The following is a 64520-nucleotide window of genomic DNA, read 5'->3' as shown; positions in this document are numbered from 1 at the left end:
GGGGAGTGGGCGGGGTCTATTGAAATGGGCGTGGTCTCCAGGGGGCGGGGTCTCCAAAGAGGGGGCGTGGCCTTTTAGGGGCGTGGTCTCCAGAGAGTGGGCGTGGCTTAGGGGTAGGGGCGTGGTCTCCAAACGGGGCGGGGTCTCTTGAAAAGGGGCGTGGTCTCTTGAGAGGGCGTGGCTTAAGTCTAGTGGGCGTGGTCACTTGCTAGGGGCGTGGACTCGGTGGAGGGGCGGTGTCCCTGGAAAGGGGCGGGGCTTTGTGTTAGGGGCGTGGTCTCCGGAGAGTGGGCGTGGCTTAAGGCTAGTGGGCGTGGTCTAGGAGGAATGGGCGTGGTCGCCTGAGAGTGGGCGTGGCTTAGGCGTGGGGGCGTGGTCTCTTGAGGGTGGGCGGGGCTTAGGGATAAGGGCGTGGTCTCCAATCAGGGGGCGGGGTCGCTTCGGGGGGCGTGGTCTCTTGAGAGGGGCGTGGTCTCGGGGGAGTGGGCGGGGTCTCTTTAGGGGAGTGGTCTCAAGAGTGGGCGTGGTTTAGGGGCAGGGGCGTGGTCTAGGAGGAGTGGTCGGGGTCTCTGGAAAGGGGTGGGGCTTTGTTAGGGGCGTGGTCTCCTGAGAGTGGGCGGGGCTTAAGGCTAGTGGGCGGGGTCTAGGAGGAATGGGCGTGGTCGCCTGAGAGTGGGCGTGGCTTAGGTGTGGGGGCGTGGTCTCTTGAGGGTGGGCGGGGCTTAGGGATAAGGACGTGGTCTCCAATCAGGGGGCGGGGTCGTTTCGGGGGGCGGGGTCTCTTGAGAAGGGGCGGGGTCTCATGAGAGTGGGCGTGGCCTAGGAGGAATGGGCGTGGTCTCCTGAGAGTGGGCGTGGTCTTGGGGGAGTGGGTGTGGTCTCCAAAGAGGGGCGGGGTCTCTTTAGGGGCGTGGTCTCTTGCGAGTGGGCGGGGCTTATGGGTAGAGGTGTGGTCTCCAGAGAAGGGGCGGGGTCTCTTTAGGGGCGTGGTCTCGTGAGTGGGCGGGGTTTAGGGGCAGGAGCGTGGTCTCGGAGGAGTGGGCGGGTCCTCTTTAGGGGCGTGGTTTCGAGAGAGTGGGCGGGGCTTAGGATGAATGGGCGTGGTCTCCAAAGAGGGGGCGGGGTTCAGTGGCAGGGGCGTGGTCTCTTGAGAGGGGAGTGGTCTCGGAGTGGGCGGGGTCTCTTTAGGGGAGTGGTCTCTTGAGTGGGCGGGGTTTAGGGTTAGGGGCGTGGTCTCCAAACGGGGGGCGGGGTCTCTTGAGAAGGGGCGTGGTCTCGGAGGTGTGGGCGGAGTCTCGGAGTAGTGGGCGGGGTCTCTTGAGAAGGGGCGTGGTCTCTGGAGTGGGAAGGGTTTAGGGGCAGGGGCGTGGTCTCGGAGGAGTGGGCGTGTCCTCTTTAGGGGCGTGGTCTCCCGGGAGTGGGCGGGGCTTAGGACTAATGGGCGTGGCCTCTTGAGTGGGAGGAGTTTAGGGGCAGGGGCGTGGTCTAGGGGAAGGGGCGGGGTCTCTGGAAAGGGGTGGGGCTTTGTGGTAGGGGCGGGGTCTCCTGAGAGTGGGCGTGGCTTAAGGCTAGTGGGCGTGGTCTAGGAGGAATGGGCGTGGTCGCCTGAGAGTGGGCGTGGCTTAGGGGCAGGGGCGTGGTCTCTTGAGGGTGGGCGGGGCTTAGGGATAAGGGCGTGGTCTCCAATCAGGGGGCGGGGTCGCTTCGGGGGCGGGGTCTCTTGAGAAGGGGCGTGGTCTCGTGAGAGTGGGCGTGGCCTAGGAGGAATGGGCGTGGTCTCCTGAGAGTGGGCGTGGCTTACGGGCAGGGGCGTGGTCTCCGAGGGGGCGGAGTCTCTTTAGGGGCGTGGTCTCCAGGGAGTGGGCGGGGCTTAGGACTAATGGGCGTGGTCTCGGAGGAGTGGGCGGGTCTCCAGAGTGGGCGTGGTCTCGGGGGAGTGGGCGGGGTCTATTGAAATGGGCGTGGTCTCCAGGGGGCGGGGTCTCCAAAGAGGGGGCGTGGTCTCTTTAGGGGAGTGGTCTCAAGAGTGGGCGTGGCTTAGGGGTAGGGGCGTGGTCTCGGACTTGGGGCGGGGTCTCTTGAGTGGGCGTGGCTTGGGGATAGGGCGTGGTCTCTGAGCAGGGGGCGGGGTCTCTTTAGGGGCGTGGTCTCCTGAGTGGGCGTGGCTTATGGGTAGGGGCGTGGTCTCGAAGGGGTGGGGTCTCTTTAGGGGCGTGGTCTCCTGAGTGGGCGGGGTTTAGCGGTAGGGGCGTGGTCGCGGAGGAATGGGCGGGGTCGCTTGAGAGGGGCGAGCTCTCTTGAGTGGGCGGGGTTTAAGGGCAAGGGCGTGGTCTAAGAGGAGTGGGCGGGGCCTCTTTAGGGGCGTGGTCTCCTGAGAGGGGCGTGACTTAAGGCTAGTGGGCGTGGTCTACGAGGAATGGGCGTGGTCGCCTGAGAGTGGGCGTGGCTTAGGTATAAGGGCGTGGTCTCCAATCAGGGGGCGGGGTCGCTTCGGGGGGCGGGGTCTCTTGAGAAGGGGCGGGGTCTCGTGAGAGTGGGCGTGGCCTAGGAGGAATGGGCGTGGTCTCCTGAGAGTGGGCGTGGTCTTGGGGGAGTGGGTGTGGTCTCCAAAGAGGGGCGGGGGTCTCTTTAGGGGCGTGGTCTCTTGCAAGTGGGCGGGGCTTATGGGTAGAGGCGTGGTCTCTAGAGAAGGGGCGGGGTCTCTTTAGGGGCGTGGTCTCGTGAGTGGGCGGGGTTTAGGGGCAGGAGCGTGGTCTCGGAGGAGTGGGCGGGTCCTCTTTAGGGGCGTGGTTTCGAGAGAGTGGGCGGGGCTTAGGATGAATGGGCGTGGTCTCCAAAGAGGGGGGCGGGGCTCAGTGGCAGGGGCATGGTCTCTTGAGAGGGGAGTGGTCTCGGAGTGGGCGGGGTCTCTTTAGGGGAGTGGTCTCTTGAGTGGGCGGGGTTTAGGGTTAGGGGCGTGGTCTCCAAACGGGGGGCGGGGTCTCTTGAGAAGGGGCGTGGTCTCGGAGGTGTGGGCGGAGTCTCGGAGTAGTGGGCGGGGTCTCTTGAGAAGGGGCGTGGTCTCTGGAGTGGGAAGGGTTTAGGGGCAGGGGCGTGGTCTCGGAGGAGTGGGCGTGTCCTCTTTAGGGGCGTGGTCTCCCGGGAGTGGGCGGGGCTTAGGACTAATGGGCGTGGCCTCTTGAGTGGGAGGAGTTTAGGGGCAGGGGCGTGGTCTAGGGGAAGGGGCGGGGTCTCTGGAAAGGGGTGGGGCTTTGTGGTAGGGGCGGGGTCTCCTGAGAGTGGGCGTGGCTTAAGGCTAGTGGGCGTGGTCTAGGAGGAATGGGCGTGGTCTCCTGAGAGTGGGCGTGGCTTAGGGGCAGGGGCGTGGTCTCGGAGGAGGGGGCGGGGTTTCTTTAGGGGCGTGGTCTCCAGGGAGTGGGCGGGGCTTAGGACTAATGGGCGGGGTCTCCAGAGTGGGCGGGGTCTCTTGCTAGGGGCGTGGCTTGGGGGTAAGGGCGTGGTCTCGGAGGAGTGGGCGGGGTCTCTTTGGGGGCGTGGTCTCGTGAGTGGGCGGGGTTTAGGGGCATGGTCTAGGAGAGTGGGCGGGGCCTGGTCTCAAAGGGGCGTGGTCTCCAGAGAGTGGGCGGGGCTTAGGGCGTGGTTTCGGAGGCGGGGGCGTGGTCTCTTTAGGGGCGTGGTCTCTTGATAGGGGCGTGGTCTCGGAGGAGTGGGCGTGGCCACTACTTGAAAGGGGCGTGGTCTCGGAGGAGTGGGCGTGGTCTCCTGAGAGTGGGCGTGTCTTAAGTCTAGTGGGCGGGGTCTCTTGAGGGGCGTGGTCTCCAGGGAGTGGGCGGGGCTTTGGACTAATGGGCGGGGTCTCCAGAGTGGGCGTGGTCTCTTGCTAGGGGCGTGGACTCATTAGGGGGCGTGGTCTCTGAGGAGGGGGCGTGGTCTCTGGAGTGGGCGGGGTCTCTAGAAAGGGGGCGGGTCCCAGAAGAGGGGCGGGGTCTATTTGGGGGCGTGGTCTCCAGAGATGGCGTGGCAGAGAGAGGCGTGGTCTCTTGAAGTGGGCGTGGTCTATTGAAATGGGCGTGGTCTCTCCAGGGGGCGGGGTCTCCAAAGAGTGGGCGGGGTCTAGTGGCAGGGGCGTGGTCTCGTGAGGGTGGGCGGGGCTTATGGGTAGAGGCGTGGTCTCCAGAGAAGGGGCGGGGTCTCTTGAGTGGGCGTGGCTTGGGGATAGGGCGTGGTCTCTGAGGGGGTGGAGTCTCTTTAGGAGCGTGGTCTCCAGAGTGGGCGTGGCTTAGGGGTAGGGGCGTGGTCTCTCGTGTGTGGGCGGGGCTTAAGCGCAAGGGCGTGGTCTCTTGGGAGGGGCGGGGCTTCGGGACAGATAGAGGCGTGGTCTTTTGAAGTGGGCGTGGTCTCCTGAAATGGGCGTGGTCTCGGAGGAGTGGGCGGGGTCTCTTTGGGGGCGGGGTCTCCAGGGAGTGGGCGGGGCGTAGGACTAATGGGCGTGGTCTCGGAGGAGTGGGCGGGGTCTCCAGAGTGGGTGGGGTCTCTTGCTAGGGGCGGGGTCTAAGAATGGGGGCGTGGTCTCTGAGAAGGGGTGTGGTCTCTGGAGTGGGCGGGGCTTAGGACTAATGGGCGTGGTCTCTTGAGTGGGAGGAGTTTAGGGGCAGGGGCGGGGTCTCCTGAGAGTGGGCGTGGCTTAAGGCTAGTGGGCGTGGTCTAGGAGGAATGGGCGTGGTCGCCTGAGAGTGGGCGTGGCTTAGGTGTGGGGGCGAGGGCTCTTGAGGGGCGGGGTCTCGGAGGAGGGGGCGGGGTCTCTTTAGGGGCGTGGTCTCGTGAGTGGGCGGGGTTTAGCGGTAGGGGCGTGGTCTCTTTAGGGGCGTGGTCTCCAGAGTGGGCGTGGCTTGGTCGTAGGAGCGTGGTCTCGTTGAAGGGGCGTGGTCTCTAGAGAGTGGGCGGGGTCTCTTTAGGGGCGTGGTCTCTAGAGAGTGGGCGGGGTCTCTTTAGGGGCGTGGTCTCCAGAGTGGGCGTGGCTTAGGGACAGGGGCGTGGTCTCCAGGGAGTGGGCGGGTCTTAGGACTAATGGGCGGGGTCTCCAGAGTGGGCGGGGTCTCTTGCTAGGGGCGTGGCTCGGGGGTAGGGGCGTGGTCTCGGAGGAGTGGGCGGGGTCTCTTTGGGGGCGTGGTCTCGTTAGGGACGTGGTCTCGTGAGTGGGCGGGGCTAGGAGTGTGGGCGGGGCCTGGTTTCAAAGGGGCGTGGTCTCCAGAGAGTGGGCGTGGTCTTGGGGGTGTGGATGTCGTCTCCAAAGAGGGGGCGGGGTCTCTTTAGGGGCGTAGTCTCCTGAGAGTGGGCGTGGCTTAGGTGTGGGGCGTGGTCTCTTGAGGGTGGGCGGGGCTTAGGGATAAGGGCGTGGTCTCCAATCAGGGGGCGGGGTCGCTTCGGGGGGCGGGGTCTCTTGAGAAGGGGCGTGGGCTCGTGAGAGTGGGCGTGGTCTCGCTAAGGGGCGAGGTCTTGGTAGGGGCGTGGTCTCCAAAGAGGGGGCGGGGTCTCTTTAGGGGCGTGGTCTCCAGAGTGGGCGTGGATTAAGGCTAGTGGGCGGGGTCTCGGAGGAGGGGGCGTGGTCTCTAGTGAGTGGGCGGGGCTTCGCGACAGATAGAGGCGTGGTCTCTTGAAGTGGGCGTGGTCTATTGAAATGGGCGTGGTCTCGGAGTGGACGGGATCTCTTTGGGGGCGTGGTCTCCAGAGTGGGCGTGGCTTAGGGACGGGGCGTGGTCTCTTGAGAGGGGGCGTGGTCTCGCTAAGGGGCGGGGTCTTGGTAGGGGCGTGGTCTCCAAAGAGGGGGCGGGGTCTCCAGGGAGTGGGCGGGGCTTAGGACTAATGGGCGGGGTCTCCTGAGGGGCGTGGTCTCTGGGGATGGGCGTGGTCTCCAAGGAGTGGGCGTGGTCTCTTGAGTGGGCGGGGTTTAGGGGCAGGGGAGTGGTCTCGGAGAAGGGGCGGGGTCTCTGGAAAGGGGTGGGGCTTTGTGTTAGGGGCGTGGTCTCCTGAGAGTGGGCGTGGCTTAAGGCTAGTGGGCGTGGTCTAGGAGGAATGGGCGTGGTCGCCTGAGAGTGGGCGTGGCTTAGGTGTGGGGGCGTGGTCTCTGGAGGGTGGGCGGGGCTTAGGGATAAGGGCGTGGTCTCCAAACAGGGGGCGTGGTCCCTTGAGAAGGGCCGTGGTCTCGGATTTGGGGGCGGGGTCTCTTGCTAGGGGCGTGGCTTGGGGATAGGGCGTGGTCTCTGAGGGGGCGGAGTCTATTTGGGGGCGTGGTCTCGTGAGTGGGCGGGGTTTAGGGGCAGGGGCGTGGTCTAGGAGAGTGGGCGGGGCTTCGCGACAGATAGAGGCGTGGTCTCTTGAAGTGGGCGTGGTCTATTGAAATGGGCGTGGTCTCTCCAGAGGGCGTGGTCTCCAGAGAAGGGGCGGGGTCTCTTGAGTGGGCGTGGCTTGGGGATAGGGCGTGGTCTCTGAGGGGGTGGATTCTCTTTAGGGGCGTGGTCTCCAGAGTGGGCGTGGCTTAGGGGTAGGGGCGTGGTCTCTCGTGTGTGGGCGGGGCTTAAGCGCAAGGGCGTGGTCTCTTGGGAGGGGCGGGGCTTCGGGACAGATAGAGGCGTGGTCTTTTGAAGTGGGCGTGGTCTCCTGAAATGGGCGTGGTCTCGGAGGAGTGGGCGGGGTCTCTTTGGGGGCGGGGTTTCCAGGGAGTGGGCGGGGCGTAGGACTAATGGGCGTGGTCTCGGAGTGGGCGGGGTCTCCAGAGTGGGCGTGGTCTCTTGCTAGGGGCGTGGTCTCGGAGAAGGGGCGTGGTCTCCGGAGTGGGCGGGGCTTAGGACTAATGGGCGTGGTCTCTTGAGTGGGAGGAGTTTAGGGGCAGGGGCGTGGTCTCGGAGAAGGGGCGGGGTCTCTGGAAAGGGGTGGGGCTTTGTGTTAGGGGCGTGGTCTCCTGAGAGTGGGCGTGGCTTAAGGCTAGTGGGCGTGGTCTAGGAGGAATAGGCGTGGTCGCCTGAGAGTGGGCGTGGCTTAGGTGTGGGGGCGTGGTCTCTTGAGAGTGGGCGGGGCTTGGGAATAAGGGCGGGGTCTCCAAAGAGTGGGCGGGGTCTCTTTAGGGGCGTGGTCTCTAGAGAGTGGGCGGGGTCTCTTTAGGGGCGTGGTCTCCAGAATGGGCGTGTCTTAGGGACAGGGGCGTGGGCGGGTCTTAGGACTAATGGGCGGGGTCTCCAGAGTGGGCGGGGTCTCTTGCTAGGGGCGTGGACTCGTTAGGGGGCGGGGTCTAAGAATGGGGGCGTGGTCTCTGAGAAGGGGCGTGGTCTCTTTAGGGGCGTGGTCTCGTGAGTGGGCGGGGTTTAGGGTTAGGGGCGTGGTCTCCAAATGGGGGGCGGGGTCTCTTGAGAAGGGGTGTGGTCTCGGAGGAGTGGGCGGAGTCTCGGAGTAGTGGACGGGGTCTCTTGAGAAGGGGCGTGGTCTAGGAGGAGTGGGCGTGGTCTCTTGAGGGTGGGCGGGGTTTAGGGGTAGGGGCGTGGTCTCGGAGAAGGGGCGTGGTCTCTGGAAAGGGGTGGGGCTTAGTGGTAGGGGCGTGGTCTCCTGAGAGCGGGCGTGGCTTAAGGCTAGTGGGCGTGGTCTAGGCGGAATGGGCGTGGTCGCCTGAGTGGGCGTGGCTTAAGTCTAGAGGGCGTGGTCTCTGAGAAGGGGTGTGGTCTCCGGAGTGGGCGGGGCTTAGGACTAATGGGCGTGGTCTCTTGAGTGGGAGGAGTTTAGGGGCAGGGGCGTGGTCTAGGAGGAGTGGGCGTGGTCTCTTGAGGGTGGGCGGGGTTTAGGGGTAGGGGCGTGGTCTCGGAGAAGGGGCGTGGTCTCTGGAAAGGGGTGGGGCTTAGTGGTAGGGGCGTGGTCTCCTGAGAGTGGGCGTGGCTTAAGGCTAGTGGGCGTGGTCGCCTGAGTGGGCGTGGCTTAGGCGTGGGGGCGTGGTCTCTTGAGGGTGGGCGGGGCTTAAGGCTAGTGGGCGGGGTCTAGGAGGAATGGGCGTGGTTGCCTGAGAGTGGGCGTGGTCTCGTGAGGGTGGGCGGGGCTTAAGTGTAGTGGGCGTGGTCTCTCAGAAGGGATGCGGTCTCCGGAGTGGGCGGGGCTTAGGACTAATGGGCGTGGTCTCAGTAGAGTGGGCGTGGTCTCTTTAGGGGCGTGGTCTCCAGGGAGTGGGCGGGGCTTCGGACTAATGGGCGGATTCTCCAGAGTGGGCGGGGTCTCTTGCTAGGGGCGTGGTCTCTGATGAGGGGCGGGGTCTCTTGGGAGGGGCGGGGTCTCAGAGAGGGGGCGGGGTCTCTTTAGGGGCGTGGTCTCCAGGGAGTGGGCGGGGCTTAGGACTAGTGGGCGGGGTCTCCAGAGTGGGCGGTGTCTCCGGAGTGGGCGTGGCTTAAGTCAAGTGGGCGGGGTCTCTTGAGGGACGGGGTCTCTTGCTAGGGGCGTGGACTCGTTTGGGGGCGTGGTCTCTGAGGAGTGGGTGGGGTCTCTTTAGGGGCGTGGTCTCTTGAGTGGGTGGGGCTTAGGACTAATGGGCGTGGTCTCAGAGGAGTGGGCGGGGTCTCCAGAGTGGGCGTGGTCTCTTGCTAGGGGCGTGGTCTCTGAGAAGGGGGTGTGGTCTCCGGAGTGGGCGGGGCTTAGGACTAATGGGCGTGGTCTAAAAGGAGTGGGCGTGGCTTAGGGGTAGGGGCGTGGCCTCTTGAGGGAGGGTGGGGCTTTGGGATAAGGGCGGGGTCTCTTGAGAAGGGGCGTGGTGTCTTGAGAGGGGTGGGGCTTAGTGTTAGGGGCGTGGTCTCCTGAGTGGGCGTGGCTTAAGGCTAGTGGGCGTGGTCTAGGAGGAATGGGAGTGGTCGCCTGAGTGGGCGTGGCTTAAGTCTAAGGGGCGTGGTCTCAGAAGGGGTGTGGTCTCTTGAGAGGGGCGTGGTCTCTGAGGAGGGGGCGTGGTCTCCAACGAGGGGGCGGGGTCTATAGAGAGTGGGCGTGGCTTAGGGGTAGGGGCGTGGTCTCAGTGGAGTGGGCGGGGTCTCTCCAGGGGGCAGGGTCTCAGCAGAGGGGCGGGGTCTCTGGGCCCAATTACAACAACAACTGGGGTGACTACAACAACAACTGGATCCAACTACAACAACAACTGGATCAACAACATAGGGAGGAGTGGGATTTCAACACCCGCGCTCCCCTGCACTCCCTCCCTCCCTGTCTCTTTTACCTCCTTCAGTTCCCTACAATTCTCATCCTCCTCTTCAAATCCCTCCCTATCTCTGTAACCTCCTACAACCCTCCCAGATCTCTGCTCACCTCCGATTCCAGCCTCTTGAGCATCCCCCCCAATTGCTTGGCACGGTTCTCTAACCTCTGGAATCCCCCCTTCTAAATGTCATCACCTCTATTTCTTTCTGTCTGTCTCCCCCCATGTGTCTCTCTTCCCCACCCTGGATCTCTCTCTCTCTCTCTCTCCGTGTCTCGCTCTCTCTCTCCCCCCCACCCGTGTGTCCCTCTCTCCCTCCCCCCACCCGTGTGTCTGTCTCTCTCCCCCCCCCCCCCATGTGTGTCTGTCTCTCTCCCCCATGTGTGTCTGTCTCTCTCCCCGTCTCTCTCACTCTTTCCCCCCTCCACAACAATCGATCCGTTTGAATGGGACCCATTTTCTGCCCAGGTTTGGCCCCGAGTCTCCGTCCCCGAGTCTCCGTCCCTTTCCCATGGGTGGGTCCCAACTCCCCTTTTCCAAATCCCCAGCGGGCCCTGCCCGTCGTTGAAGTCAAAATGTACAGGGAGTGCGTCCCATCTTATCGGGCCTAAAATTCAGGCTTCTGTCTGAATTCACCATTCGCCTGCCTTTGGCAAACAAGCAGGCAGGAGGCATATGAAACAAAAGTGTGTGTGGGGGGCAGGCGCTGCTTCCAATGCTGCCAGCAGGTATCTTCAAGCTCATTCCAGCCACGCTTTCACTCTCCAATCGTCTTCTGTCGTTATTGATGGTCCCTCCATCCCTCCATCTCCCCGTGTCTCTCCCTCCCTCGTGACTGACACATAGACGGCTCCAGATACATGCGTGCACACACATTGGCACGCACAAACTCACTCACACACATATATATTAGCCATTTAAGACAATTTGATAGAATGCTACACATCCCGGTTTGACAATGACACCAAACTTGAGACAGCGCAGCTGGAAACATCAAATTGCAGGGAGGGGGATTCATGTTTTGGCAGGAGACTCAACTGTGGACGTCTCTCAGTGTCGGCCAATGTAAGGTGGTGTACTTTAGACTTTAAAAGAAGAGAAACCTGATCTTTACAGATGATGAGAAGGCATAAACGGTGCAAGTTTAAACGGCACACATATTTCACAGCTGGGGATTCACACAACACAGACAGCGACGCACCGTACATTTGCCAAGTGCCACCAATGTTGTCGAGTGCAGTACCAGGCCGACCTCAGTCTTACTGACAAACTGTTTGTCAGCCCACAGGACAACATTTCCGTCTAATCGGGCTCAAGCACAAGTTCAAATAGTTTGGCACCTGTTGTACCAGGGGGTGTTTGGTGGGGGTCAGTGCAGAGGGGAGCTTGACTCTGTGTCTAACCCCGTGCTCGACCTGTCCTGGCAGCCTTTGATGGGGACAGTTTAGAGGGATGTGGAATCTCTACCTAACCCCCATGATGTACTTTTGCTAACAGTGTTTGATGGAGATTCTCAATCTTGAATTCAGAAATTCTGTTTGTCTCCCCATCTTCTCTCTGGGAATCTGGTTCAACAAATCCACCGTCAGCAGTCAGCCATTTGAACTGACTTCATGGTGGGACATTTCACGTGAGCACAACACTGAGGCGATTCGCACACTTGTCCGACTTAAGTGTCAAACAAAGACTGAAGGAAAGAGTCGGATTTAAACCGTCATATGTTGGGGGCAATGTGGATGGACCAATGGAGCTTGTACACCAGTCGCTCAAAGCGGGCGCAGCAAGCAGTGAAGAAGGTCAATGATAAGTTGGCCTTCATTATTGCCAGAGGGATTTAAATTCACAAGTGCAGATGCCTCACTGCAGTTCGACAAGGTGTCGGTGAGGCCACACCTGGAGTGCTGGGTGCAGTTGGAACCTCTCCCTGACATAGAAAGGATACAGTTGCCAGAGAGGGAGTGCAGCCAAGGGTCAGCCGGCTGACAGGCAGATTGCCCGACTGTCCTAGGGGCGAGAGAGATTGGTTCAGTAGGGACTGAATCAGCCCTGTTTCTCCAACCGAACCCTGAGTCTGCAAAGGGAAACACTTGGCCTGCCTCTGCTCGCGTTTCATTCAGCAAGCAGGCAGGCAGCAGATTCTGTCCTGTCCTTATTTCTGGCTTTGCTTTCACATTGCTGCTTTCCCTCTCCATTTCTGACATGTTGGGAATGACCATTCGTCTGTCGCCTGAGGGAGGCTTTCCACAAGAATGAGTCAAAAAGCAGCAAGAAATCACCAGTTAAACACCACTTCATTTCTGCCTCCATTTGGAGAGAAGATTCCTGGCTGGGCCACAAAAACAAAGCTCACTGCAAAGTTTCACTTCAGATTGGACATCTTGTATTGTTCACACACACACACACAGGCTTTTCACTCCAATCCTCGGATTGGAATTTCTCATCAAACAGTTTGCATGCGATGAAAACGGTCAGTTTAATAGCCCAGCGTCCTGACTGACTCACGTCCTGGCACCCTCACCTGGCAAGTTTGAAACTTCCATTTCTGCTGACTTCCAGTCGTCGCAAAGTGCTGCTGCCAATTCAAGTCAAAGTGTACAACTCGGAATGGAAATGGCCTCCAATTCAGGCTCCTGTCCACTTGGCAGCATTCGCCATTTGGCCAGGCAGGAGGCATATGAAGCAAAAGTGTGTGTGTGTGTGTGGGGGGGGGGGGGGGCAGGCGCTGCTTCCAGTGCTGCCAGCAGGTATCTTCAAGCTCATTCCAGCCACGCTTTCACTCTCCACTCGTCTCCTGTCGTTACTGACGGTCCCTCCGTCTCCCGGGGTGGGGGTCGGGCAGCGCTTCAGGCCGCCCGCCGGCTGTTTGCGTGCACCCGACCCCGACCCCCGCGCAGCTTGCGGTAGGCGGCCACCCCCAGCCAGCCGCAGGCGGCCACGGCCGCCCCCAGCGAGCCGCAGACGGCCGCCGCCACCACGGACCCCGCAGTCGACGCGGCGGGCGGTGGGCTCGATCCGCTCGATGACCTGAGGGGGGGGGGGGGGGAGAGAGGTGACAGAGAAGAGGCACGTTAGCAGGTCAAAACAGGCAACGTCATCAGTGGCTCAATACACGTTCCAGGTGTCCAAAGAGGGTCAAACCTCAGCTCGCCTTCACACTCGCTCTGTGTCTGACCCCGTGCTGTACCTGTCCTGGGAGTGTTTGATGGCGACAGTGCGGACGGAGCTTTACTCTGTATCTAACCCCGGGCTGTACCTGTCCCGGCAGTGTTTGATGGCGACAGTGCGGACGGAGCTTTACTCTGTATCTAACCCCGTGCTGTCCCTGTCCCGGCAGTGTTTGATGGCGACAGTGCGGACGGAGCTTTACTCTGTATCTAACCCCGGGCTGTACCTGTCCCGGCAGTGTTTGATGGGGACAGTGTAGAGGGAGCTTTACTCTGTATCTAACCCCGTGCTGTACCTGTCCTGGGAGTGTTTGATGGGGACAGTGTGGACGGAGCTTTACTCTGTATCTAACCCCGTGCTGTACCTGCCCCGGCAGTGTTTGATGGGGACAGTGCGGACGGAGCTTTACTCTGTACCTGATGCTGACGGTCGTACAGGTTTTGCCAGCAATCTTCAGTTGTACATTCCCCGCTCTGATCATCTTTTCCAGACGCTGTAGAAGTGACGGGACGGAATGTTGGGAACACCCGGCATATTCCCAGAGTTCGAGGCACAGTTCCAAGCTGCTGCACGTGTGTGGGTTCCGTATGTGGCACCTGAGGAGAGGGACAGGCAGAATCTTTCACCGCTCAGCTCCTCCTGATGTGCCACCCAGTGCTCTCTGCCCTTGTCGCTGTCCCGACCCTCCGCCCTGTCGCCTGGTTTACCTGTGAATCGCGGTCACGTTGGCCAGGCCGTCGGCCGCCCCTTCTGCCTCCCGTTCCTCCATCTCCGCGCACTCGGCGCTCTCCCGCACACGGATGCCCACCTGGATCCAGCCTCCAGGCTGGCCGCCCTGGCCGCCCCCTCCCGCAGGAGGAGGAGGAGGGGCGGCGGCGGAGGAGGAGGAGGCCGGGCCCGTCCCGGGGGCTCTCGGCGTCCGGGCCTCGGGGAGCGGCGGCCGGCCGTCGTCACGGCGGCAGAGGCGCCCGCCCGGGCAAGCGAGGACGCCTCGGAATCCCGGCACCTGGAACCCAGAAAGAGGGGGTGGGGAAACGGGGGGGGGGGGGGGGTGGTGAAGTAACCAGTTAAGTCGTGCATTAAGAGGCATCGCAATCAGTGGTCTGGCCAGAACCAGGAGCAGGAGTAGGCCACCTGGCCCCTCCATTCAAGGACATCTTTTGTGGACTCGGCTCCACTTTCCAGCCCAAACACCACAACCCTTAATCCTGCCCAAAAAGACGATCCGTCTTGATCTGAAAAACATTTCACCCAGGAGTCCCACAGATTCACAACCCTTTGGGCGAGCGGGTTCCTCCTAAACTCGCTCAGTCCTAAATCTACTTCCCCTCGTTTTGAGGCTATGCCCCCCCCCCCCCCCCAGCGGAAACAACCCCTGGTCCCCCAACTCCAAACCATCCATGTAAATCGTCAACGGGTGGCGGGGCCCAGCACGGATCCCCCCCCCCCCCCCCCGAGGGACGCCGCTGGCTGCTGATTGCCACGAGCAGAGAAACGCCCATCAATCCCCCACTCTTTGCTTTCTACTCGTCAACCAACCCTCCATCCGCGCTGCTCCTTTCCCCCTCGGTGCCGGGCGCCTTTACCTCAGGCCAAGTGCCGGGGATCGGCGCCGACGTGTCAAGGGTCGGCCCCCCCCACCCCGGGCCTACCTGAACGCTCTCGCCCGCCCTGCACGGCAGCCATGGCGAACCTTGAACTTGGACCTGAAACTCCTTCTCCGCCCCCGCCAAGCGATGGAGGTAGCAGCGTCCGCCCATTGGCTCCGAGGCGTCCGACGTCTGATTCTGAGGGAGGGAGGCGAGGTCAGCGCTTCAGTACCGTCACCCCCCCCCCCCCCACACAGCGAGGCCCTTTTCCTGTCTCGGTGCCCCCCCCCACCCTTGCCCAGACTCACCGCCCTGGTCAGGTTGGCCAAGAAGCATCGGCTCCGCCGCCCGTAGATCTCCCCGCTCCGGCTGGCGCCGCCGGCCCTCCTCCCCTCCTCCTCCTCCTCCTCCTCCTCCTCCCTCCAACATTCGCTCTGCCGGACGGAAAGACGGGAATCAGAACCCCAGGCCAGGCAGACAGCTGGAGGTGACCCCCCCCCACCACCCCCGGAGAAGGGTGGGCGAGTCAATTTGCAGGCGACACTCAAGTGTCGGTGGAGTGAATCTCGTGTTACAAGTCACACACAGGGAAGCTGCAGAGCTGGGCTGGGAGGTGGCAAATGGGAGTCTCAAGGGTGAGCTGATTCATTTTGGAAGGGATAACAGGAAGACAGAGTCACTGGGGCTCATCAGCTAAGATTGCGGGCGGTGCGGGTGAGCAGAGAGATCTACCGGTGTCCTCCTCGGTGTACGTGGATCCCTGAAAGTCGGCACCCAGGTTGAGAGGGTCGTGGAGAAGGCGTGACGGCGTGTTGGCTCTTTTGTTGGCACAGGGATTGAGGTCACCAGGAGAGAGAGAGGGTCAGCACTTGCTGAGAGATCCCTCACCCACACACACACTGACAATGTGAACCCAGCAGAGAGAGAGAGTCAGCACTTGCTGAGAGATCCCTCACCCACACACACACTGACAATGTGAAGCCAGGAGAGGGACGAGGCAGCACTGGCTGAGAGATCCCTCACACCCACACACACTGACAATGTGAACCCAGCAGAGAGAGAGTCAGCACTTGCTGAGAGATCCCTCACACCCACACACACTGAGCGGTGGTGGCGCTGTGAGCGCGGGCAAGTCATAAACCAGTGGCAATTGGAAAGTTGGTTTATGACTTGTCACTCGCACTTGGCGGCTGCCCTGGGCTTGAATGAGTGTGGGCGGGCTTAATATCCGCCCCCCGGGCCGATTTGACGGGCAGGCCGCCTCTGGGAGCTTCCTGGATGGGCTGGGACAGCAACCCGCTGCCCATCGCTCCCGGACCCCGCGGCAAGGGGAGCAGACCGGTTCCGAGGGTGCACCTTTCCCGGGGAGCCGGTTCAGATTCACTCCCTTCGGGAAGGTGCACCTTTCCCGGGGAGGAGGTTCAGATTCACTCCCTTAGGGAAGGCCGGGGGAGAGCGCTCTTTCCCGGGGAGCAGGTTCAGATTCACTCCCTTAGGGAAGGCCGGGGGAGAGCGCTCTTTCCCGGGGAGCCGGTTCAGATTCACTCCCTTAGGGAAGGCCGGGGGAGAGCGCTCTTTCCCGGGGAGCAGGTTCAGATTCACTCCCTTAGGGAAGGCCGGGGGAGAGCGCTCTTTCCCGGGGAGCCGGTTCAGATTCACTCCCTTAGGGAAGGTGCACCTTTCCCGGGGAGGAAGTTCAGATTCACCCCCTTGCACTCTGGCCGGGGGAGAGCGCTCTTTCCCGGGGAGCAGGTTCAGATTCACCCCCTTGCACTGTGGCCGGGGGAGAGCGCTCTTTCCCGGGGAGCAGGTTCAGATTCACCCCCTTGCACTCTGGCCGGGGGAGAGCGCTCTTTCCCGGGGAGCAGGTTCAGATTCACCCCCTTGCACTCTGGCCGGGGCAGCATCAATGTGGATGTTGCGGAATGAAAGTGTGCGAACTGGAAGTAGCAGCAAAAAGTGCCGCCTTGTGCAGGGTGAATGCAGCCTGGGTGCGGGGGCGGCGGTCAGACTGAAAGGCGGTGGGTGCCGCCGCCGCCGCTCTGTCCCGGGTCGGATTGCTGTGGGTGTGAGAGAGCCGGGGACCGGCAGACAGACAGAGAGACAGGGGAGTGCAGGGAGACAGAGAGAGAGACAGGGACAGGCTCCCTCTCTCCCTCTCTGCGGAGCCGCTTTGCAGGGGTTTTAAACGCAGCGTCTCTGCAGCTTTCGCCGCGGTTTCTCTTCTCGGAAAGTTTTGCCCGAACCCGCAGAGGAGAAAAGTTTCACTCCAAGTTGACAGGGGACGGGAGGTGTCTGGGTGGTGGGCGGGGTCTTTGGAGAGGGGTTGGGCGTGGTCTAGGGAATGGGCGTGTCCTGCGGATAGGGGCGGGATCTCGGGTGTGGGGGCGGGGTCTCTTGAGAGGGGCGTGGCCTCAGCAGAGGGGGCGGAGTCTCTTGAGAAGGGGCGGGTTCGCTCTAGGGGCGTGTCCAATTCTCTTTAGGGGCGTGGCTTATGGGTAGGGGCGTGGTCTCGGAGAAGGGGTGGGGCCTCTTTAGGGGCGTGGTCTCGGAGGAGGGGGCGTGGTCTCGGAGTGTGGGGCGTGGTCTCTAGAGAGGGGGCGGTGTCTCAGAAGAAGGGGCGTGGTCTCTAGTGTGTGGGCGTGGCTTAACCTTAGGGGCGTGGTCTCGGAGTAGGGGGCGTGGTCTCTTGAGAGGGGCGTGGTCTCTGAGGAGGGGGCGTGGTCTCTAGTGTGCGGGCGGGGCTTAAGCGTAGGGGCGTGGTCTTGGAGGGGTGGGCGGGGCTTCGTCAGGGGCGTGGTCTCCAGAGAGTGGGCGTGGTCTTGGGGGAGTGGTCTCCAAAGAGGGGGCGTGGCTCCTCTGGGGCGTGGTCTCCTGATTGGGCGGGGTTTAGCGGTAGGGGCGTGGTCTCCAGAGTGGGCGTGGCTTGGTGGTAGGGGCGTGGTCTCATTGTAGGGGCGCGGTCTCTTGAGTGGGCGGGGTTTCGGGTTAGGGGCGTGGTCTCAAAACGGGGGGCGGGGTCTCTTGAAAGGGGCGGGGTCTCTATAGGGGCGTGGCCAAGTAGCAGGGGTGTGGTCTCCAAAGAAGAGGCGTGGTCTCGGAGGAGTGGGCGGGTCTCTTGAGAGGGGGCGTGGTCTCGGAGGAGTGGGCGTGGTCTCCTGAGAGTGGGCGTGGCTTAAGGCTAGTGGGCGGGGTCTCTTGAGGGGCGTGGTCTCGGAGGAGTGGGCTGGGTCTATTTGGGGGCGTGGTCTCCAGAGTGGGCGTGGCTTAGGGACAGGGGCGTGGTCTCAGAGGAGGGGGCGGGGTCTCTTGCCAGGGGCGTGGTCTCGGAGTGGGCGGGGTCTCTTTGGGGTCGTGGTCTCCAGAGTGGGCGTGGCTTAAGCGTAGGGGCGTGGTCTCGGAGGAGGGGGCGTGGTTTCGGAGCAGGGGGCGTGGTCTCTTGAGAGGGGCGTGGTCTCCAGGGAGTGGGCGGGGCTACGCGACAGATAGGGGCGTGGTCTCTTGAAGTGGGCGTGGTCTCTCCAGGGGGCGGGGTCTCCAAAGATTGGGCGGGGTCTAGTGGCAGGGGCGTGGTCTCGGAGGAGTGGGCGGGGTCTCTTTAGGGGCGTGGTCTCTTGAGTGGGCGTGGCTTGGGGTAGGGGCGGGCTTTAAGGGCAAGGGCGTCGTCTCCTGAGAGTGGGCGTGTCTTAACGCTAGTGGGCGTGGTCTCGGAGTAGGGGGAGTGGCCTCTTGAGAGGGGCGTGTTCTCGGAGTAGGGGGCGTGGTCTCCTGAGTGGGCGTGGTCTCTTTCTAGGGGTGTGGACTCGTTAGGGGGCGGGGTCTCTGAGAAGGGGCGTGGTCTCCGCAGTGGGCGGGGCTTAGGACTACTGGGCGTGGTCTCGGAGGAGTGGGCGGGGTCTCCAGAGTGGGCGTGGTCTCTTGCTAGGGGGCGTGGCTCGGGGGTAGGGGCGTGGTCTAAGAATGGGGGCGTGGTCTCTGAGAAGGGGTGTGGTCTCCGGAGTGGGCGGGGCTTAGGACTAATGGGCGTGGTCTCTTGAGTGGGAGGAGTTTAGGGACAGGGGCGTGGTCTAGGAGAAGGGGCGGGGTCTCTGGAAAGGGGCGGGGATTTGTGTTAGGGGCGTGGTCTCCTGAGAGTGGGCGTGGCTTAAGGCTAGTGGGCGTGGTCTAGGAGGAATGGACGTGGTCGCCTGAGTGGGCGTGGCTTAGGCGTGGGGGCGTGGTCTCTTGAGGGTGGGCGGGGCTTAGGGATAAGGGCGTGGTCGCAAATCAGGGGGCGTGGTCTCTTGAGAGTGGGCGTGGCTTAAGGCTAGTGGGAGTGGTCTCTTGAGGGGCGGGGTCTCTTGCTAGGGGCGTGGTCTTTTGAGTGGGCGTGGCTTGGGGTGGGGGCGGGGTCTCTTGAGAGGGGCGTGGCCTCAGCAGAGGGGGCGGGTCTCTTGAAAAGGGGCGTGGCCAAGTCTCTTTAGGGGCGTGGTCTCTGAGTGGGCGGGGCTTCTCGACAGATAGGGGCGTGGTCTCTGGAAGTGGGCGTGGTTCTTGAAATGGGCGTGGTCTCTCCAGGGGGCGGGGTCTCCAAAGAGTGGGCGGGGCTTAGGCGCATGGGCGTGGTCTAAGAGAGTGGGCGGGGCCTCTTTAGGGGCGTGGTCTCGAGAGTGGGCGTGGTCTCTGAGAAGGGGCGTGGACTCGTTAGGGGGCGTGGTCTCTGAGAAGGGGCGTGGTCTCCGGAGTGGACGTGGTCTCCGGAGTGGGCGTGGCTTAAGTCTAGTGGGCGTGGTCTCTTGCTAGGGGTGTGGACTCGTTTGGGGGCGTGGTCTCTGAGGAGTGGGCGGGGTCTCTTTAGGGGCGTGGTCTCTTGAGTGGGCGGGGCTTAGGACTAATGGGCGTGGTCTCAGAGGAGTGGGCGTGGTCTCCGGAGTGGGCGTGGCTTAAGTCTAGTGGGCGTGGTCTCTTGCTAGGGGCGTGGACTCGTTTGGGGGCGTGGTCTCGGAGGAGTGGGCGGGGTCTCTTTGGGGGCGTTGTCTCCAGGCAGTGGGCGGGGCGTAGGACTAATGGGCGTGGTCTCGGAGGAGTGGGCGGGTCTCCAGAGTGGGCGTGGTCTCGGGGGAGTGGGCGGGGTCTATTGAAATGGGCGTGGTCTCCAGGGGGCGGGGTCTCCAAAGAGGGGGCGTGGCCTTTTAGGGGCGTGGTCTCCAGAGAGTGGGCGTGGCTTAGGGGTAGGGGCGTGGTCTCCAAACGGGGCGGGGTCTCTTGAAAAGGGGCGTGGTCTCTTGAGAGGGCGTGGCTTAAGTCTAGTGGGCGTGGTCACTTGCTAGGGGCGTGGACTCGGTGGAGGGGCGGTGTCCCTGGAAAGGGGCGGGGCTTTGTGTTAGGGGCGTGGTCTCCGGAGAGTGGGCGTGGCTTAAGGCTAGTGGGCGTGGTCTAGGAGGAATGGGCGTGGTCGCCTGAGAGTGGGCGTGGCTTAGGCGTGGGGGCGTGGTCTCTTGAGGGTGGGCGGGGCTTAGGGATAAGGGCGTGGTCTCCAATCAGGGGGCGGGGTCGCTTCGGGGGGCGTGGTCTCTTGAGAGGGGCGTGGTCTCGGGGGAGTGGGCGGGGTCTCTTTAGGGGAGTGGTCTCAAGAGTGGGCGTGGTTTAGGGGCAGGGGCGTGGTCTAGGAGGAGTGGTCGGGGTCTCTGGAAAGGGGTGGGGCTTTGTTAGGGGCGTGGTCTCCTGAGAGTGGGCGGGGCTTAAGGCTAGTGGGCGGGGTCTAGGAGGAATGGGCGTGGTCGCCTGAGAGTGGGCGTGGCTTAGGTGTGGGGGCGTGGTCTCTTGAGGGTGGGCGGGGCTTAGGGATAAGGACGTGGTCTCCAATCAGGGGGCGGGGTCGTTTCGGGGGGCGGGGTCTCTTGAGAAGGGGCGGGGTCTCATGAGAGTGGGCGTGGCCTAGGAGGAATGGGCGTGGTCTCCTGAGAGTGGGCGTGGTCTTGGGGGAGTGGGTGTGGTCTCCAAAGAGGGGCGGGGTCTCTTTAGGGGCGTGGTCTCTTGCGAGTGGGCGGGGCTTATGGGTAGAGGTGTGGTCTCCAGAGAAGGGGCGGGGTCTCTTTAGGGGCGTGGTCTCGTGAGTGGGCGGGGTTTAGGGGCAGGAGCGTGGTCTCGGAGGAGTGGGCGGGTCCTCTTTAGGGGCGTGGTTTCGAGAGAGTGGGCGGGGCTTAGGATGAATGGGCGTGGTCTCCAAAGAGGGGGCGGGGTTCAGTGGCAGGGGCGTGGTCTCTTGAGAGGGGAGTGGTCTCGGAGTGGGCGGGGTCTCTTTAGGGGAGTGGTCTCTTGAGTGGGCGGGGTTTAGGGTTAGGGGCGTGGTCTCCAAACGGGGGGCGGGGTCTCTTGAGAAGGGGCGTGGTCTCGGAGGTGTGGGCGGAGTCTCGGAGTAGTGGGCGGGGTCTCTTGAGAAGGGGCGTGGTCTCTGGAGTGGGAAGGGTTTAGGGGCAGGGGCGTGGTCTCGGAGGAGTGGGCGTGTCCTCTTTAGGGGCGTGGTCTCCCGGGAGTGGGCGGGGCTTAGGACTAATGGGCGTGGCCTCTTGAGTGGGAGGAGTTTAGGGGCAGGGGCGTGGTCTAGGGGAAGGGGCGGGGTCTCTGGAAAGGGGTGGGGCTTTGTGGTAGGGGCGGGGTCTCCTGAGAGTGGGCGTGGCTTAAGGCTAGTGGGCGTGGTCTAGGAGGAATGGGCGTGGTCGCCTGAGAGTGGGCGTGGCTTAGGGGCAGGGGCGTGGTCTCTTGAGGGTGGGCGGGGCTTAGGGATAAGGGCGTGGTCTCCAATCAGGGGGCGGGGTCGCTTCGGGGGCGGGGTCTCTTGAGAAGGGGCGTGGTCTCGTGAGAGTGGGCGTGGCCTAGGAGGAATGGGCGTGGTCTCCTGAGAGTGGGCGTGGCTTACGGGCAGGGGCGTGGTCTCCGAGGGGGCGGAGTCTCTTTAGGGGCGTGGTCTCCAGGGAGTGGGCGGGGCTTAGGACTAATGGGCGTGGTCTCGGAGGAGTGGGCGGGTCTCCAGAGTGGGCGTGGTCTCGGGGGAGTGGGCGGGGTCTATTGAAATGGGCGTGGTCTCCAGGGGGCGGGGTCTCCAAAGAGGGGGCGTGGTCTCTTTAGGGGAGTGGTCTCAAGAGTGGGCGTGGCTTAGGGGTAGGGGCGTGGTCTCGGACTTGGGGCGGGGTCTCTTGAGTGGGCGTGGCTTGGGGATAGGGCGTGGTCTCTGAGCAGGGGGCGGGGTCTCTTTAGGGGCGTGGTCTCCTGAGTGGGCGTGGCTTATGGGTAGGGGCGTGGTCTCGAAGGGGTGGGGTCTCTTTAGGGGCGTGGTCTCCTGAGTGGGCGGGGTTTAGCGGTAGGGGCGTGGTCGCGGAGGAATGGGCGGGGTCGCTTGAGAGGGGCGAGCTCTCTTGAGTGGGCGGGGTTTAAGGGCAAGGGCGTGGTCTAAGAGGAGTGGGCGGGGCCTCTTTAGGGGCGTGGTCTCCTGAGAGGGGCGTGACTTAAGGCTAGTGGGCGTGGTCTACGAGGAATGGGCGTGGTCGCCTGAGAGTGGGCGTGGCTTAGGTATAAGGGCGTGGTCTCCAATCAGGGGGCGGGGTCGCTTCGGGGGGCGGGGTCTCTTGAGAAGGGGCGGGGTCTCGTGAGAGTGGGCGTGGCCTAGGAGGAATGGGCGTGGTCTCCTGAGAGTGGGCGTGGTCTTGGGGGAGTGGGTGTGGTCTCCAAAGAGGGGCGGGGGTCTCTTTAGGGGCGTGGTCTCTTGCAAGTGGGCGGGGCTTATGGGTAGAGGCGTGGTCTCTAGAGAAGGGGCGGGGTCTCTTTAGGGGCGTGGTCTCGTGAGTGGGCGGGGTTTAGGGGCAGGAGCGTGGTCTCGGAGGAGTGGGCGGGTCCTCTTTAGGGGCGTGGTTTCGAGAGAGTGGGCGGGGCTTAGGATGAATGGGCGTGGTCTCCAAAGAGGGGGGCGGGGCTCAGTGGCAGGGGCATGGTCTCTTGAGAGGGGAGTGGTCTCGGAGTGGGCGGGGTCTCTTTAGGGGAGTGGTCTCTTGAGTGGGCGGGGTTTAGGGTTAGGGGCGTGGTCTCCAAACGGGGGGCGGGGTCTCTTGAGAAGGGGCGTGGTCTCGGAGGTGTGGGCGGAGTCTCGGAGTAGTGGGCGGGGTCTCTTGAGAAGGGGCGTGGTCTCTGGAGTGGGAAGGGTTTAGGGGCAGGGGCGTGGTCTCGGAGGAGTGGGCGTGTCCTCTTTAGGGGCGTGGTCTCCCGGGAGTGGGCGGGGCTTAGGACTAATGGGCGTGGCCTCTTGAGTGGGAGGAGTTTAGGGGCAGGGGCGTGGTCTAGGGGAAGGGGCGGGGTCTCTGGAAAGGGGTGGGGCTTTGTGGTAGGGGCGGGGTCTCCTGAGAGTGGGCGTGGCTTAAGGCTAGTGGGCGTGGTCTAGGAGGAATGGGCGTGGTCTCCTGAGAGTGGGCGTGGCTTAGGGGCAGGGGCGTGGTCTCGGAGGAGGGGGCGGGGTTTCTTTAGGGGCGTGGTCTCCAGGGAGTGGGCGGGGCTTAGGACTAATGGGCGGGGTCTCCAGAGTGGGCGGGGTCTCTTGCTAGGGGCGTGGCTTGGGGGTAAGGGCGTGGTCTCGGAGGAGTGGGCGGGGTCTCTTTGGGGGCGTGGTCTCGTGAGTGGGCGGGGTTTAGGGGCATGGTCTAGGAGAGTGGGCGGGGCCTGGTCTCAAAGGGGCGTGGTCTCCAGAGAGTGGGCGGGGCTTAGGGCGTGGTTTCGGAGGCGGGGGCGTGGTCTCTTTAGGGGCGTGGTCTCTTGATAGGGGCGTGGTCTCGGAGGAGTGGGCGTGGCCACTACTTGAAAGGGGCGTGGTCTCGGAGGAGTGGGCGTGGTCTCCTGAGAGTGGGCGTGTCTTAAGTCTAGTGGGCGGGGTCTCTTGAGGGGCGTGGTCTCCAGGGAGTGGGCGGGGCTTTGGACTAATGGGCGGGGTCTCCAGAGTGGGCGTGGTCTCTTGCTAGGGGCGTGGACTCATTAGGGGGCGTGGTCTCTGAGGAGGGGGCGTGGTCTCTGGAGTGGGCGGGGTCTCTAGAAAGGGGGCGGGTCCCAGAAGAGGGGCGGGGTCTATTTGGGGGCGTGGTCTCCAGAGATGGCGTGGCAGAGAGAGGCGTGGTCTCTTGAAGTGGGCGTGGTCTATTGAAATGGGCGTGGTCTCTCCAGGGGGCGGGGTCTCCAAAGAGTGGGCGGGGTCTAGTGGCAGGGGCGTGGTCTCGTGAGGGTGGGCGGGGCTTATGGGTAGAGGCGTGGTCTCCAGAGAAGGGGCGGGGTCTCTTGAGTGGGCGTGGCTTGGGGATAGGGCGTGGTCTCTGAGGGGGTGGAGTCTCTTTAGGAGCGTGGTCTCCAGAGTGGGCGTGGCTTAGGGGTAGGGGCGTGGTCTCTCGTGTGTGGGCGGGGCTTAAGCGCAAGGGCGTGGTCTCTTGGGAGGGGCGGGGCTTCGGGACAGATAGAGGCGTGGTCTTTTGAAGTGGGCGTGGTCTCCTGAAATGGGCGTGGTCTCGGAGGAGTGGGCGGGGTCTCTTTGGGGGCGGGGTCTCCAGGGAGTGGGCGGGGCGTAGGACTAATGGGCGTGGTCTCGGAGGAGTGGGCGGGGTCTCCAGAGTGGGTGGGGTCTCTTGCTAGGGGCGGGGTCTAAGAATGGGGGCGTGGTCTCTGAGAAGGGGTGTGGTCTCTGGAGTGGGCGGGGCTTAGGACTAATGGGCGTGGTCTCTTGAGTGGGAGGAGTTTAGGGGCAGGGGCGGGGTCTCCTGAGAGTGGGCGTGGCTTAAGGCTAGTGGGCGTGGTCTAGGAGGAATGGGCGTGGTCGCCTGAGAGTGGGCGTGGCTTAGGTGTGGGGGCGAGGGCTCTTGAGGGGCGGGGTCTCGGAGGAGGGGGCGGGGTCTCTTTAGGGGCGTGGTCTCGTGAGTGGGCGGGGTTTAGCGGTAGGGGCGTGGTCTCTTTAGGGGCGTGGTCTCCAGAGTGGGCGTGGCTTGGTCGTAGGAGCGTGGTCTCGTTGAAGGGGCGTGGTCTCTAGAGAGTGGGCGGGGTCTCTTTAGGGGCGTGGTCTCTAGAGAGTGGGCGGGGTCTCTTTAGGGGCGTGGTCTCCAGAGTGGGCGTGGCTTAGGGACAGGGGCGTGGTCTCCAGGGAGTGGGCGGGTCTTAGGACTAATGGGCGGGGTCTCCAGAGTGGGCGGGGTCTCTTGCTAGGGGCGTGGCTCGGGGGTAGGGGCGTGGTCTCGGAGGAGTGGGCGGGGTCTCTTTGGGGGCGTGGTCTCGTTAGGGACGTGGTCTCGTGAGTGGGCGGGGCTAGGAGTGTGGGCGGGGCCTGGTTTCAAAGGGGCGTGGTCTCCAGAGAGTGGGCGTGGTCTTGGGGGTGTGGATGTCGTCTCCAAAGAGGGGGCGGGGTCTCTTTAGGGGCGTAGTCTCCTGAGAGTGGGCGTGGCTTAGGTGTGGGGCGTGGTCTCTTGAGGGTGGGCGGGGCTTAGGGATAAGGGCGTGGTCTCCAATCAGGGGGCGGGGTCGCTTCGGGGGGCGGGGTCTCTTGAGAAGGGGCGTGGGCTCGTGAGAGTGGGCGTGGTCTCGCTAAGGGGCGAGGTCTTGGTAGGGGCGTGGTCTCCAAAGAGGGGGCGGGGTCTCTTTAGGGGCGTGGTCTCCAGAGTGGGCGTGGATTAAGGCTAGTGGGCGGGGTCTCGGAGGAGGGGGCGTGGTCTCTAGTGAGTGGGCGGGGCTTCGCGACAGATAGAGGCGTGGTCTCTTGAAGTGGGCGTGGTCTATTGAAATGGGCGTGGTCTCGGAGTGGACGGGATCTCTTTGGGGGCGTGGTCTCCAGAGTGGGCGTGGCTTAGGGACGGGGCGTGGTCTCTTGAGAGGGGGCGTGGTCTCGCTAAGGGGCGGGGTCTTGGTAGGGGCGTGGTCTCCAAAGAGGGGGCGGGGTCTCCAGGGAGTGGGCGGGGCTTAGGACTAATGGGCGGGGTCTCCTGAGGGGCGTGGTCTCTGGGGATGGGCGTGGTCTCCAAGGAGTGGGCGTGGTCTCTTGAGTGGGCGGGGTTTAGGGGCAGGGGAGTGGTCTCGGAGAAGGGGCGGGGTCTCTGGAAAGGGGTGGGGCTTTGTGTTAGGGGCGTGGTCTCCTGAGAGTGGGCGTGGCTTAAGGCTAGTGGGCGTGGTCTAGGAGGAATGGGCGTGGTCGCCTGAGAGTGGGCGTGGCTTAGGTGTGGGGGCGTGGTCTCTGGAGGGTGGGCGGGGCTTAGGGATAAGGGCGTGGTCTCCAAACAGGGGGCGTGGTCCCTTGAGAAGGGCCGTGGTCTCGGATTTGGGGGCGGGGTCTCTTGCTAGGGGCGTGGCTTGGGGATAGGGCGTGGTCTCTGAGGGGGCGGAGTCTATTTGGGGGCGTGGTCTCGTGAGTGGGCGGGGTTTAGGGGCAGGGGCGTGGTCTAGGAGAGTGGGCGGGGCTTCGCGACAGATAGAGGCGTGGTCTCTTGAAGTGGGCGTGGTCTATTGAAATGGGCGTGGTCTCTCCAGAGGGCGTGGTCTCCAGAGAAGGGGCGGGGTCTCTTGAGTGGGCGTGGCTTGGGGATAGGGCGTGGTCTCTGAGGGGGTGGATTCTCTTTAGGGGCGTGGTCTCCAGAGTGGGCGTGGCTTAGGGGTAGGGGCGTGGTCTCTCGTGTGTGGGCGGGGCTTAAGCGCAAGGGCGTGGTCTCTTGGGAGGGGCGGGGCTTCGGGACAGATAGAGGCGTGGTCTTTTGAAGTGGGCGTGGTCTCCTGAAATGGGCGTGGTCTCGGAGGAGTGGGCGGGGTCTCTTTGGGGGCGGGGTTTCCAGGGAGTGGGCGGGGCGTAGGACTAATGGGCGTGGTCTCGGAGTGGGCGGGGTCTCCAGAGTGGGCGTGGTCTCTTGCTAGGGGCGTGGTCTCGGAGAAGGGGCGTGGTCTCCGGAGTGGGCGGGGCTTAGGACTAATGGGCGTGGTCTCTTGAGTGGGAGGAGTTTAGGGGCAGGGGCGTGGTCTCGGAGAAGGGGCGGGGTCTCTGGAAAGGGGTGGGGCTTTGTGTTAGGGGCGTGGTCTCCTGAGAGTGGGCGTGGCTTAAGGCTAGTGGGCGTGGTCTAGGAGGAATAGGCGTGGTCGCCTGAGAGTGGGCGTGGCTTAGGTGTGGGGGCGTGGTCTCTTGAGAGTGGGCGGGGCTTGGGAATAAGGGCGGGGTCTCCAAAGAGTGGGCGGGGTCTCTTTAGGGGCGTGGTCTCTAGAGAGTGGGCGGGGTCTCTTTAGGGGCGTGGTCTCCAGAATGGGCGTGTCTTAGGGACAGGGGCGTGGGCGGGTCTTAGGACTAATGGGCGGGGTCTCCAGAGTGGGCGGGGTCTCTTGCTAGGGGCGTGGACTCGTTAGGGGGCGGGGTCTAAGAATGGGGGCGTGGTCTCTGAGAAGGGGCGTGGTCTCTTTAGGGGCGTGGTCTCGTGAGTGGGCGGGGTTTAGGGTTAGGGGCGTGGTCTCCAAATGGGGGGCGGGGTCTCTTGAGAAGGGGTGTGGTCTCGGAGGAGTGGGCGGAGTCTCGGAGTAGTGGACGGGGTCTCTTGAGAAGGGGCGTGGTCTAGGAGGAGTGGGCGTGGTCTCTTGAGGGTGGGCGGGGTTTAGGGGTAGGGGCGTGGTCTCGGAGAAGGGGCGTGGTCTCTGGAAAGGGGTGGGGCTTAGTGGTAGGGGCGTGGTCTCCTGAGAGCGGGCGTGGCTTAAGGCTAGTGGGCGTGGTCTAGGCGGAATGGGCGTGGTCGCCTGAGTGGGCGTGGCTTAAGTCTAGAGGGCGTGGTCTCTGAGAAGGGGTGTGGTCTCCGGAGTGGGCGGGGCTTAGGACTAATGGGCGTGGTCTCTTGAGTGGGAGGAGTTTAGGGGCAGGGGCGTGGTCTAGGAGGAGTGGGCGTGGTCTCTTGAGGGTGGGCGGGGTTTAGGGGTAGGGGCGTGGTCTCGGAGAAGGGGCGTGGTCTCTGGAAAGGGGTGGGGCTTAGTGGTAGGGGCGTGGTCTCCTGAGAGTGGGCGTGGCTTAAGGCTAGTGGGCGTGGTCGCCTGAGTGGGCGTGGCTTAGGCGTGGGGGCGTGGTCTCTTGAGGGTGGGCGGGGCTTAAGGCTAGTGGGCGGGGTCTAGGAGGAATGGGCGTGGTTGCCTGAGAGTGGGCGTGGTCTCGTGAGGGTGGGCGGGGCTTAAGTGTAGTGGGCGTGGTCTCTCAGAAGGGATGCGGTCTCCGGAGTGGGCGGGGCTTAGGACTAATGGGCGTGGTCTCAGTAGAGTGGGCGTGGTCTCTTTAGGGGCGTGGTCTCCAGGGAGTGGGCGGGGCTTCGGACTAATGGGCGGATTCTCCAGAGTGGGCGGGGTCTCTTGCTAGGGGCGTGGTCTCTGATGAGGGGCGGGGTCTCTTGGGAGGGGCGGGGTCTCAGAGAGGGGGCGGGGTCTCTTTAGGGGCGTGGTCTCCAGGGAGTGGGCGGGGCTTAGGACTAGTGGGCGGGGTCTCCAGAGTGGGCGGTGTCTCCGGAGTGGGCGTGGCTTAAGTCAAGTGGGCGGGGTCTCTTGAGGGACGGGGTCTCTTGCTAGGGGCGTGGACTCGTTTGGGGGCGTGGTCTCTGAGGAGTGGGTGGGGTCTCTTTAGGGGCGTGGTCTCTTGAGTGGGTGGGGCTTAGGACTAATGGGCGTGGTCTCAGAGGAGTGGGCGGGGTCTCCAGAGTGGGCGTGGTCTCTTGCTAGGGGCGTGGTCTCTGAGAAGGGGGTGTGGTCTCCGGAGTGGGCGGGGCTTAGGACTAATGGGCGTGGTCTAAAAGGAGTGGGCGTGGCTTAGGGGTAGGGGCGTGGCCTCTTGAGGGAGGGTGGGGCTTTGGGATAAGGGCGGGGTCTCTTGAGAAGGGGCGTGGTGTCTTGAGAGGGGTGGGGCTTAGTGTTAGGGGCGTGGTCTCCTGAGTGGGCGTGGCTTAAGGCTAGTGGGCGTGGTCTAGGAGGAATGGGAGTGGTCGCCTGAGTGGGCGTGGCTTAAGTCTAAGGGGCGTGGTCTCAGAAGGGGTGTGGTCTCTTGAGAGGGGCGTGGTCTCTGAGGAGGGGGCGTGGTCTCCAACGAGGGGGCGGGGTCTATAGAGAGTGGGCGTGGCTTAGGGGTAGGGGCGTGGTCTCAGTGGAGTGGGCGGGGTCTCTCCAGGGGGCAGGGTCTCAGCAGAGGGGCGGGGTCTCTGGGCCCAATTACAACAACAACTGGGGTGACTACAACAACAACTGGATCCAACTACAACAACAACTGGATCAACAACATAGGGAGGAGTGGGATTTCAACACCCGCGCTCCCCTGCACTCCCTCCCTCCCTGTCTCTTTTACCTCCTTCAGTTCCCTACAATTCTCATCCTCCTCTTCAAATCCCTCCCTATCTCTGTAACCTCCTACAACCCTCCCAGATCTCTGCTCACCTCCGATTCCAGCCTCTTGAGCATCCCCCCCAATTGCTTGGCACGGTTCTCTAACCTCTGGAATCCCCCCTTCTAAATGTCATCACCTCTATTTCTTTCTGTCTGTCTCCCCCCATGTGTCTCTCTTCCCCACCCTGGATCTCTCTCTCTCTCTCTCTCCGTGTCTCGCTCTCTCTCTCCCCCCCACCCGTGTGTCCCTCTCTCCCTCCCCCCACCCGTGTGTCTGTCTCTCTCCCCCCCCCCCCCATGTGTGTCTGTCTCTCTCCCCCATGTGTGTCTGTCTCTCTCCCCGTCTCTCTCACTCTTTCCCCCCTCCACAACAATCGATCCGTTTGAATGGGACCCATTTTCTGCCCAGGTTTGGCCCCGAGTCTCCGTCCCCGAGTCTCCGTCCCTTTCCCATGGGTGGGTCCCAACTCCCCTTTTCCAAATCCCCAGCGGGCCCTGCCCGTCGTTGAAGTCAAAATGTACAGGGAGTGCGTCCCATCTTATCGGGCCTAAAATTCAGGCTTCTGTCTGAATTCACCATTCGCCTGCCTTTGGCAAACAAGCAGGCAGGAGGCATATGAAACAAAAGTGTGTGTGGGGGGCAGGCGCTGCTTCCAATGCTGCCAGCAGGTATCTTCAAGCTCATTCCAGCCACGCTTTCACTCTCCAATCGTCTTCTGTCGTTATTGATGGTCCCTCCATCCCTCCATCTCCCCGTGTCTCTCCCTCCCTCGTGACTGACACATAGACGGCTCCAGATACATGCGTGCACACACATTGGCACGCACAAACTCACTCACACACATATATATTAGCCATTTAAGACAATTTGATAGAATGCTACACATCCCGGTTTGACAATGACACCAAACTTGAGACAGCGCAGCTGGAAACATCAAATTGCAGGGAGGGGGATTCATGTTTTGGCAGGAGACTCAACTGTGGACGTCTCTCAGTGTCGGCCAATGTAAGGTGGTGTACTTTAGACTTTAAAAGAAGAGAAACCTGATCTTTACAGATGATGAGAAGGCATAAACGGTGCAAGTTTAAACGGCACACATATTTCACAGCTGGGGATTCACACAACACAGACAGCGACGCACCGTACATTTGCCAAGTGCCACCAATGTTGTCGAGTGCAGTACCAGGCCGACCTCAGTCTTACTGACAAACTGTTTGTCAGCCCACAGGACAACATTTCCGTCTAATCGGGCTCAAGCACAAGTTCAAATAGTTTGGCACCTGTTGTACCAGGGGGTGTTTGGTGGGGGTCAGTGCAGAGGGGAGCTTGACTCTGTGTCTAACCCCGTGCTCGACCTGTCCTGGCAGCCTTTGATGGGGACAGTTTAGAGGGATGTGGAATCTCTACCTAACCCCCATGATGTACTTTTGCTAACAGTGTTTGATGGAGATTCTCAATCTTGAATTCAGAAATTCTGTTTGTCTCCCCATCTTCTCTCTGGGAATCTGGTTCAACAAATCCACCGTCAGCAGTCAGCCATTTGAACTGACTTCATGGTGGGACATTTCACGTGAGCACAACACTGAGGCGATTCGCACACTTGTCCGACTTAAGTGTCAAACAAAGACTGAAGGAAAGAGTCGGATTTAAACCGTCATATGTTGGGGGCAATGTGGATGGACCAATGGAGCTTGTACACCAGTCGCTCAAAGCGGGCGCAGCAAGCAGTGAAGAAGGTCAATGATAAGTTGGCCTTCATTATTGCCAGAGGGATTTAAATTCACAAGTGCAGATGCCTCACTGCAGTTCGACAAGGTGTCGGTGAGGCCACACCTGGAGTGCTGGGTGCAGTTGGAACCTCTCCCTGACATAGAAAGGATACAGTTGCCAGAGAGGGAGTGCAGCCAAGGGTCAGCCGGCTGACAGGCAGATTGCCCGACTGTCCTAGGGGCGAGAGAGATTGGTTCAGTAGGGACTGAATCAGCCCTGTTTCTCCAACCGAACCCTGAGTCTGCAAAGGGAAACACTTGGCCTGCCTCTGCTCGCGTTTCATTCAGCAAGCAGGCAGGCAGCAGATTCTGTCCTGTCCTTATTTCTGGCTTTGCTTTCACATTGCTGCTTTCCCTCTCCATTTCTGACATGTTGGGAATGACCATTCGTCTGTCGCCTGAGGGAGGCTTTCCACAAGAATGAGTCAAAAAGCAGCAAGAAATCACCAGTTAAACACCACTTCATTTCTGCCTCCATTTGGAGAGAAGATTCCTGGCTGGGCCACAAAAACAAAGCTCACTGCAAAGTTTCACTTCAGATTGGACATCTTGTATTGTTCACACACACACACACAGGCTTTTCACTCCAATCCTCGGATTGGAATTTCTCATCAAACAGTTTGCATGCGATGAAAACGGTCAGTTTAATAGCCCAGCGTCCTGACTGACTCACGTCCTGGCACCCTCACCTGGCAAGTTTGAAACTTCCATTTCTGCTGACTTCCAGTCGTCGCAAAGTGCTGCTGCCAATTCAAGTCAAAGTGTACAACTCGGAATGGAAATGGCCTCCAATTCAGGCTCCTGTCCACTTGGCAGCATTCGCCATTTGGCCAGGCAGGAGGCATATGAAGCAAAAGTGTGTGTGTGTGTGTGGGGGGGGGGGGGGGCAGGCGCTGCTTCCAGTGCTGCCAGCAGGTATCTTCAAGCTCATTCCAGCCACGCTTTCACTCTCCACTCGTCTCCTGTCGTTACTGACGGTCCCTCCGTCTCCCGGGGTGGGGGTCGGGCAGCGCTTCAGGCCGCCCGCCGGCTGTTTGCGTGCACCCGACCCCGACCCCCGCGCAGCTTGCGGTAGGCGGCCACCCCCAGCCAGCCGCAGGCGGCCACGGCCGCCCCCAGCGAGCCGCAGACGGCCGCCGCCACCACGGACCCCGCAGTCGACGCGGCGGGCGGTGGGCTCGATCCGCTCGATGACCTGAGGGGGGGGGGGGGGGAGAGAGGTGACAGAGAAGAGGCACGTTAGCAGGTCAAAACAGGCAACGTCATCAGTGGCTCAATACACGTTCCAGGTGTCCAAAGAGGGTCAAACCTCAGCTCGCCTTCACACTCGCTCTGTGTCTGACCCCGTGCTGTACCTGTCCTGGGAGTGTTTGATGGCGACAGTGCGGACGGAGCTTTACTCTGTATCTAACCCCGGGCTGTACCTGTCCCGGCAGTGTTTGATGGCGACAGTGCGGACGGAGCTTTACTCTGTATCTAACCCCGTGCTGTCCCTGTCCCGGCAGTGTTTGATGGCGACAGTGCGGACGGAGCTTTACTCTGTATCTAACCCCGGGCTGTACCTGTCCCGGCAGTGTTTGATGGGGACAGTGTAGAGGGAGCTTTACTCTGTATCTAACCCCGTGCTGTACCTGTCCTGGGAGTGTTTGATGGGGACAGTGTGGACGGAGCTTTACTCTGTATCTAACCCCGTGCTGTACCTGCCCCGGCAGTGTTTGATGGGGACAGTGCGGACGGAGCTTTACTCTGTACCTGATGCTGACGGTCGTACAGGTTTTGCCAGCAATCTTCAGTTGTACATTCCCCGCTCTGATCATCTTTTCCAGACGCTGTAGAAGTGACGGGACGGAATGTTGGGAACACCCGGCATATTCCCAGAGTTCGAGGCACAGTTCCAAGCTGCTGCACGTGTGTGGGTTCCGTATGTGGCACCTGAGGAGAGGGACAGGCAGAATCTTTCACCGCTCAGCTCCTCCTGATGTGCCACCCAGTGCTCTCTGCCCTTGTCGCTGTCCCGACCCTCCGCCCTGTCGCCTGGTTTACCTGTGAATCGCGGTCACGTTGGCCAGGCCGTCGGCCGCCCCTTCTGCCTCCCGTTCCTCCATCTCCGCGCACTCGGCGCTCTCCCGCACACGGATGCCCACCTGGATCCGGCCTCCAGGCTGGCCGCCCTGGCCGCCCCCTCCCGCAGGAGGAGGAGGAGGAGGAGGGGCGGCGGAGGAGGAGGAGGAGGCCGGGCCCGTCCCGGGGGCTCTCGGCGTCCGGGCCTCGGGGAGCGGCGGCCGGCCGTCGTCACGGCGGCAGAGGCGCCCGCCCGGGCAAGCGAGGACGCCTCGGAATCCCGGCACCTGGAACCCAGAAAGAGGGGGTGGGGAAACGGGGGGGGGGGGGGGGTGGTGAAGTAACCAGTTAAGTCGTGCATTAAGAGGCATCGCAATCAGTGGTCTGGCCAGAACCAGGAGCAGGAGTAGGCCACCTGGCCCCTCCATTCAAGGACATCTTTTGTGGACTCGGCTCCACTTTCCAGCCCAAACACCACAACCCTTAATCCTCCCCAAAAAGACGATCCGCCTTGATCTGAAAAACATTTCACCCAGGAGTCCCACAGATTCACAACCCTTTGGGCGAGCGGGTTCCTCCTAAACTCGCTCAGTCCTAAATCTACTTCCCCTCGTTTTGAGGCTATGCCCCCCCCCCCCCCCCCCCCCCCCCCAGCGGAAACAACCCTTGGTCCCCCAACTCCAAACCATCCATGTAAATCGTCAACGGGTGGCGGGGCCCAGCACGGATCCCCCCCCCCCCCCCGAGGGACGCCGCTGGCTGCTGATTGCCACGAGCAGAGAAACGCCCATCAATCCCCCACTCTTTGCTTTCTACTCGTCAACCAACCCTCCATCCGCGCTGCTCCTTTCCCCCTCGGTGCCGGGCGCCTTTACCTCAGGCCAAGTGCCGGGGATCGGCGCCGACGTGTCAAGGGTCGGCCCCCCCCACCCCGGGCCTACCTGAACGCTCTCGCCCGCCCTGCACGGCAGCCATGGCGAACCTTGAACTTGGACCTGAAACTCCTTCTCCGCCCCCGCCAAGCGATGGAGGTAGCAGCGTCCGCCCATTGGCTCCGAGGCGTCCGACGTCTGATTCTGAGGGAGGGAGGCGAGGTCAGCGCTTCAGTACCGTCACCCCCCCCCCCCCCACACAGCGAGGCCCTTTTCCTGTCTCGGTGCCCCCCCCCACCCTTGCCCAGACTCACCGCCCTGGTCAGGTTGGCCAAGAAGCATCGGCTCCGCCGCCCGTAGATCTCCCCGCTCCGGCTGGCGCCGCCGGCCCTCCTCCCCTCCTCCTCCTCCTCCTCCTCCTCCTCCCTCCAACATTCGCTCTGCCGGACGGAAAGACGGGAATCAGAACCCCAGGCCAGGCAGACAGCTGGAGGTGACCCCCCCCCACCACCCCCGGAGAAGGGTGGGCGAGTCAATTTGCAGGCGACACTCAAGTGTCGGTGGAGTGAATCTCGTGTTACAAGTCACACACAGGGAAGCTGCAGAGCTGGGCTGGGAGGTGGCAAATGGGAGTCTCAAGGGTGAGCTGATTCATTTTGGAAGGGATAACAGGAAGACAGAGTCACTGGGGCTCATCAGCTAAGATTGCGGGCGGTGCGGGTGAGCAGAGAGATCTACCGGTGTCCTCCTCGGTGTACGTGGATCCCTGAAAGTCGGCACCCAGGTTGAGAGGGTCGTGGAGAAGGCGTGACGGCGTGTTGGCTCTTTTGTTGGCACAGGGATTGAGGTCACCAGGAGAGAGAGAGGGTCAGCACTTGCTGAGAGATCCCTCACCCACACACACACTGACAATGTGAACCCAGCAGAGAGAGAGAGTCAGCACTTGCTGAGAGATCCCTCACCCACACACACACTGACAATGTGAAGCCAGGAGAGGGACGAGGCAGCACTGGCTGAGAGATCCCTCACACCCACACACACTGACAATGTGAACCCAGCAGAGAGAGAGTCAGCACTTGCTGAGAGATCCCTCACACCCACACACACTGAGCGGTGGTGGCGCTGTGAGCGCGGGCAAGTCATAAACCAGTGGCAATTGGAAAGTTGGTTTATGACTTGTCACTCGCACTTGGCGGCTGCCCTGGGCTTGAATGAGTGTGGGCGGGCTTAATATCCGCCCCCCGGGCCGATTTGACGGGCAGGCCGCCTCTGGGAGCTTCCTGGATGGGCTGGGACAGCAACCCGCTGCCCATCGCTCCCGGACCCCGCGGCAAGGGGAGCAGACCGGTTCCGAGGGTGCACCTTTCCCGGGGAGCCGGTTCAGATTCACTCCCTTCGGGAAGGTGCACCTTTCCCGGGGAGGAGGTTCAGATTCACTCCCTTAGGGAAGGCCGGGGGAGAGCGCTCTTTCCCGGGGAGCAGGTTCAGATTCACTCCCTTAGGGAAGGCCGGGGGAGAGCGCTCTTTCCCGGGGAGCCGGTTCAGATTCACTCCCTTAGGGAAGGCCGGGGGAGAGCGCTCTTTCCCGGGGAGCAGGTTCAGATTCACTCCCTTAGGGAAGGCCGGGGGAGAGCGCTCTTTCCCGGGGAGCCGGTTCAGATTCACTCCCTTAGGGAAGGTGCACCTTTCCCGGGGAGGAAGTTCAGATTCACCCCCTTGCACTCTGGCCGGGGGAGAGCGCTCTTTCCCGGGGAGCAGGTTCAGATTCACCCCCTTGCACTGTGGCCGGGGGAGAGCGCTCTTTCCCGGGGAGCAGGTTCAGATTCACCCCCTTGCACTCTGGCCGGGGGAGAGCGCTCTTTCCCGGGGAGCAGGTTCAGATTCACCCCCTTGCACTCTGGCCGGGGCAGCATCAATGTGGATGTTGCGGAATGAAAGTGTGCGAACTGGAAGTAGCAGCAAAAAGTGCCGCCTTGTGCAGGGTGAATGCAGCCTGGGTGCGGGGGCGGCGGTCAGACTGAAAGGCGGTGGGTGCCGCCGCCGCCGCTCTGTCCCGGGTCGGATTGCTGTGGGTGTGAGAGAGCCGGGGACCGGCAGACAGACAGAGAGACAGGGGAGTGCAGGGAGACAGAGAGAGAGACAGGGACAGGCTCCCTCTCTCCCTCTCTGCGGAGCCGCTTTGCAGGGGTTTTAAACGCAGCGTCTCTGCAGCTTTCGCCGCGGTTTCTCTTCTCGGAAAGTTTTGCCCGAACCCGCAGAGGAGAAAAGTTTCACTCCAAGTTGACAGGGGACGGGAGGTGTCTGGGTGGTGGGCGGGGTCTTTGGAGAGGGGTTGGGCGTGGTCTAGGGAATGGGCGTGTCCTGCGGATAGGGGCGGGATCTCGGGTGTGGGGGCGGGGTCTCTTGAGAGGGGCGTGGCCTCAGCAGAGGGGGCGGAGTCTCTTGAGAAGGGGCGGGTTCGCTCTAGGGGCGTGTCCAATTCTCTTTAGGGGCGTGGCTTATGGGTAGGGGCGTGGTCTCGGAGAAGGGGTGGGGCCTCTTTAGGGGCGTGGTCTCGGAGGAGGGGGCGTGGTCTCGGAGTGTGGGGCGTGGTCTCTAGAGAGGGGGCGGTGTCTCAGAAGAAGGGGCGTGGTCTCTAGTGTGTGGGCGTGGCTTAACCTTAGGGGCGTGGTCTCGGAGTAGGGGGCGTGGTCTCTTGAGAGGGGCGTGGTCTCTGAGGAGGGGGCGTGGTCTCTAGTGTGCGGGCGGGGCTTAAGCGTAGGGGCGTGGTCTTGGAGGGGTGGGCGGGGCTTCGTCAGGGGCGTGGTCTCCAGAGAGTGGGCGTGGTCTTGGGGGAGTGGTCTCCAAAGAGGGGGCGTGGCTCCTCTGGGGCGTGGTCTCCTGATTGGGCGGGGTTTAGCGGTAGGGGCGTGGTCTCCAGAGTGGGCGTGGCTTGGTGGTAGGGGCGTGGTCTCATTGTAGGGGCGCGGTCTCTTGAGTGGGCGGGGTTTCGGGTTAGGGGCGTGGTCTCAAAACGGGGGGCGGGGTCTCTTGAAAGGGGCGGGGTCTCTATAGGGGCGTGGCCAAGTAGCAGGGGTGTGGTCTCCAAAGAAGAGGCGTGGTCTCGGAGGAGTGGGCGGGTCTCTTGAGAGGGGGCGTGGTCTCGGAGGAGTGGGCGTGGTCTCCTGAGAGTGGGCGTGGCTTAAGGCTAGTGGGCGGGGTCTCTTGAGGGGCGTGGTCTCGGAGGAGTGGGCTGGGTCTATTTGGGGGCGTGGTCTCCAGAGTGGGCGTGGCTTAGGGACAGGGGCGTGGTCTCAGAGGAGGGGGCGGGGTCTCTTGCCAGGGGCGTGGTCTCGGAGTGGGCGGGGTCTCTTTGGGGTCGTGGTCTCCAGAGTGGGCGTGGCTTAAGCGTAGGGGCGTGGTCTCGGAGGAGGGGGCGTGGTTTCGGAGCAGGGGGCGTGGTCTCTTGAGAGGGGCGTGGTCTCCAGGGAGTGGGCGGGGCTACGCGACAGATAGGGGCGTGGTCTCTTGAAGTGGGCGTGGTCTCTCCAGGGGGCGGGGTCTCCAAAGATTGGGCGGGGTCTAGTGGCAGGGGCGTGGTCTCGGAGGAGTGGGCGGGGTCTCTTTAGGGGCGTGGCTTGGGGTAGGGGCGGGCTTTAAGGGCAAGGGCGTCGTCTCCTGAGAGTGGGCGTGTCTTAACGCTAGTGGGCGTGGTCTCGGAGTAGGGGGAGTGGCCTCTTGAGAGGGGCGTGTTCTCGGAGTAGGGGGCGTGGTCTCCTGAGTGGGCGTGGTCTCTTTCTAGGGGTGTGGACTCGTTAGGGGGCGGGGTCTCTGAGAAGGGGCGTGGTCTCCGCAGTGGGCGGGGCTTAGGACTACTGGGCGTGGTCTCGGAGGAGTGGGCGGGGTCTCCAGAGTGGGCGTGGTCTCTTGCTAGGGGGCGTGGCTCGGGGGTAGGGGCGTGGTCTAAGAATGGGGGCGTGGTCTCTGAGAAGGGGTGTGGTCTCCGGAGTGGGCGGGGCTTAGGACTAATGGGCGTGGTCTCTTGAGTGGGAGGAGTTTAGGGACAGGGGCGTGGTCTAGGAGAAGGGGCGGGGTCTCTGGAAAGGGGCGGGGATTTGTGTTAGGGGCGTGGTCTCCTGAGAGTGGGCGTGGCTTAAGGCTAGTGGGCGTGGTCTAGGAGGAATGGACGTGGTCGCCTGAGTGGGCGTGGCTTAGGCGTGGGGGCGTGGTCTCTTGAGGGTGGGCGGGGCTTAGGGATAAGGGCGTGGTCTCCAATCGGGGCGGGGTCGTTTCGGGGGGCGGGGTCTCTTGAGAAGGGGCGTGGTCTCGTGAGAGTGGGCGTGGCTTAGGGGCAGGGGCGTGGTCTCGGAGGAGGGGGCGGGGTCTCTTTAGGGGCGTGGTCTCCAGGGAGTGGGCGGGGCTTAGGACTAATGGGCGTGGTCTCTTGAGTGGGAGGAGTTTAGGGGCAGTGGCGAGGTCTAGGAGAGGGGCGTGGTCTCAGATAAGGGGCGGGGTCTCTTGGGAGGGGCGTGGTCTCGGAGAGGGGGCGGGGTCTCTTTAGGGGCGTGGTCTCCAGGGAATGGGCGGGGCTTAGGACTAATGGGCGTGGTCTCTTGAGTGGGAGGAGTTTAGGGGCAGTGGCGAGGTCTAGGAGAGGGGCGTGGTCTCAGATAAGGGGCGGGGTCTCTTGGGAGGGGCGTGGTCTCGGAGAGGGGGCGGGGTCTCTTTAGGGGCGTGCTCTCCAGGGAATGGGCGGGGCTTAGAACTAGTGGGCGGGGTCTCCAGAGTGGGCGGGGTCTCCAGAGTGGGCGTGGTCTCCGGAGTGGGCGTGGTCTCTTGAGGGGCGGGGTCTCTTGCTAGGGGCGTGTACTCGTTTGAGGGCGTGGTCTCCGAGGAGTGGGCGGGGTCTCTTTAGGGGCGTGGTCTCTTGAGTGGGCGGGGCTTAGGACTAATGGGCGTGGTCTCAGAGGAGTGGGCGGGGTCTCCAGAGTGGGCGTGGTCTCTTGCTAGGGGCGTGGTCTCTGAGAAGGGGTGTGGTCTCCGGAGTGGGCGGGGCTTAGGACTAATGGGCGTGGTCTCCAAGGAGTGGGCGTGGCTTAGGTGTGGGGGCGTGGTCTCTTGAGGGTGGGCGGGGCTTAGGGATAAGGGCGTGGTCTCAAATCAGGGGGCGTGGTCTCTTGAGAGTGGGCGTGGCTTAAGGCTAGTGGGCGTGGTCTCTTGAGGGGCGGGGTCTCTTGCTAGGGGCGTGGTCTCTTGAGGGTGGGCGGGGCTTAGGGATAAGGGCGTGGCCTCAAATCAGGGGGCGTGGTCTCTTGAGAGTGGGCGTGGCTTAAGGCTAGTGGGCGTGGTCTCTTGCTAGGGGCGTGGTCTTTTGAGTGGGCGTGGCTTGGGGTGGGGGCGGGGTCTCTTGAGAGGGGCGTGGCCTCAGCAGAGGGGGCGGGTCTCTTGAAAAGGGGCGTGGCCAGGTCTCTTTAGGGGCGTGGTCTCCAGAGTGGGCGTGGCTTAGTGGTAGGGGCGTGGTCTCGTAGGAGGGGGCGGGGTCTCTTTAGGGGGCGGGGTTTAGGGACAGGGGTGTGGTCTTGGAGGAGGGGGCGTGGTCTCTGAGTGGGCGGGGCTTCTCGACAGATAGGGGCGTGGTCTTTGGAAGTGGGCGTGGTTCTTGAAATGGGCGTGGTCTCTCCAGGGGGCGGGGTCTCCAAAGAGTGGGCGGGGCTTAGGCGCATGGGCGTGGTCTAAGAGAGTGGGCGGGGCCTCTTTAGGGGCGTGGTCTCGAGAGCGTGGTCGGGGCCTCTTCGGGGGCGTGGTCTCCAGCGTGGGCGTGGCTTAGGGGTAGGGGCGTGGTCTCGTGTGTGGGCGGGGCTTAAGCGTAGGGGCTTGGTCTCTTGGGAGGGGCGGGGCTTCGGGACAGATAGAGGCGTGGTCTTTTGAAGTGGGCGTGGTCTCCTGAAATGGGCGTGGCCTCGGAGGCGTGGGCGGGGTCTCTTTGGGGGCGTGGTCTCCATGGAGTGGGCGGGGCTTAGGACTAATGGGCGGGTTCTCCTGAGAGGGGCGGGGTCTCCAAGGAGTGGGCGTGGTCTCTTGAGTGGGCGGGGCTTAGGACTAATGGGCGTGGTCTCAGAGGAGTGGGCGGGGTCTCCTGAGAGGGGCGTGGTCTCCAAGGAGTGGGCGTGGTCTCTTGAGTGGGAGGAGTTGAGGGGCAGGGGCGTGGTCTAGGACAAGGGGCGGGGTCTCTGAAAAGGGGTGGGGCTTTGTGTTGGGGCGTGGTCTCCTGATAGTGGGCGTGGCTTAAGGCTAGTGGGCGTGGTCTAGGAGGAATGGGCGTGGCTTAGGTGTGGGGCGTGGTCTCTTGAGGGTGGGCGGGGCTTGGGAATAAGGGCGTGGTCTCCAATCTGGGGGCGGGGTCGCTTCGGGGGGCGGGGTCTCTTGAGAAGGGGCGTGGTCTCTTGAGAGGGCGTGGCTTAAGTCTAGTGGGCGTGGTCACTTGCTAGGGGCGTGGACTCGGTGGAGGGGCGGGGTCTCTGGAAAGGGGCGGGGCTTAGTGGTAGGGGCGTGGTCTCCCGAGAGTGGGCGTGGCTTAAGGCTAGTGGGCGTGGTCTAGGAGGAATGGGCGTGGTCTCCTGAGAGTGGGCGTGGCTTAAGGCTAATGGGCGGGGTCTCTTTGGGGGCGTTGTCTCCAGGGAGTGGGCGGGGCGTAGGACTAATGGGCGTGGTCTCAGAGGAGTGGGCGTGGTCTCCGGAGTGGGCGTGGCTTAAGTCTAGTGGGCGTGGTCTCTTGCTAGGGGCGTGGACTCGTTTGGGGGCGTGGTCTCGGAGGAGTGGGCGGGGTCTCTTTGGGGGCGGGGTCTCCAGGGAGTGGGCGGGGCGTAGGACTAATGGGCGTGGTCTCGGAGGAGTGGGCGGGTCTCCAGAGTGGGCGTGGTCTCGGGGGAGTGGGCGGGGTCTATTGAAATGGGCGTGGTCTGCAGGGGGCGGGGTCTCCAAAGAGGGGGCGTGGCTTTTAGGGGCGTGGTCTCCAGAGAGTGGGCGTGGCTTAGGGGTAGGGGCGTGGTCTCCAAACGGGGCGGGGTCTCTTGAAAAGGGGCGTGGTCTCTTGAGAGGGCGTGGCTTAAGTCTAGTGGGCGTGGTCACTTGCTAGGGGCGTGGACTCGGTGGAGGGGCGGTGTCCCTGGAAAGGGGCGGGGCTTTGTGTTAGGGGCGTGGTCTCCGGAGAGTGGGCGTGGCTTAAGGCTAGTGGGCGTGGTCTAGGAGGAATGGGCGTGGTCGCCTGAGAGTGGGCGTGGCTTAGGCGTGGGGGCGTGGTCTCTTGAGGGTGGGCGGGGCTTAGGGATAAGGGCGTGGTCTCCAATCAGGGGGCGGGGTCGCTTCGGGGGGCGTGGTCTCTTGAGAGGGGCGTGGTCTCGGGGGAGTGGGCGGGGTCTCTTTAGGGGAGTGGTCTCAAGAGTGGGCGTGGTTTAGGGGCAGGGGCGTGGTCTAGGAGGAGTGGTCGGGGTCTCTGGAAAGGGGTGGGGCTTTGTTAGGGGCGTGGTCTCCTGAGAGTGGGCGTGGCTTAAGGCTAGTGGGCGTGGTCTAGGAGGAATGGGCGTGGTCGCCTGAGAGTGGGCGTGGCTTAGGTGTGGGGGCGTGGTCTCTTGAGGGTGGGCGGGGCTTAGGGATAAGGACGTGGTCTCCAATCAGGGGGCGGGGTCGTTTCGGGGGGCGGGGTCTCTTGAGAAGGGGCGGGGTCTCATGAGAGTGGGCGTGGCCTAGGAGGAATGGGCGTGGTCTCCTGAGAGTGGGCGTGGTCTTGGGGGAGTGGGTGTGGTCTCCAAAGAGGGGCGGGGTCTCTTTAGGGGCGTGGTCTCTTGCGAGTGGGCGGGGCTTATGGGTAGAGGTGTGGTCTCCAGAGAAGGGGCGGGGTCTCTTTAGGGGCGTGGTCTCGTGAGTGGGCGGGGTTTAGGGGCAGGAGCGTGGTCTCGGAGGAGTGGGCGGGTCCTCTTTAGGGGCGTGGTTTCGAGAGAGTGGGCGGGGCTTAGGATGAATGGGCGTGGTCTCCAAAGAGGGGGCGGGGTTCAGTGGCAGGGGCGTGGTCTCTTGAGAGGGGAGTGGTCTCGGAGTGGGCGGGGTCTCTTTAGGGGAGTGGTCTCTTGAGTGGGCGGGGTTTAGGGTTAGGGGCGTGGTCTCCAAACGGGGGGCGGGGTCTCTTGAGAAGGGGCGTGGTCTCGGAGGTGTGGGCGGAGTCTCGGAGTAGTGGGCGGGGTCTCTTGAGAAGGGGCGTGGTCTCTGGAGTGGGAAGGGTTTAGGGGCAGGGGCGTGGTCTCGGAGGAGTGGGCGTGTCCTCTTTAGGGGCGTGGTCTCCCGGGAGTGGGCGGGGCTTAGGACTAATGGGCGTGGCCTCTTGAGTGGGAGGAGTTTAGGGGCAGGGGCGTGGTCTAGGGGAAGGGGCGGGGTCTCTGGAAAGGGGTGGGGCTTTGTGGTAGGGGCGGGGTCTCCTGAGAGTGGGCGTGGCTTAAGGCTAGTGGGCGTGGTCTAGGAGGAATGGGCGTGGTCGCCTGAGAGTGGGCGTGGCTTAGGGGCAGGGGCGTGGTCTCTTGAGGGTGGGCGGGGCTTAGGGATAAGGGCGTGGTCTCCAATCAGGGGGCGGGGTCGCTTCGGGGGCGGGGTCTCTTGAGAAGGGGCGTGGTCTCGTGAGAGTGGGCGTGGCCTAGGAGGAATGGGCGTGGTCTCCTGAGAGTGGGCGTGGCTTACGGGCAGGGGCGTGGTCTCCGAGGGGGCGGAGTCTCTTTAGGGGCGTGGTCTCCAGGGAGTGGGCGGGGCTTAGGACTAATGGGCGTGGTCTCGGAGGAGTGGGCGGGTCTCCAGAGTGGGCGTGGTCTCGGGGGAGTGGGCGGGGTCTATTGAAATGGGCGTGGTCTCCAGGGGGCGGGGTCTCCAAAGAGGGGGCGTGGTCTCTTTAGGGGAGTGGTCTCAAGAGTGGGCGTGGCTTAGGGGTAGGGGCGTGGTCTCGGACTTGGGGCGGGGTCTCTTGAGTGGGCGTGGCTTGGGGATAGGGCGTGGTCTCTGAGCAGGGGGCGGGGTCTCTTTAGGGGCGTGGTCTCCTGAGTGGGCGTGGCTTATGGGTAGGGGCGTGGTCTCGAAGGGGTGGGGTCTCTTTAGGGGCGTGGTCTCCTGAGTGGGCGGGGTTTAGCGGTAGGGGCGTGGTCGCGGAGGAATGGGCGGGGTCGCTTGAGAGGGGCGAGCTCTCTTGAGTGGGCGGGGTTTAAGGGCAAGGGCGTGGTCTAAGAGGAGTGGGCGGGGCCTCTTTAGGGGCGTGGTCTCCTGAGAGGGGCGTGACTTAAGGCTAGTGGGCGTGGTCTACGAGGAATGGGCGTGGTCGCCTGAGAGTGGGCGTGGCTTAGGTATAAGGGCGTGGTCTCCAATCAGGGGGCGGGGTCGCTTCGGGGGGCGGGGTCTCTTGAGAAGGGGCGGGGTCTCGTGAGAGTGGGCGTGGCCTAGGAGGAATGGGCGTGGTCTCCTGAGAGTGGGCGTGGTCTTGGGGGAGTGGGTGTGGTCTCCAAAGAGGGGCGGGGGTCTCTTTAGGGGCGTGGTCTCTTGCAAGTGGGCGGGGCTTATGGGTAGAGGCGTGGTCTCCAGAGAAGGGGCGGGGTCTCTTTAGGGGCGTGGTCTCGTGAGTGGGCGGGGTTTAGGGGCAGGAGCGTGGTCTCGGAGGAGTGGGCGGGTCCTCTTTAGGGGCGTGGTTTCGAGAGAGTGGGCGGGGCTTAGGATGAATGGGCGTGGTCTCCAAAGAGGGGGGCGGGGCTCAGTGGCAGGGGCATGGTCTCTTGAGAGGGGAGTGGTCTCGGAGTGGGCGGGGTCTCTTTAGGGGAGTGGTCTCTTGAGTGGGCGGGGTTTAGGGTTAGGGGCGTGGTCTCCAAACGGGGGGCGGGGTCTCTTGAGAAGGGGCGTGGTCTCGGAGGTGTGGGCGGAGTCTCGGAGTAGTGGGCGGGGTCTCTTGAGAAGGGGCGTGGTCTCTGGAGTGGGAAGGGTTTAGGGGCAGGGGCGTGGTCTCGGAGGAGTGGGCGTGTCCTCTTTAGGGGCGTGGTCTCCCGGGAGTGGGCGGGGCTTAGGACTAATGGGCGTGGCCTCTTGAGTGGGAGGAGTTTAGGGGCAGGGGCGTGGTCTAGGGGAAGGGGCGGGGTCTCTGGAAAGGGGTGGGGCTTTGTGGTAGGGGCGGGGTCTCCTGAGAGTGGGCGTGGCTTAAGGCTAGTGGGCGTGGTCTAGGAGGAATGGGCGTGGTCTCCTGAGAGTGGGCGTGGCTTAGGGGCAGGGGCGTGGTCTCGGAGGAGGGGGCGGGGTTTCTTTAGGGGCGTGGTCTCCAGGGAGTGGGCGGGGCTTAGGACTAATGGGCGGGGTCTCCAGAGTGGGCGGGGTCTCTTGCTAGGGGCGTGGCTTGGGGGTAAGGGCGTGGTCTCGGAGGAGTGGGCGGGGTCTCTTTGGGGGCGTGGTCTCGTGAGTGGGCGGGGTTTAGGGGCATGGTCTAGGAGAGTGGGCGGGGCCTGGTCTCAAAGGGGCGTGGTCTCCAGAGAGTGGGCGGGGCTTAGGGCGTGGTTTCGGAGGCGGGGGCGTGGTCTCTTTAGGGGCGTGGTCTCTTGATAGGGGCGTGGTCTCGGAGGAGTGGGCGTGGCCACTACTTGAAAGGGGCGTGGTCTCGGAGGAGTGGGCGTGGTCTCCTGAGAGTGGGCGTGTCTTAAGTCTAGTGGGCGGGGTCTCTTGAGGGGCGTGGTCTCCAGGGAGTGGGCGGGGCTTTGGACTAATGGGCGGGGTCTCCAGAGTGGGCGTGGTCTCTTGCTAGGGGCGTGGACTCATTAGGGGGCGTGGTCTCTGAGGAGGGGGCGTGGTCTCTGGAGTGGGCGGGGTCTCTAGAAAGGGGGCGGGTCCCAGAAGAGGGGCGGGGTCTATTTGGGGGCGTGGTCTCCAGAGATGGCGTGGCAGGGAGAGGCGTGGTCTCTTGAAGTGGGCGTGGTCTATTGAAATGGGCGTGGTCTCTCCAGGGGGCGGGGTCTCCAAAGAGTGGGCGGGGTCTAGTGGCAGGGGCGTGGTCTCGTGAGGGTGGGCGGGGCTTATGGGTAGAGGCGTGGTCTCCAGAGAAGGGGCGGGGTCTCTTGAGTGGGCGTGGCTTGGGGATAGGGCGTGGTCTCTGAGGGGGTGGAGTCTCTTTAGGAGCGTGGTCTGCAGAGTGGGCGTGGCTTAGGGGTAGGGGCGTGGTCTCTCGTGTGTGGGCGGGGCTTAAGCGCAAGGGCGTGGTCTCTCGGGAGGGGCGGGGCTTCGGGACAGATAGAGGCGTGGTCTTTTGAAGTGGGCGTGGTCTCCTGAAATGGGCGTGGTCTCGGAGGAGTGGGCGGGGTCTCTTTGGGGGCGGGGTCTCCAGGGAGTGGGCGGGGCGTAGGACTAATGGGCGTGGTCTCGGAGGAGTGGGCGGGGTCTCCAGAGTGGGTGGGGTCTCTTGCTAGGGGCGGGGTCTAAGAATGGGGGCGTGGTCTCTGAGAAGGGGTGTGGTCTCTGGAGTGGGCGGGGCTTAGGACTAATGGGCGTGGTCTCTTGAGTGGGAGGAGTTTAGGGGCAGGGGCGGGGTCTCCTGAGAGTGGGCGTGGCTTAAGGCTAGTGGGCGTGGTCTAGGAGGAATGGGCGTGGTCGCCTGAGAGTGGGCGTGGCTTAGGTGTGGGGGCGAGGGCTCTTGAGGGGCGGGGTCTCGGAGGAGGGGGCGGGGTCTCTTTAGGGGCGTGGTCTCGTGAGTGGGCGGGGTTTAGCGGTAGGGGCGTGGTCTCTTTAGGGGCGTGGTCTCCAGAGTGGGCGTGGCTTGGTCGTAGGAGCGTGGTCTCGTTGAAGGGGCGTGGTCTCTAGAGAGTGGGCGGGGTCTCTTTAGGGGCGTGGTCTCTAGAGAGTGGGCGGGGTCTCTTTAGGGGCGTGGTCTCCAGAGTGGGCGTGGCTTAGGGACAGGGGCGTGGTCTCCAGGGAGTGGGCGGGTCTTAGGACTAATGGGCGGGGTCTCCAGAGTGGGCGGGGTCTCTTGCTAGGGGCGTGGCTCGGGGGTAGGGGCGTGGTCTCGGAGGAGTGGGCGGGGTCTCTTTGGGGGCGTGGTCTCGTTAGGGACGTGGTCTCGTGAGTGGGCGGGGCTAGGAGTGTGGGCGGGGCCTGGTTTCAAAGGGGCGTGGTCTCCAGAGAGTGGGCGTGGTCTTGGGGGTGTGGATGTCGTCTCCAAAGAGGGGGCGGGGTCTCTTTAGGGGCGTAGTCTCCTGAGAGTGGGCGTGGCTTAGGTGTGGGGCGTGGTCTCTTGAGGGTGGGCGGGGCTTAGGGATAAGGGCGTGGTCTCCAATCAGGGGGCGGGGTCGCTTCGGGGGGCGGGGTCTCTTGAGAAGGGGCGTGGGCTCGTGAGAGTGGGCGTGGTCTCGCTAAGGGGCGAGGTCTTGGTAGGGGCGTGGTCTCCAAAGAGGGGGCGGGGTCTCTTTAGGGGCGTGGTCTCCAGAGTGGGCGTGGATTAAGGCTAGTGGGCGGGGTCTCGGAGGAGGGGGCGTGGTCTCTAGTGAGTGGGCGGGGCTTCGCGACAGATAGAGGCGTGGTCTCTTGAAGTGGGCGTGGTCTATTGAAATGGGCGTGGTCTCGGAGTGGACGGGATCTCTTTGGGGGCGTGGTCTCCAGAGTGGGCGTGGCTTAGGGACGGGGCGTGGTCTCTTGAGAGGGGGCGTGGTCTCGCTAAGGGGCGGGGTCTTGGTAGGGGCGTGGTCTCCAAAGAGGGGGCGGGGTCTCCAGGGAGTGGGCGGGGCTTAGGACTAATGGGCGGGGTCTCCTGAGGGGCGTGGTCTCTGGGGATGGGCGTGGTCTCCAAGGAGTGGGCGTGGTCTCTTGAGTGGGCGGGGTTTAGGGGCAGGGGAGTGGTCTCGGAGAAGGGGCGGGGTCTCTGGAAAGGGGTGGGGCTTTGTGTTAGGGGCGTGGTCTCCTGAGAGTGGGCGTGGCTTAAGGCTAGTGGGCGTGGTCTAGGAGGAATGGGCGTGGTCGCCTGAGAGTGGGCGTGGCTTAGGTGTGGGGGCGTGGTCTCTGGAGGGTGGGCGGGGCTTAGGGATAAGGGCGTGGTCTCCAAACAGGGGGCGTGGTCCCTTGAGAAGGGCCGTGGTCTCGGATTTGGGGGCGGGGTCTCTTGCTAGGGGCGTGGCTTGGGGATAGGGCGTGGTCTCTGAGGGGGCGGAGTCTATTTGGGGGCGTGGTCTCGTGAGTGGGCGGGGTTTAGGGGCAGGGGCGTGGTCTAGGAGAGTGGGCGGGGCTTCGCGACAGATAGAGGCGTGGTCTCTTGAAGTGGGCGTGGTCTATTGAAATGGGCGTGGTCTCTCCAGAGGGCGTGGTCTCCAGAGAAGGGGCGGGGTCTCTTGAGTGGGCGTGGCTTGGGGATAGGGCGTGGTCTCTGAGGGGGTGGAGTCTCTTTAGGGGCGTGGTCTCCAGAGTGGGCGTGGCTTAGGGGTAGGGGCGTGGTCTCTCGTGTGTGGGCGGGGCTTAAGCGCAAGGGCGTGGTCTCTTGGGAGGGGCGGGGCTTCGGGACAGATAGAGGCGTGGTCTTTTGAAGTGGGCGTGGTCTCCTGAAATGGGCGTGGTCTCGGAGGAGTGGGCGGGGTCTCTTTGGGGGCGGGGTTTCCAGGGAGTGGGCGGGGCGTAGGACTAATGGGCGTGGTCTCGGAGTGGGCGGGGTCTCCAGAGTGGGCGTGGTCTCTTGCTAGGGGCGTGGTCTCGGAGAAGGGGCGTGGTCTCCGGAGTGGGCGGGGCTTAGGACTAATGGGCGTGGTCTCTTGAGTGGGAGGAGTTTAGGGGCAGGGGCGTGGTCTCGGAGAAGGGGCGGGGTCTCTGGAAAGGGGTGGGGCTTTGTGTTAGGGGCGTGGTCTCCTGAGAGTGGGCGTGGCTTAAGGCTAGTGGGCGTGGTCTAGGAGGAATAGGCGTGGTCGCCTGAGAGTGGGCGTGGCTTAGGTGTGGGGGCGTGGTCTCTTGAGAGTGGGCGGGGCTTGGGAATAAGGGCGGGGTCTCCAAAGAGTGGGCGGGGTCTCTTTAGGGGCGTGGTCTCTAGAGAGTGGGCGGGGTCTCTTTAGGGGCGTGGTCTCCAGAATGGGCGTGTCTTAGGGACAGGGGCGTGGGCGGGTCTTAGGACTAATGGGCGGGGTCTCCAGAGTGGGCGGGGTCTCTTGCTAGGGGCGTGGACTCGTTAGGGGGCGGGGTCTAAGAATGGGGGCGTGGTCTCTGAGAAGGGGCGTGGTCTCTTTAGGGGCGTGGTCTCGTGAGTGGGCGGGGTTTAGGGTTAGGGGCGTGGTCTCCAAATGGGGGGCGGGGTCTCTTGAGAAGGGGTGTGGTCTCGGAGGAGTGGGCGGAGTCTCGGAGTAGTGGACGGGGTCTCTTGAGAAGGGGCGTGGTCTAGGAGGAGTGGGCGTGGTCTCTTGAGGGTGGGCGGGGTTTAGGGGTAGGGGCGTGGTCTCGGAGAAGGGGCGTGGTCTCTGGAAAGGGGTGGGGCTTAGTGGTAGGGGCGTGGTCTCCTGAGAGCGGGCGTGGCTTAAGGCTAGTGGGCGTGGTCTAGGCGGAATGGGCGTGGTCGCCTGAGTGGGCGTGGCTTAAGTCTAGAGGGCGTGGTCTCTGAGAAGGGGTGTGGTCTCCGGAGTGGGCGGGGCTTAGGACTAATGGGCGTGGTCTCTTGAGTGGGAGGAGTTTAGGGGCAGGGGCGTGGTCTAGGAGGAGTGGGCGTGGTCTCTTGAGGGTGGGCGGGGTTTAGGGGTAGGGGCGTGGTCTCGGAGAAGGGGCGTGGTCTCTGGAAAGGGGTGGGGCTTAGTGGTAGGGGCGTGGTCTCCTGAGAGTGGGCGTGGCTTAAGGCTAGTGGGCGTGGTCGCCTGAGTGGGCGTGGCTTAGGCGTGGGGGCGTGGTCTCTTGAGGGTGGGCGGGGCTTAAGGCTAGTGGGCGGGGTCTAGGAGGAATGGGCGTGGTTGCCTGAGAGTGGGCGTGGTCTCGTGAGGGTGGGCGGGGCTTAAGTGTAGTGGGCGTGGTCTCTCAGAAGGGATGCGGTCTCCGGAGTGGGCGGGGCTTAGGACTAATGGGCGTGGTCTCAGTAGAGTGGGCGTGGTCTCTTTAGGGGCGTGGTCTCCAGGGAGTGGGCGGGGCTTCGGACTAATGGGCGGATTCTCCAGAGTGGGCGGGGTCTCTTGCTAGGGGCGTGGTCTCTGATGAGGGGCGGGGTCTCTTGGGAGGGGCGGGGTCTCAGAGAGGGGGCGGGGTCTCTTTAGGGGCGTGGTCTCCAGGGAGTGGGCGGGGCTTAGGACTAGTGGGCGGGGTCTCCAGAGTGGGCGGTGTCTCCGGAGTGGGCGTGGCTTAAGTCAAGTGGGCGGGGTCTCTTGAGGGACGGGGTCTCTTGCTAGGGGCGTGGACTCGTTTGGGGGCGTGGTCTCTGAGGAGTGGGTGGGGTCTCTTTAGGGGCGTGGTCTCTTGAGTGGGTGGGGCTTAGGACTAATGGGCGTGGTCTCAGAGGAGTGGGCGGGGTCTCCAGAGTGGGCGTGGTCTCTTGCTAGGGGCGTGGTCTCTGAGAAGGGGGTGTGGTCTCCGGAGTGGGCGGGGCTTAGGACTAATGGGCGTGGTCTAAAAGGAGTGGGCGTGGCTTAGGGGTAGGGGCGTGGCCTCTTGAGGGAGGGTGGGGCTTTGGGATAAGGGCGGGGTCTCTTGAGAAGGGGCGTGGTGTCTTGAGAGGGGTGGGGCTTAGTGTTAGGGGCGTGGTCTCCTGAGTGGGCGTGGCTTAAGGCTAGTGGGCGTGGTCTAGGAGGAATGGGAGTGGTCGCCTGAGTGGGCGTGGCTTAAGTCTAAGGGGCGTGGTCTCAGAAGGGGTGTGGTCTCTTGAGAGGGGCGTGGTCTCTGAGGAGGGGGCGTGGTCTCCAACGAGGGGGCGGGGTCTATAGAGAGTGGGCGTGGCTTAGGGGTAGGGGCGTGGTCTCAGTGGAGTGGGCGGGGTCTCTCCAGGGGGCAGGGTCTCAGCAGAGGGGCGGGGTCTCTGGGCCCAATTACAACAACAACTGGGGTGACTACAACAACAACTGGATCCAACTACAACAACAACTGGATCAACAACATAGGGAGGAGTGGGATTTCAACACCCGCGCTCCCCTGCACTCCCTCCCTCCCTGTCTCTTTTACCTCCTTCAGTTCCCTACAATTCTCATCCTCCTCTTCAAATCCCTCCCTATCTCTGTAACCTCCTACAACCCTCCCAGATCTCTGCTCACCTCCGATTCCAGCCTCTTGAGCATCCCCCCCAATTGCTTGGCACGGTTCTCTAACCTCTGGAATCCCCCCTTCTAAATGTCATCACCTCTATTTCTTTCTGTCTGTCTCCCCCCATGTGTCTCTCTTCCCCACCCTGGATCTCTCTCTCTCTCTCTCTCCGTGTCTCGCTCTCTCTCTCCCCCCCACCCGTGTGTCCCTCTCTCCCTCCCCCCACCCGTGTGTCTGTCTCTCTCCCCCCCCCCCCCATGTGTGTCTGTCTCTCTCCCCCATGTGTGTCTGTCTCTCTCCCCGTCTCTCTCACTCTTTCCCCCCTCCACAACAATCGATCCGTTTGAATGGGACCCATTTTCTGCCCAGGTTTGGCCCCGAGTCTCCGTCCCCGAGTCTCCGTCCCTTTCCCATGGGTGGGTCCCAACTCCCCTTTTCCAAATCCCCAGCGGGCCCTGCCCGTCGTTGAAGTCAAAATGTACAGGGAGTGCGTCCCATCTTATCGGGCCTAAAATTCAGGCTTCTGTCTGAATTCACCATTCGCCTGCCTTTGGCAAACAAGCAGGCAGGAGGCATATGAAACAAAAGTGTGTGTGGGGGGCAGGCGCTGCTTCCAATGCTGCCAGCAGGTATCTTCAAGCTCATTCCAGCCACGCTTTCACTCTCCAATCGTCTTCTGTCGTTATTGATGGTCCCTCCATCCCTCCATCTCCCCGTGTCTCTCCCTCCCTCGTGACTGACACATAGACGGCTCCAGATACATGCGTGCACACACATTGGCACGCACAAACTCACTCACACACATATATATTAGCCATTTAAGACAATTTGATAGAATGCTACACATCCCGGTTTGACAATGACACCAAACTTGAGACAGCGCAGCTGGAAACATCAAATTGCAGGGAGGGGGATTCATGTTTTGGCAGGAGACTCAACTGTGGACGTCTCTCAGTGTCGGCCAATGTAAGGTGGTGTACTTTAGACTTTAAAAGAAGAGAAACCTGATCTTTACAGATGATGAGAAGGCATAAACGGTGCAAGTTTAAACGGCACACATATTTCACAGCTGGGGATTCACACAACACAGACAGCGACGCACCGTACATTTGCCAAGTGCCACCAATGTTGTCGAGTGCAGTACCAGGCCGACCTCAGTCTTACTGACAAACTGTTTGTCAGCCCACAGGACAACATTTCCGTCTAATCGGGCTCAAGCACAAGTTCAAATAGTTTGGCACCTGTTGTACCAGGGGGTGTTTGGTGGGGGTCAGTGCAGAGGGGAGCTTGACTCTGTGTCTAACCCCGTGCTCGACCTGTCCTGGCAGCCTTTGATGGGGACAGTTTAGAGGGATGTGGAATCTCTACCTAACCCCCATGATGTACTTTTGCTAACAGTGTTTGATGGAGATTCTCAATCTTGAATTCAGAAATTCTGTTTGTCTCCCCATCTTCTCTCTGGGAATCTGGTTCAACAAATCCACCGTCAGCAGTCAGCCATTTGAACTGACTTCATGGTGGGACATTTCACGTGAGCACAACACTGAGGCGATTCGCACACTTGTCCGACTTAAGTGTCAAACAAAGACTGAAGGAAAGAGTCGGATTTAAACCGTCATATGTTGGGGGCAATGTGGATGGACCAATGGAGCTTGTACACCAGTCGCTCAAAGCGGGCGCAGCAAGCAGTGAAGAAGGTCAATGATAAGTTGGCCTTCATTATTGCCAGAGGGATTTAAATTCACAAGTGCAGATGCCTCACTGCAGTTCGACAAGGTGTCGGTGAGGCCACACCTGGAGTGCTGGGTGCAGTTGGAACCTCTCCCTGACATAGAAAGGATACAGTTGCCAGAGAGGGAGTGCAGCCAAGGGTCAGCCGGCTGACAGGCAGATTGCCCGACTGTCCTAGGGGCGAGAGAGATTGGTTCAGTAGGGACTGAATCAGCCCTGTTTCTCCAACCGAACCCTGAGTCTGCAAAGGGAAACACTTGGCCTGCCTCTGCTCGCGTTTCATTCAGCAAGCAGGCAGGCAGCAGATTCTGTCCTGTCCTTATTTCTGGCTTTGCTTTCACATTGCTGCTTTCCCTCTCCATTTCTGACATGTTGGGAATGACCATTCGTCTGTCGCCTGAGGGAGGCTTTCCACAAGAATGAGTCAAAAAGCAGCAAGAAATCACCAGTTAAACACCACTTCATTTCTGCCTCCATTTGGAGAGAAGATTCCTGGCTGGGCCACAAAAACAAAGCTCACTGCAAAGTTTCACTTCAGATTGGACATCTTGTATTGTTCACACACACACACACAGGCTTTTCACTCCAATCCTCGGATTGGAATTTCTCATCAAACAGTTTGCATGCGATGAAAACGGTCAGTTTAATAGCCCAGCGTCCTGACTGACTCACGTCCTGGCACCCTCACCTGGCAAGTTTGAAACTTCCATTTCTGCTGACTTCCAGTCGTCGCAAAGTGCTGCTGCCAATTCAAGTCAAAGTGTACAACTCGGAATGGAAATGGCCTCCAATTCAGGCTCCTGTCCACTTGGCAGCATTCGCCATTTGGCCAGGCAGGAGGCATATGAAGCAAAAGTGTGTGTGTGTGTGTGGGGGGGGGGGGGGGCAGGCGCTGCTTCCAGTGCTGCCAGCAGGTATCTTCAAGCTCATTCCAGCCACGCTTTCACTCTCCACTCGTCTCCTGTCGTTACTGACGGTCCCTCCGTCTCCCGGGGTGGGGGTCGGGCAGCGCTTCAGGCCGCCCGCCGGCTGTTTGCGTGCACCCGACCCCGACCCCCGCGCAGCTTGCGGTAGGCGGCCACCCCCAGCCAGCCGCAGGCGGCCACGGCCGCCCCCAGCGAGCCGCAGACGGCCGCCGCCACCACGGACCCCGCAGTCGACGCGGCGGGCGGTGGGCTCGATCCGCTCGATGACCTGAGGGGGGGGGGGGGGGAGAGAGGTGACAGAGAAGAGGCACGTTAGCAGGTCAAAACAGGCAACGTCATCAGTGGCTCAATACACGTTCCAGGTGTCCAAAGAGGGTCAAACCTCAGCTCGCCTTCACACTCGCTCTGTGTCTGACCCCGTGCTGTACCTGTCCTGGGAGTGTTTGATGGCGACAGTGCGGACGGAGCTTTACTCTGTATCTAACCCCGGGCTGTACCTGTCCCGGCAGTGTTTGATGGCGACAGTGCGGACGGAGCTTTACTCTGTATCTAACCCCGTGCTGTCCCTGTCCCGGCAGTGTTTGATGGCGACAGTGCGGACGGAGCTTTACTCTGTATCTAACCCCGGGCTGTACCTGTCCCGGCAGTGTTTGATGGGGACAGTGTAGAGGGAGCTTTACTCTGTATCTAACCCCGTGCTGTACCTGTCCTGGGAGTGTTTGATGGGGACAGTGTGGACGGAGCTTTACTCTGTATCTAACCCCGTGCTGTACCTGCCCCGGCAGTGTTTGATGGGGACAGTGCGGACGGAGCTTTACTCTGTACCTGATGCTGACGGTCGTACAGGTTTTGCCAGCAATCTTCAGTTGTACATTCCCCGCTCTGATCATCTTTTCCAGACGCTGTAGAAGTGACGGGACGGAATGTTGGGAACACCCGGCATATTCCCAGAGTTCGAGGCACAGTTCCAAGCTGCTGCACGTGTGTGGGTTCCGTATGTGGCACCTGAGGAGAGGGACAGGCAGAATCTTTCACCGCTCAGCTCCTCCTGATGTGCCACCCAGTGCTCTCTGCCCTTGTCGCTGTCCCGACCCTCCGCCCTGTCGCCTGGTTTACCTGTGAATCGCGGTCACGTTGGCCAGGCCGTCGGCCGCCCCTTCTGCCTCCCGTTCCTCCATCTCCGCGCACTCGGCGCTCTCCCGCACACGGATGCCCACCTGGATCCGGCCTCCAGGCTGGCCGCCCTGGCCGCCCCCTCCCGCAGGAGGAGGAGGAGGAGGAGGGGCGGCGGAGGAGGAGGAGGAGGCCGGGCCCGTCCCGGGGGCTCTCGGCGTCCGGGCCTCGGGGAGCGGCGGCCGGCCGTCGTCACGGCGGCAGAGGCGCCCGCCCGGGCAAGCGAGGACGCCTCGGAATCCCGGCACCTGGAACCCAGAAAGAGGGGGTGGGGAAACGGGGGGGGGGGGGGGGTGGTGAAGTAACCAGTTAAGTCGTGCATTAAGAGGCATCGCAATCAGTGGTCTGGCCAGAACCAGGAGCAGGAGTAGGCCACCTGGCCCCTCCATTCAAGGACATCTTTTGTGGACTCGGCTCCACTTTCCAGCCCAAACACCACAACCCTTAATCCTCCCCAAAAAGACGATCCGCCTTGATCTGAAAAACATTTCACCCAGGAGTCCCACAGATTCACAACCCTTTGGGCGAGCGGGTTCCTCCTAAACTCGCTCAGTCCTAAATCTACTTCCCCTCGTTTTGAGGCTATGCCCCCCCCCCCCCCCCCCCCCCCCAGCGGAAACAACCCTTGGTCCCCCAACTCCAAACCATCCATGTAAATCGTCAACGGGTGGCGGGGCCCAGCACGGATCCCCCCCCCCCCCCCGAGGGACGCCGCTGGCTGCTGATTGCCACGAGCAGAGAAACGCCCATCAATCCCCCACTCTTTGCTTTCTACTCGTCAACCAACCCTCCATCCGCGCTGCTCCTTTCCCCCTCGGTGCCGGGCGCCTTTACCTCAGGCCAAGTGCCGGGGATCGGCGCCGACGTGTCAAGGGTCGGCCCCCCCCACCCCGGGCCTACCTGAACGCTCTCGCCCGCCCTGCACGGCAGCCATGGCGAACCTTGAACTTGGACCTGAAACTCCTTCTCCGCCCCCGCCAAGCGATGGAGGTAGCAGCGTCCGCCCATTGGCTCCGAGGCGTCCGACGTCTGATTCTGAGGGAGGGAGGCGAGGTCAGCGCTTCAGTACCGTCACCCCCCCCCCCCCCACACAGCGAGGCCCTTTTCCTGTCTCGGTGCCCCCCCCCACCCTTGCCCAGACTCACCGCCCTGGTCAGGTTGGCCAAGAAGCATCGGCTCCGCCGCCCGTAGATCTCCCCGCTCCGGCTGGCGCCGCCGGCCCTCCTCCCCTCCTCCTCCTCCTCCTCCTCCTCCTCCCTCCAACATTCGCTCTGCCGGACGGAAAGACGGGAATCAGAACCCCAGGCCAGGCAGACAGCTGGAGGTGACCCCCCCCCACCACCCCCGGAGAAGGGTGGGCGAGTCAATTTGCAGGCGACACTCAAGTGTCGGTGGAGTGAATCTCGTGTTACAAGTCACACACAGGGAAGCTGCAGAGCTGGGCTGGGAGGTGGCAAATGGGAGTCTCAAGGGTGAGCTGATTCATTTTGGAAGGGATAACAGGAAGACAGAGTCACTGGGGCTCATCAGCTAAGATTGCGGGCGGTGCGGGTGAGCAGAGAGATCTACCGGTGTCCTCCTCGGTGTACGTGGATCCCTGAAAGTCGGCACCCAGGTTGAGAGGGTCGTGGAGAAGGCGTGACGGCGTGTTGGCTCTTTTGTTGGCACAGGGATTGAGGTCACCAGGAGAGAGAGAGGGTCAGCACTTGCTGAGAGATCCCTCACCCACACACACACTGACAATGTGAACCCAGCAGAGAGAGAGAGTCAGCACTTGCTGAGAGATCCCTCACCCACACACACACTGACAATGTGAAGCCAGGAGAGGGACGAGGCAGCACTGGCTGAGAGATCCCTCACACCCACACACACTGACAATGTGAACCCAGCAGAGAGAGAGTCAGCACTTGCTGAGAGATCCCTCACACCCACACACACTGAGCGGTGGTGGCGCTGTGAGCGCGGGCAAGTCATAAACCAGTGGCAATTGGAAAGTTGGTTTATGACTTGTCACTCGCACTTGGCGGCTGCCCTGGGCTTGAATGAGTGTGGGCGGGCTTAATATCCGCCCCCCGGGCCGATTTGACGGGCAGGCCGCCTCTGGGAGCTTCCTGGATGGGCTGGGACAGCAACCCGCTGCCCATCGCTCCCGGACCCCGCGGCAAGGGGAGCAGACCGGTTCCGAGGGTGCACCTTTCCCGGGGAGCCGGTTCAGATTCACTCCCTTCGGGAAGGTGCACCTTTCCCGGGGAGGAGGTTCAGATTCACTCCCTTAGGGAAGGCCGGGGGAGAGCGCTCTTTCCCGGGGAGCAGGTTCAGATTCACTCCCTTAGGGAAGGCCGGGGGAGAGCGCTCTTTCCCGGGGAGCCGGTTCAGATTCACTCCCTTAGGGAAGGCCGGGGGAGAGCGCTCTTTCCCGGGGAGCAGGTTCAGATTCACTCCCTTAGGGAAGGCCGGGGGAGAGCGCTCTTTCCCGGGGAGCCGGTTCAGATTCACTCCCTTAGGGAAGGTGCACCTTTCCCGGGGAGGAAGTTCAGATTCACCCCCTTGCACTCTGGCCGGGGGAGAGCGCTCTTTCCCGGGGAGCAGGTTCAGATTCACCCCCTTGCACTGTGGCCGGGGGAGAGCGCTCTTTCCCGGGGAGCAGGTTCAGATTCACCCCCTTGCACTCTGGCCGGGGGAGAGCGCTCTTTCCCGGGGAGCAGGTTCAGATTCACCCCCTTGCACTCTGGCCGGGGCAGCATCAATGTGGATGTTGCGGAATGAAAGTGTGCGAACTGGAAGTAGCAGCAAAAAGTGCCGCCTTGTGCAGGGTGAATGCAGCCTGGGTGCGGGGGCGGCGGTCAGACTGAAAGGCGGTGGGTGCCGCCGCCGCCGCTCTGTCCCGGGTCGGATTGCTGTGGGTGTGAGAGAGCCGGGGACCGGCAGACAGACAGAGAGACAGGGGAGTGCAGGGAGACAGAGAGAGAGACAGGGACAGGCTCCCTCTCTCCCTCTCTGCGGAGCCGCTTTGCAGGGGTTTTAAACGCAGCGTCTCTGCAGCTTTCGCCGCGGTTTCTCTTCTCGGAAAGTTTTGCCCGAACCCGCAGAGGAGAAAAGTTTCACTCCAAGTTGACAGGGGACGGGAGGTGTCTGGGTGGTGGGCGGGGTCTTTGGAGAGGGGTTGGGCGTGGTCTAGGGAATGGGCGTGTCCTGCGGATAGGGGCGGGATCTCGGGTGTGGGGGCGGGGTCTCTTGAGAGGGGCGTGGCCTCAGCAGAGGGGGCGGAGTCTCTTGAGAAGGGGCGGGTTCGCTCTAGGGGCGTGTCCAATTCTCTTTAGGGGCGTGGCTTATGGGTAGGGGCGTGGTCTCGGAGAAGGGGTGGGGCCTCTTTAGGGGCGTGGTCTCGGAGGAGGGGGCGTGGTCTCGGAGTGTGGGGCGTGGTCTCTAGAGAGGGGGCGGTGTCTCAGAAGAAGGGGCGTGGTCTCTAGTGTGTGGGCGTGGCTTAACCTTAGGGGCGTGGTCTCGGAGTAGGGGGCGTGGTCTCTTGAGAGGGGCGTGGTCTCTGAGGAGGGGGCGTGGTCTCTAGTGTGCGGGCGGGGCTTAAGCGTAGGGGCGTGGTCTTGGAGGGGTGGGCGGGGCTTCGTCAGGGGCGTGGTCTCCAGAGAGTGGGCGTGGTCTTGGGGGAGTGGTCTCCAAAGAGGGGGCGTGGCTCCTCTGGGGCGTGGTCTCCTGATTGGGCGGGGTTTAGCGGTAGGGGCGTGGTCTCCAGAGTGGGCGTGGCTTGGTGGTAGGGGCGTGGTCTCATTGTAGGGGCGCGGTCTCTTGAGTGGGCGGGGTTTCGGGTTAGGGGCGTGGTCTCAAAACGGGGGGCGGGGTCTCTTGAAAGGGGCGGGGTCTCTATAGGGGCGTGGCCAAGTAGCAGGGGTGTGGTCTCCAAAGAAGAGGCGTGGTCTCGGAGGAGTGGGCGGGTCTCTTGAGAGGGGGCGTGGTCTCGGAGGAGTGGGCGTGGTCTCCTGAGAGTGGGCGTGGCTTAAGGCTAGTGGGCGGGGTCTCTTGAGGGGCGTGGTCTCGGAGGAGTGGGCTGGGTCTATTTGGGGGCGTGGTCTCCAGAGTGGGCGTGGCTTAGGGACAGGGGCGTGGTCTCAGAGGAGGGGGCGGGGTCTCTTGCCAGGGGCGTGGTCTCGGAGTGGGCGGGGTCTCTTTGGGGTCGTGGTCTCCAGAGTGGGCGTGGCTTAAGCGTAGGGGCGTGGTCTCGGAGGAGGGGGCGTGGTTTCGGAGCAGGGGGCGTGGTCTCTTGAGAGGGGCGTGGTCTCCAGGGAGTGGGCGGGGCTACGCGACAGATAGGGGCGTGGTCTCTTGAAGTGGGCGTGGTCTCTCCAGGGGGCGGGGTCTCCAAAGATTGGGCGGGGTCTAGTGGCAGGGGCGTGGTCTCGGAGGAGTGGGCGGGGTCTCTTTAGGGGCGTGGCTTGGGGTAGGGGCGGGCTTTAAGGGCAAGGGCGTCGTCTCCTGAGAGTGGGCGTGTCTTAACGCTAGTGGGCGTGGTCTCGGAGTAGGGGGAGTGGCCTCTTGAGAGGGGCGTGTTCTCGGAGTAGGGGGCGTGGTCTCCTGAGTGGGCGTGGTCTCTTTCTAGGGGTGTGGACTCGTTAGGGGGCGGGGTCTCTGAGAAGGGGCGTGGTCTCCGCAGTGGGCGGGGCTTAGGACTACTGGGCGTGGTCTCGGAGGAGTGGGCGGGGTCTCCAGAGTGGGCGTGGTCTCTTGCTAGGGGGCGTGGCTCGGGGGTAGGGGCGTGGTCTAAGAATGGGGGCGTGGTCTCTGAGAAGGGGTGTGGTCTCCGGAGTGGGCGGGGCTTAGGACTAATGGGCGTGGTCTCTTGAGTGGGAGGAGTTTAGGGACAGGGGCGTGGTCTAGGAGAAGGGGCGGGGTCTCTGGAAAGGGGCGGGGATTTGTGTTAGGGGCGTGGTCTCCTGAGAGTGGGCGTGGCTTAAGGCTAGTGGGCGTGGTCTAGGAGGAATGGACGTGGTCGCCTGAGTGGGCGTGGCTTAGGCGTGGGGGCGTGGTCTCTTGAGGGTGGGCGGGGCTTAGGGATAAGGGCGTGGTCTCCAATCGGGGCGGGGTCGTTTCGGGGGGCGGGGTCTCTTGAGAAGGGGCGTGGTCTCGTGAGAGTGGGCGTGGCTTAGGGGCAGGGGCGTGGTCTCGGAGGAGGGGGCGGGGTCTCTTTAGGGGCGTGGTCTCCAGGGAGTGGGCGGGGCTTAGGACTAATGGGCGTGGTCTCTTGAGTGGGAGGAGTTTAGGGGCAGTGGCGAGGTCTAGGAGAGGGGCGTGGTCTCAGATAAGGGGCGGGGTCTCTTGGGAGGGGCGTGGTCTCGGAGAGGGGGCGGGGTCTCTTTAGGGGCGTGGTCTCCAGGGAATGGGCGGGGCTTAGGACTAATGGGCGTGGTCTCTTGAGTGGGAGGAGTTTAGGGGCAGTGGCGAGGTCTAGGAGAGGGGCGTGGTCTCAGATAAGGGGCGGGGTCTCTTGGGAGGGGCGTGGTCTCGGAGAGGGGGCGGGGTCTCTTTAGGGGCGTGCTCTCCAGGGAATGGGCGGGGCTTAGAACTAGTGGGCGGGGTCTCCAGAGTGGGCGGGGTCTCCAGAGTGGGCGTGGTCTCCGGAGTGGGCGTGGTCTCTTGAGGGGCGGGGTCTCTTGCTAGGGGCGTGTACTCGTTTGAGGGCGTGGTCTCCGAGGAGTGGGCGGGGTCTCTTTAGGGGCGTGGTCTCTTGAGTGGGCGGGGCTTAGGACTAATGGGCGTGGTCTCAGAGGAGTGGGCGGGGTCTCCAGAGTGGGCGTGGTCTCTTGCTAGGGGCGTGGTCTCTGAGAAGGGGTGTGGTCTCCGGAGTGGGCGGGGCTTAGGACTAATGGGCGTGGTCTCCAAGGAGTGGGCGTGGCTTAGGTGTGGGGGCGTGGTCTCTTGAGGGTGGGCGGGGCTTAGGGATAAGGGCGTGGTCTCAAATCAGGGGGCGTGGTCTCTTGAGAGTGGGCGTGGCTTAAGGCTAGTGGGCGTGGTCTCTTGAGGGGCGGGGTCTCTTGCTAGGGGCGTGGTCTCTTGAGGGTGGGCGGGGCTTAGGGATAAGGGCGTGGCCTCAAATCAGGGGGCGTGGTCTCTTGAGAGTGGGCGTGGCTTAAGGCTAGTGGGCGTGGTCTCTTGCTAGGGGCGTGGTCTTTTGAGTGGGCGTGGCTTGGGGTGGGGGCGGGGTCTCTTGAGAGGGGCGTGGCCTCAGCAGAGGGGGCGGGTCTCTTGAAAAGGGGCGTGGCCAGGTCTCTTTAGGGGCGTGGTCTCCAGAGTGGGCGTGGCTTAGTGGTAGGGGCGTGGTCTCGTAGGAGGGGGCGGGGTCTCTTTAGGGGGCGGGGTTTAGGGACAGGGGTGTGGTCTTGGAGGAGGGGGCGTGGTCTCTGAGTGGGCGGGGCTTCTCGACAGATAGGGGCGTGGTCTTTGGAAGTGGGCGTGGTTCTTGAAATGGGCGTGGTCTCTCCAGGGGGCGGGGTCTCCAAAGAGTGGGCGGGGCTTAGGCGCATGGGCGTGGTCTAAGAGAGTGGGCGGGGCCTCTTTAGGGGCGTGGTCTCGAGAGCGTGGTCGGGGCCTCTTCGGGGGCGTGGTCTCCAGCGTGGGCGTGGCTTAGGGGTAGGGGCGTGGTCTCGTGTGTGGGCGGGGCTTAAGCGTAGGGGCTTGGTCTCTTGGGAGGGGCGGGGCTTCGGGACAGATAGAGGCGTGGTCTTTTGAAGTGGGCGTGGTCTCCTGAAATGGGCGTGGCCTCGGAGGCGTGGGCGGGGTCTCTTTGGGGGCGTGGTCTCCATGGAGTGGGCGGGGCTTAGGACTAATGGGCGGGTTCTCCTGAGAGGGGCGGGGTCTCCAAGGAGTGGGCGTGGTCTCTTGAGTGGGCGGGGCTTAGGACTAATGGGCGTGGTCTCAGAGGAGTGGGCGGGGTCTCCTGAGAGGGGCGTGGTCTCCAAGGAGTGGGCGTGGTCTCTTGAGTGGGAGGAGTTGAGGGGCAGGGGCGTGGTCTAGGACAAGGGGCGGGGTCTCTGAAAAGGGGTGGGGCTTTGTGTTGGGGCGTGGTCTCCTGATAGTGGGCGTGGCTTAAGGCTAGTGGGCGTGGTCTAGGAGGAATGGGCGTGGCTTAGGTGTGGGGCGTGGTCTCTTGAGGGTGGGCGGGGCTTGGGAATAAGGGCGTGGTCTCCAATCTGGGGGCGGGGTCGCTTCGGGGGGCGGGGTCTCTTGAGAAGGGGCGTGGTCTCTTGAGAGGGCGTGGCTTAAGTCTAGTGGGCGTGGTCACTTGCTAGGGGCGTGGACTCGGTGGAGGGGCGGGGTCTCTGGAAAGGGGCGGGGCTTAGTGGTAGGGGCGTGGTCTCCCGAGAGTGGGCGTGGCTTAAGGCTAGTGGGCGTGGTCTAGGAGGAATGGGCGTGGTCTCCTGAGAGTGGGCGTGGCTTAAGGCTAATGGGCGGGGTCTCTTTGGGGGCGTTGTCTCCAGGGAGTGGGCGGGGCGTAGGACTAATGGGCGTGGTCTCAGAGGAGTGGGCGTGGTCTCCGGAGTGGGCGTGGCTTAAGTCTAGTGGGCGTGGTCTCTTGCTAGGGGCGTGGACTCGTTTGGGGGCGTGGTCTCGGAGGAGTGGGCGGGGTCTCTTTGGGGGCGGGGTCTCCAGGGAGTGGGCGGGGCGTAGGACTAATGGGCGTGGTCTCGGAGGAGTGGGCGGGTCTCCAGAGTGGGCGTGGTCTCGGGGGAGTGGGCGGGGTCTATTGAAATGGGCGTGGTCTGCAGGGGGCGGGGTCTCCAAAGAGGGGGCGTGGCTTTTAGGGGCGTGGTCTCCAGAGAGTGGGCGTGGCTTAGGGGTAGGGGCGTGGTCTCCAAACGGGGCGGGGTCTCTTGAAAAGGGGCGTGGTCTCTTGAGAGGGCGTGGCTTAAGTCTAGTGGGCGTGGTCACTTGCTAGGGGCGTGGACTCGGTGGAGGGGCGGTGTCCCTGGAAAGGGGCGGGGCTTTGTGTTAGGGGCGTGGTCTCCGGAGAGTGGGCGTGGCTTAAGGCTAGTGGGCGTGGTCTAGGAGGAATGGGCGTGGTCGCCTGAGAGTGGGCGTGGCTTAGGCGTGGGGGCGTGGTCTCTTGAGGGTGGGCGGGGCTTAGGGATAAGGGCGTGGTCTCCAATCAGGGGGCGGGGTCGCTTCGGGGGGCGTGGTCTCTTGAGAGGGGCGTGGTCTCGGGGGAGTGGGCGGGGTCTCTTTAGGGGAGTGGTCTCAAGAGTGGGCGTGGTTTAGGGGCAGGGGCGTGGTCTAGGAGGAGTGGTCGGGGTCTCTGGAAAGGGGTGGGGCTTTGTTAGGGGCGTGGTCTCCTGAGAGTGGGCGTGGCTTAAGGCTAGTGGGCGTGGTCTAGGAGGAATGGGCGTGGTCGCCTGAGAGTGGGCGTGGCTTAGGTGTGGGGGCGTGGTCTCTTGAGGGTGGGCGGGGCTTAGGGATAAGGACGTGGTCTCCAATCAGGGGGCGGGGTCGTTTCGGGGGGCGGGGTCTCTTGAGAAGGGGCGGGGTCTCATGAGAGTGGGCGTGGCCTAGGAGGAATGGGCGTGGTCTCCTGAGAGTGGGCGTGGTCTTGGGGGAGTGGGTGTGGTCTCCAAAGAGGGGCGGGGTCTCTTTAGGGGCGTGGTCTCTTGCGAGTGGGCGGGGCTTATGGGTAGAGGTGTGGTCTCCAGAGAAGGGGCGGGGTCTCTTTAGGGGCGTGGTCTCGTGAGTGGGCGGGGTTTAGGGGCAGGAGCGTGGTCTCGGAGGAGTGGGCGGGTCCTCTTTAGGGGCGTGGTTTCGAGAGAGTGGGCGGGGCTTAGGATGAATGGGCGTGGTCTCCAAAGAGGGGGCGGGGTTCAGTGGCAGGGGCGTGGTCTCTTGAGAGGGGAGTGGTCTCGGAGTGGGCGGGGTCTCTTTAGGGGAGTGGTCTCTTGAGTGGGCGGGGTTTAGGGTTAGGGGCGTGGTCTCCAAACGGGGGGCGGGGTCTCTTGAGAAGGGGCGTGGTCTCGGAGGTGTGGGCGGAGTCTCGGAGTAGTGGGCGGGGTCTCTTGAGAAGGGGCGTGGTCTCTGGAGTGGGAAGGGTTTAGGGGCAGGGGCGTGGTCTCGGAGGAGTGGGCGTGTCCTCTTTAGGGGCGTGGTCTCCCGGGAGTGGGCGGGGCTTAGGACTAATGGGCGTGGCCTCTTGAGTGGGAGGAGTTTAGGGGCAGGGGCGTGGTCTAGGGGAAGGGGCGGGGTCTCTGGAAAGGGGTGGGGCTTTGTGGTAGGGGCGGGGTCTCCTGAGAGTGGGCGTGGCTTAAGGCTAGTGGGCGTGGTCTAGGAGGAATGGGCGTGGTCGCCTGAGAGTGGGCGTGGCTTAGGGGCAGGGGCGTGGTCTCTTGAGGGTGGGCGGGGCTTAGGGATAAGGGCGTGGTCTCCAATCAGGGGGCGGGGTCGCTTCGGGGGCGGGGTCTCTTGAGAAGGGGCGTGGTCTCGTGAGAGTGGGCGTGGCCTAGGAGGAATGGGCGTGGTCTCCTGAGAGTGGGCGTGGCTTACGGGCAGGGGCGTGGTCTCCGAGGGGGCGGAGTCTCTTTAGGGGCGTGGTCTCCAGGGAGTGGGCGGGGCTTAGGACTAATGGGCGTGGTCTCGGAGGAGTGGGCGGGTCTCCAGAGTGGGCGTGGTCTCGGGGGAGTGGGCGGGGTCTATTGAAATGGGCGTGGTCTCCAGGGGGCGGGGTCTCCAAAGAGGGGGCGTGGTCTCTTTAGGGGAGTGGTCTCAAGAGTGGGCGTGGCTTAGGGGTAGGGGCGTGGTCTCGGACTTGGGGCGGGGTCTCTTGAGTGGGCGTGGCTTGGGGATAGGGCGTGGTCTCTGAGCAGGGGGCGGGGTCTCTTTAGGGGCGTGGTCTCCTGAGTGGGCGTGGCTTATGGGTAGGGGCGTGGTCTCGAAGGGGTGGGGTCTCTTTAGGGGCGTGGTCTCCTGAGTGGGCGGGGTTTAGCGGTAGGGGCGTGGTCGCGGAGGAATGGGCGGGGTCGCTTGAGAGGGGCGAGCTCTCTTGAGTGGGCGGGGTTTAAGGGCAAGGGCGTGGTCTAAGAGGAGTGGGCGGGGCCTCTTTAGGGGCGTGGTCTCCTGAGAGGGGCGTGACTTAAGGCTAGTGGGCGTGGTCTACGAGGAATGGGCGTGGTCGCCTGAGAGTGGGCGTGGCTTAGGTATAAGGGCGTGGTCTCCAATCAGGGGGCGGGGTCGCTTCGGGGGGCGGGGTCTCTTGAGAAGGGGCGGGGTCTCGTGAGAGTGGGCGTGGCCTAGGAGGAATGGGCGTGGTCTCCTGAGAGTGGGCGTGGTCTTGGGGGAGTGGGTGTGGTCTCCAAAGAGGGGCGGGGGTCTCTTTAGGGGCGTGGTCTCTTGCAAGTGGGCGGGGCTTATGGGTAGAGGCGTGGTCTCCAGAGAAGGGGCGGGGTCTCTTTAGGGGCGTGGTCTCGTGAGTGGGCGGGGTTTAGGGGCAGGAGCGTGGTCTCGGAGGAGTGGGCGGGTCCTCTTTAGGGGCGTGGTTTCGAGAGAGTGGGCGGGGCTTAGGATGAATGGGCGTGGTCTCCAAAGAGGGGGGCGGGGCTCAGTGGCAGGGGCATGGTCTCTTGAGAGGGGAGTGGTCTCGGAGTGGGCGGGGTCTCTTTAGGGGAGTGGTCTCTTGAGTGGGCGGGGTTTAGGGTTAGGGGCGTGGTCTCCAAACGGGGGGCGGGGTCTCTTGAGAAGGGGCGTGGTCTCGGAGGTGTGGGCGGAGTCTCGGAGTAGTGGGCGGGGTCTCTTGAGAAGGGGCGTGGTCTCTGGAGTGGGAAGGGTTTAGGGGCAGGGGCGTGGTCTCGGAGGAGTGGGCGTGTCCTCTTTAGGGGCGTGGTCTCCCGGGAGTGGGCGGGGCTTAGGACTAATGGGCGTGGCCTCTTGAGTGGGAGGAGTTTAGGGGCAGGGGCGTGGTCTAGGGGAAGGGGCGGGGTCTCTGGAAAGGGGTGGGGCTTTGTGGTAGGGGCGGGGTCTCCTGAGAGTGGGCGTGGCTTAAGGCTAGTGGGCGTGGTCTAGGAGGAATGGGCGTGGTCTCCTGAGAGTGGGCGTGGCTTAGGGGCAGGGGCGTGGTCTCGGAGGAGGGGGCGGGGTTTCTTTAGGGGCGTGGTCTCCAGGGAGTGGGCGGGGCTTAGGACTAATGGGCGGGGTCTCCAGAGTGGGCGGGGTCTCTTGCTAGGGGCGTGGCTTGGGGGTAAGGGCGTGGTCTCGGAGGAGTGGGCGGGGTCTCTTTGGGGGCGTGGTCTCGTGAGTGGGCGGGGTTTAGGGGCATGGTCTAGGAGAGTGGGCGGGGCCTGGTCTCAAAGGGGCGTGGTCTCCAGAGAGTGGGCGGGGCTTAGGGCGTGGTTTCGGAGGCGGGGGCGTGGTCTCTTTAGGGGCGTGGTCTCTTGATAGGGGCGTGGTCTCGGAGGAGTGG

The 64520-nt window shown here is 63.0% G+C and overlaps 3 long non-coding RNA genes across 12 annotated transcripts; all 3 read right to left on the bottom strand.

Moving 5' to 3' along the window:
- Window positions 1–11485: 11485 nt before the first annotated feature.
- LOC140406357 (uncharacterized) lies at window positions 11486–14450 on the bottom strand. 4 transcript variants are annotated; one of them, XR_011939127.1, is made up of 5 exons: window positions 14274–14450; window positions 14029–14163; window positions 13084–13382; window positions 12793–12972; window positions 11486–12235 (listed from the first exon to the last, which is right to left on the bottom strand). It is a non-coding gene; the product is annotated as an uncharacterized lncRNA (long non-coding RNA). The 4 variants fall into 4 exon arrangements; XR_011939129.1 differs by having other exon boundaries at window positions 14070–14163; XR_011939128.1 differs by lacking the exon at window positions 13084–13382 and having other exon boundaries at window positions 13963–14163; window positions 14274–14447.
- Window positions 14451–30547: 16097 nt separating this feature from the next.
- On the bottom strand, window positions 30548–33525 carry LOC140406359 (uncharacterized). Of its 4 annotated transcripts, none has more exons than XR_011939132.1 (5): window positions 33350–33525; window positions 33105–33239; window positions 32146–32450; window positions 31855–32034; window positions 30548–31297 (listed from the first exon to the last, which is right to left on the bottom strand). It is a non-coding gene; the product is annotated as an uncharacterized lncRNA (long non-coding RNA). The 4 variants fall into 4 exon arrangements; XR_011939134.1 differs by having other exon boundaries at window positions 33146–33239; XR_011939133.1 differs by lacking the exon at window positions 32146–32450 and having other exon boundaries at window positions 33039–33239; window positions 33350–33523.
- Window positions 33526–51422: 17897 nt separating this feature from the next.
- On the bottom strand, window positions 51423–54398 carry LOC140406360 (uncharacterized). 4 transcript variants are annotated; one of them, XR_011939136.1, is made up of 5 exons: window positions 54223–54398; window positions 53978–54112; window positions 53021–53325; window positions 52730–52909; window positions 51423–52172 (listed from the first exon to the last, which is right to left on the bottom strand). It is a non-coding gene; the product is annotated as an uncharacterized lncRNA (long non-coding RNA). The 4 variants fall into 4 exon arrangements; XR_011939138.1 differs by having other exon boundaries at window positions 54019–54112; XR_011939137.1 differs by lacking the exon at window positions 53021–53325 and having other exon boundaries at window positions 53912–54112; window positions 54223–54396.
- Between the last annotated feature and the right edge of the window lie 10122 nt (window positions 54399–64520).

Source organism: Scyliorhinus torazame, unplaced genomic scaffold, assembly GCF_047496885.1.
Source record: "Scyliorhinus torazame isolate Kashiwa2021f unplaced genomic scaffold, sScyTor2.1 scaffold_504, whole genome shotgun sequence".
In the NCBI taxonomy this organism is placed as follows: Eukaryota; Metazoa; Chordata; class Chondrichthyes; order Carcharhiniformes; family Scyliorhinidae; genus Scyliorhinus; species Scyliorhinus torazame.
The sequence above is the reverse complement of the archived record's forward strand: the minus strand, read 5'-3'. Positions and strand labels throughout refer to the sequence as shown.